The following is a 72,089-nucleotide window of genomic DNA, read 5'->3' on the forward strand; positions in this document are numbered from 1 at the left end:
AATATGATAAGCAAAATACCGCTACGCATACATAATAATGGCTGGGAAATTTATCATTGTAACGTAATAGAGTCAGTAAGTGCTAATACGAGATTTAGTAGCTTAGCTATGTACCAATGGGGCAATTTTCCACTCCGACCCGCCCAACGCAAATGTGAATTTACAGCTATACACCAGTACAGTAATTATTACAATTCCAACAATATATATGTCCGTGCTGTAATATATTGTGTTTGCCATAAAACATGACATGTAAAGCATTAGTATTTAGATAAATATAAAATACCACGTTATATAAAACAGATGTCGAGAGTCATATCACAGTTTTCCTAACAAATGTAACATTATTTTTTTTATTTTGTACATAACCGTTATGTTTCAGCTTTCAGATTTGCATAAAAGTGACTTTTATGAATGAAATAACTTTTATTTAATATGCGGCACCATAGTTATTTCAAAATTACTCGAACTAAGTGATATGAATTCATCATGTAAATTTTTTAGTCAAATGTTCTTTTGTTACTTATTACACTAAAAGTTTTATTAATTAATTTTTGAAACTTATAACAGAAAATATGGTCTTTTGTTTGGAATAATATATATACTAAATTAACATCACATTAAAACATTATCATAAAGTATAACACATTATCCTCTTCTTCGTCACTATCATCATGGTTGTATTCAACTCGTTTGTAATTAAACCGTAGATAAAACATTTAATCTATGAGGAGAATAATGTATTTTAGTCGCTCTATCATTAATACTATCGTTAACAGAGCAAAAGAAATAAAAGTAGTAATTGTTTATTTTTAATTCACATTTTTATTACATCTTTTAATTGGAAATGACTTATCGTAAGATTTTTTTTTATTTAAATGTCATAAAGGCACACATTCGTACTTTAAAGATTAAGTCACTGATACACAAATATGCGCCTATTAGTTTTTAATTTTCAAAGCACTTTTATCTCTTGCTTTTATAGCTATATATATATTTGTTTATATTGAGTTCGATAATTAAATTGAAAAACAATTCTTTTCTCACAAAGACATTTTGCATTCCGTATCAAATTTATGAAGAACGTGTCGGGCAAACATATTGTCTCATTGCTAAGCTGCGAAGCATCAGTCGATTTAACTTGTAAACTCAACTTGAATATCGGCGTCGAATAACGACATATTTGGATGTAACACTACATTCATGTGTATTGATCTCTGTACTGGTAAATGATAAGAATAAAATAAACAGAATATGTTCGCTATTTAAATCTATTCTGATAGCATTGAAGTTAAATAATTTACCTATTTTACTCTTATGATGTCGAGTTTAATTATTATTATCAACTCTTAATTTTGAAAACATGCAATTCTTAATTTTTATTGTCATCAATACTAACATCAATACAACAATAAAGATGAAAATGGCAACGAATCCTGAAATCCAAAGAAAAACCTTTAAGATACTTTTCTAATAAGCATACTTATAATAAATAATTAAGTCGTTGTTATTAAACCTGTATGAATATAAAAAAGTAGATTATCACACAAGCACATAACACCAAACTAATTTGACAATTTGCTACACTAAAGTCTCTAACACATAACTTATGGTTCTGTACGATCAATCACGTAACTAACTTGGGAATGACGTGTTCCTATCTCAGATACTTGTCAATAGTTAACCTCTTAGGTCCAGTGACAGATGACTCTTAAAGGGAACAGAGAGAATCTCCTTTTTCTTTCAACAAAAAAATCTTTTTTCCATCCACCCTAACCCAAATGATGATTGGAGATGAAGTTTAAAAGATTGTATTCAATATTTAAGACATAATTTATACAATAAGAAAATATAACAATATATTGATTAGTAGAATAATTTAATATTGATTCAGTTTGCACTTAATGTGAATTGAAAACTTACTCAATCGGGCCTACCGATATATTGATCTATAACTACGTATTACAGACGTGGAAATTAAAAATCGGCTGATTATGAACCGGCGTCGAAGTGGATATTGAAAAATGTGTTTCTTTAATTTTTTTTAATTTAACAGACGGTTATATTACTGATATTTAACAAACCATTAGTGAACTCGTGTCTTAAGTGATACTTAACTTAGCGGTAACGTAGACCACACAAAAGCAAGATTTAGTGTGATCGTAAAATATTTGTGGATGTTTGAAGGTGTGGTGTAGCTTTCGTAAATAACATTTTTACTTTTTGAATTTATATTCCTATTTCATATACATTAATTAAGTTTTAAATGGAACAAATCTTTGATATAATAAAATAATTTAGCAACTCACATTTAATCTGTAGGTGCTTTAACTTCAAACATTTACCTGAAACGACATTTAGGTTCACCAAGAAAATCTGTTGCAAATAGGCATTTTTTTTATTGTTACTTCATGAAAATTTAATTATACCTGTGTTGATTAGTATAACTTGTACAAATATTCTTAATGTCTTTTACTCTTGACGAAAAAAATGTCTTAAATGTCAAGTTTTTCAGTATGCGTATTTAATTTACTGGTATTATCCATAGTTTGTGTGTATGGATTCCTTATTGGAAAACAATGTTATTTCAAAATAATTTAAATGTTATATCAGTAACGAAGTTTTCTATTGAAAAAACTCAAATATGTATATTTTTGTGATAAGCAAATGTTATCAAACAATATTTATATATTTTTATATATATTTTTTTGTATATATTTTTGTCGAACAAAATACTACACAAAATTAAACTCTCTTGAACATTTGAAATGTTTCTTTCCGAAACTCTTACCTGCAAAACATGACTATATTATTATTCCCCAGGCAAGAGATCAGTCAAAAATCAAGTTAAAACGATATACATACAATTTGGTTTATTAGTCCCAATTTACCGTAATGTAAAATAGATTAGGCAATGCCATTTTCAATGCACTTATTTTGTTAATAAATTACTCGTTAAGTACTAATGAAACCATCGAACACTGGTCTAAAAATAAGATAAGTTTTACTGAGAAGAAAGTCAATTTTACCGTTAGTAAATCCTAATTTACTTATATGTAGGTCACTGTTATTTTATACAAACGCAAACAAGCTTAAATCGAAATTGTTTTCTTTTTTCGTGCAAATTAATTTATATTTGTGACTCATTCATATTTAATTATTGTAGAACAGAGGGAATTCATTGCAATTTGTTTTGGTTTCCCTTGGGAACGTCGAAATATGCCCATATGGAGTGCAACCAGCCTTACCATTGTAACCAATAATGATTGCGATGCCTCAAAAAAAATATTTATTCACTTTTCAAATGAGTGGAGGATTAAAAATTATATATCTAATAATTTTACATTGATAACTATGGATTCCAAAGAAAAGGATCTTAAAAGACAGACGGATAAACGAATCGGCATACCGGGAGATCTAAATACAGAAAAAGTAACAACACAATTGCGGTATCCTAAAAAATAAATATCAAACATTTCTCTCAAAAAATATTAATTTTTAATGAAAGTTGTACACCTTCATAAAAATGCTTCTTAAAACAATTTTGTTTAAAGTTCCTTCTGTTTCGCTATTGCCTTATTATAGTTGTAAGTTTTTATTGCCGGTTCCACTTTAGCGTCAACAAGCTCAACATTATTACATTACACTTGAAACATTTAGCAATATTGTAATAAACGCAAATGGTCTAGAAAACTCAATTTAAAATTATTTTATGACTTCAGATAGACATTTAAAATGCACTCTATTAATGCTATAGATTAAATGGAGTATCTTCGAGATCTACATTGCAAACTAATATTATAAATGGAAAATAGAGGCAGAGAAAAAGAAAAAGGATTACAGTCACAGGAATTTATAGTTACATATTTTTCATAAGACCTGTGATAGGAATAAAAACTGAGGCATTATCTATTTCCACAGCAGCAAAGTCATTATTAATAAATTTAATAATATTCTATAAAATAGCAATTCATTTATAGGTGATATATCACGCGACTGGTCATAATAATGTAAATTTCGGCTATCCTGTGATGATACATTAGTTTACTGTATAACATAGTCTCATTTCACTTCATAATACAAATGAAAACGGTCTGTAGATATTAAACTAACAATATATCACTACCCTGTATAGCCAATTTTGCAGCAAGTAATTAGCGGAATGGGTGTAGATTATGATCATTTTCAAATTTAGGAAATCGCATTCCTATATACAGCTGAGAATTTACTAAATAGTTAATAACCTGGTTGGTATTAACTAGTTTGTTGATAGAATATTTAGAATATTCTTCAGATAGGTGGAACAGAAGTATTAATAGCACATACGAACCATATCTCCATTTTCAGTCATCCTTAAGTATGAATTGGTTTTATATATAAGGCTGTCTACTTGTCTTCTTTTATCCCAGCATGTTGAAACACCTGCATGAGATCATTGAATGACTTAAACCTTATACCACTAAAGGCATTATAAAATATCTTAGAGCTAAGGGAGTTTGGATTTGAAACAGCGTTTATTTTTAAATTCATACCTTTTGTTAGATATATTAATATTTTAAGCCCAACAATATCTATGTATGTTTACTCATTTTATATTATGTACACGTATATTTATAACCAATTTATAATATATAATATATATTTATAACCAATTTCTCTTTTAGAGGTGTTTTTTTCCTGATATTATACTGAGATTGAAGCTAAGTAGCGTAGAAAGATAACGATACCTTAGACTTGTTAATGTAGTTAACGAAAAGTTTAATTATTGTGTCATGTTTATAAAAGCAAACGATAGATATAACTCTATAAACGTATGTCAATGTTACATATGAAAGACATCTTATAATGTCTTAAATCACTTAAATAACTTTAAGACTAAAGTAGACACACAAATGCCGTAAACATAGAATTTCCCTGGTTTCCCTTTTTAATAAATATGTACGTAGGGTATTATTCCTAAGCATATACCAGTACTCAAACGAACTCTGCAAACAAGGGCGTTGTTGATTGTAAATGACCACGGCTCTCTATTTACTATTATTTCCTCTCTAAACGGCTGTTCGCTTGCTACTAGCTCATTTGCCATTGAAATACCATGTTGGCTCAAACTCTGTTAATTGAGACTTAGTTGTTGTGTAACTTATACGTGAATCTATGCTTACTTTACTCGACCGTTAGATTTTACTGCATGTGTGAACCTATAAAATAAATCCTTTTAGACGTTGTCATAAATTAATAAGAAAATAGTTAAGAATCATTGTATCAAGGAGAGGGTGATGATGGTAGAAGTTTGTAAAACTAAAGTAATCAGGATGGTCACCACAACAAAATAGTAAACGTTTAGTTTCTCAATATTTTTATGATCAAAAAACTTACTAAGTTGCAGCTCTTACTTTGGATTATCACTCGATTACTCAAGTTTGACTGAGATATTTTTTAAGTGCTCAAACTGCCGCATTTTAAAAGATATAAAGTTCTTCGTTATTTAAACAAATTAGTGTATTCAAAAGGTTTTGAAATTTAAAAGTCACGTATTTCTAGGCCATCCATCAAGTCTCTAATAACCAATACTGACATACAATATATGATAAGTTTCTTGTAGGAGATATAAATTCATATATGTATATAGTTCCTTTTGGGAAGTAATCTATCCAGAATTGAAATTCTTTATCTAGAGATTTTCTCAAATTAATTTTCTCAAATATATAAGAATATGTAGGAGTAATATAATTATAGTCGTGGAGGAAAATAAACCAAATCATAATTAAGTTTGAAATAATAATAATCAACATTTGTATAATATAAGACTAACTATGTTGATTCAAGCGGTATTGAATCTACAACCGTTACTAATTATTGTAGAATTAAAGATATGATAAAAATAATGTTACAAAAGAAGCTTTAAAATACTATGTATATCACTGGTGCCTCAACATTAAACGATTATAAATAAAAACAGTTTGAGCGGGTCTTGTTTGTTTTTATTATTTGTTCTTCTTTACTCAGTAATAGAAAACCTAATCAGTCTATTTGGTGGAAACTTAGATTAAAAGTATCTGTAAATTAAGAGAGATACAGAATACCACGATATCTAGACCGAAGTCTTGACCAGAGAGTCATAAATATAAGTAAGTGACTTTTTAGCAGAAGTGGTTTTAATTTAATTATACAACATTAAATGTTAAACCTTACTTTGCATAAAAAAATACTTTATATTTTATAGAACATTAGTAACAGAACACAGGTAATGGCTATTTGAAATCAGCTAGCAAAAATAAATGGTCGAAGTGAACAATGTGCACCAGTCTAGCACTGGTTAAAAGTGAGATAATCAATACTTGTTTTATAACACAATATTCTTAATACACTTAACACATCACAACCAACATTACAATCTTGATACTCATAATGGTATGGCAGCAAGCGTAGTTTATTTCTTTACGAAGTCATAAAAATAAATTGTTTTTCAATTTTACAATACAATATCCGAAATTTACGGTTCACATCTGGAAATCGCTAAAATAACTACATTCGTAAATAATGAAATTTTTTTCAATGGTCTTATATAAAATTTTATCTCTTTTTTTCTTTACTATACTCAAATATTATAGCGATAGAATTATATATCTAGTAATAAGATAATTTCCAATAATATTTTTGTAACAATCTACTTCTAAATTTTACTCTAAGATAGAAGAATCGAATGACCCTTCTTTTTTAGAGTTTATATATTGATTTTGATTGATTGATTGATTGATTGATTGATTGATTGATATATGAAACGTATTGACGTTAGTTTAAGAAATAAAAGATTAGTTAGTTTATTAAAAAGACTCTTCTTCTCGATGACACCGGCAGAATATACTGTGCACGTCTTTGCACAGATGAAGGCCATATTATTAAAAAAAAAGTCTCTTCCTTTAACTGTTTTATTATATGAGACCTCTTAAACTATCTTCTTTTAAAGCATCCACAATTTCGCTTCGACCGTATTATAGTTGTAAGTTTTTAGTGCTGTTTTCACTTTAATATGAGTAAGACAAGGGTCGTTTTACCGTTACTGTCCAAACATTGTCAATTTGTGTGAGAGTTCTAATCAAATTATGTTTATTTAAATTTTTTTAAACTTTTTAGTAATATCAATAATAAATAAATATTTATGACATGTTTTCAATTAATTTTTGGGAACAATTATTGTTTTTCCATTTAAATAACTAAATTTCTTTTCTCCTTTAACTCCTCACCAAATTTTCATTTTTTTTATTGCTACAAGTTTGGGGTGTAATCATTAATATGTTTTATTGAAACGACTTCATATTCTCACTATTTTTCTATTCAGTCACCTTAACTTATTGTTGTGCGTTTTCTTTAGCCCATCGCTTCATATTTGCTACTTTTATAAATTTGTGTTGTTATTAGAGCAGTTTATATATTGTAGGATTATTAGAGGGTAGGAGAGAATCAATGTAGGAATATGAGAGGGTAGGAGAGACTCAAACGACATATAAGCAGTTGTCAGAGGACATCAGGGCCCTTTTTCGTTCGTAACACGCGTTGGTGTGATAGTTTAGTCGTTAGTAGATTTTCGAAGTGTTTAAATCTTTCGATTGTGTTATATTCGGATTTCATTTAACGATTAGTTTAAATCAAGATAGTTGAAAGTTATTCATTTAAAATTGTTTTTATTTTTGTGTAAATTTTATAAATTAGCGGTGGAATTGTATCGAATGTTATTTTTTAAAAAGTCAATTCTTACCTTGTTTCTAAAAATATGGTTAATTATTGTAATATCATTTGAGATTTCAGTACTTGTATAAATAAAGTGATTGCTGTTGGTAAACGATAATTAAATATAGAGAAAAGTTTTGACCTTAATTTAGATTCATCATAAGCCCTCAGGTTTCTCAAATTGCTTACCTTTCCAACTTTGTTGACAAATATTTCAACTTCTGGCTGATACCTTTTCAAACCATGACCTCAATTTCTTATCACACAAATATAGTCCTACTTAGTTAAACCCCGAATTATCTGACGACGATCTATTAAGAACGTTAAATATGATAAGTTCTTGAGGAATATTAATTTCATCAACTGGGATTACCTTTTTAGAAGTAATAATTAGTGAAATTATGTAAATATTAATTCACTACCAACAGGTCTTTTCATGATCTTCTACATCTGGCAACTGAAACAACTTCCTGTGCCGTGGTTGCGTCCAGATATTTATTTTAAACGGCTAACAATAATATAGCAGAACACTAGATACAAATTGCATCTTACCAATGAAAATATTTCAAAATAAAGCATGCAATAGCCATGAACGTTAGTATACTTATAATACTACTAGCTCTTGCCCGCGAATTCATTCGCGTGGAATAATGACTTCCGGCAGAATTTGAAGTTTTCACTTAGTTACCGCCTTTTTCATGGTTTATCGATTTCATGTGTAAACAAACTTTATAAAATTAAACTTTCTCTCTTTATAAAATTAGTGCATATACAGATTTAGAAAAGGTAAAACTGGTTTTGGCACCGTTTAGCACAGGACAGGCCTTCGTGAAGATGTTATTAGGGAAGCCTATGTCCAGCTGATAGATGGAATTACTTTTAAAGAATATTTTTACTTTTTTTACTATTTGTCAGTATAAAGAGCTTAGAGGGAAGCCGACACGTCAGCAAGCAACATACAGTGGTCCATGAGATATGCAATCTTCTGTTAAGTCAACACCCGCAACTTTAAAAGTTGTGATTTGTTTATTATCATCGCAAAACAAACTCGCTGAGGAAATAAAAGACGCTTAAATTCAAATGAAAAATCATATCAATCAATAATAAGAGGAATGCGTGGAACGAACACCGTTTCTCCTCGAGTATGTCCTGTCGAAGTAATGGCCTCAACTACACAAAATGTTGTGTAAGGCTTTCACTTGAAATCTAGTACTGTTACATAATTTCATCCGTTTCAGGTTATGTAGCAACATGACCGGTGTACCTTTTCATAGCACAATCCTATGGTATGGGAGACTAGCTGGTTTTAAGGATTTTAAGGATTCCTCCGGGTAATTAATACGTCATCTACATGGCATGTGTGTCAATTGATGTATAGATTTTTCCTTCTCCATCGAATTACTTTGAAAGTATATTATTAATACATGCAGCTTCTTCATTCTTTAGAGTTAAAATAGCTCGTTCACAAAAATATTTCATATGCTTATCTTTTATGATGGATATACTAGGATAAATGTGTTGTATTAGGTGTTCAACAATATTCAATAATGTACACATATCTTTAAGGATGTCAAATACACTAATTTTTGGTAAGATGTTCACCATTTCCTATTTTTAGTACACTGGTTTAAAATATGCGAGCCGTAGAATCACTTTCTAAATATGCTCTCATATTTTCAGTCAACTCAATATTTTTTACGGAGGATCACAAAATCGATCTCTTCAGGCATGCTTGTACTTCATCAGCTCGATTTCCCTTAGGTAGAGTTTCAAAAATCCCCATCAAAAAGTACGGTTACGCAGCCCAAAAATTTTTACTACCTCAAATATCTTGCTATGACCTATTCAAAGCCTCAGTACTATTTAATGTGTCCTTATGTGTTAAATGTGTTCGTTCGTTTAATGTGTTCTTCCAAGACAATAATTTTCGTATCATTTAATGCTTCAGGGAGGTGAGTTTTTTGATACTCGACAAATACTTTCCCGAGTCAAAAGTGATCCAAACAAATTTCATAGCTTCGGGATTTTAAAGGTTCGGTTCAAATTAAACGTGTGCTCCCTAAATCATCCTATCATAATAAAGCGTCGTCCTCGGAGTGGTCCTCATCTAGTTGATAGTGAATCCTGAACTGCAGCTAGAGGGTCCCCACTACATCCAGCTGTGTTGGTACTTGATCGGACGGACGATGATGATGACTCCATTCTTCAGTCATTTACGTCATCTGAAATCTGAATACTTTCAGAGATTGTTAGAATCTCACTGGTTAGACAAACGAAGAAAGTGCTGTAACGTGTGAAAATAAAAATGAAAATAAATTCTGTGAATGCCCTCAAAATTTGTGTTCCTGTTTCCACCACTTTTCGTAGCGAGGTTCCCCTTATACGAGGGTGTAGTTTGCCATTGAACTGTGAATATTTAATTAAGAAAATGTAATAATGAATATTATGAAAACGTTGTACTCGCCTCTAACGATTTACGTAAGCTTTGTTTGACTTGATTTTGTATCAGCAGCCGGTGAGCTCTCAACCTGCACAGCTCCACCTAGCTCTTATGGGTTTTCAGACGATAAGTGTCGTGGCGTCAATATCCACTACAATTTTCTGTGAACAAGCTTTTGTTTTTTTTTCTTACCTGCCAACTAGCATTATGTACTTCGTGTATTATTAAATGCATATTGAAACTAGAGTCGTTCACGGTCAGTTACGATAAACTTAGACAGGCCAAAGAGTAAAACTGTATTGGTAAATAAGAGCTAATAATAAACGTAATAGGATGGTCTGACCAAGAAATTGTCCTATTTCTCGATCGTGATCTAAACTCATACTACTAGATCGAGTTCTGTTCCAAGATTTACGGTCTCTATATTGTCAACGCGACTTGTTGCGTAACTAATGTCGTCTACCGGTCATATTCACACGCAAGTAATAATTATAAGCAGACATAAAAATAATTGATGTCTTATTTTATTTTATTCATTACTTTTTTATGCAATCAAAAATGTAATACATAAATATAACTGTGAACGTGAATGGTATCCCACTTTTGAATTTAGGATTCGAACACAAACTCTTAAAAAAATATAGTTATCTTATAGAATCACTACTTTTAAATAACAAATAAAACCTTAACTAAAACAAACTAATTATTATCTTAAACCAAAACACCTGTTAAATTCAATTTTTTTTAAGGTTCGGCTCAAATATAATGCATGTCCCTATATATATATTAAGAATGCTAACACTATCAGAAAATAGAAATGTTTAAAAACAGTCGGAAATGGGGATCAAAATGAAAATGCAGCTCTTTTTTCCTTTATAGACTTCAATTCTGTTTTCTTTGAAACTCTCTTTGCAGTTTTGTATTCCGTCAATGTCGTCTCTGACTTCGCACGCTGGTTTCGGAGATTTTTATTTTCTCTGTCATCCAGCGATCCACTAAGCTGTTTACTACCCCTATATTTCTCTAATTTTATAAAAACGTTATGCCATATTCTTTTTTCCTCTATTCGTTTTACGCGATGAATATCTGCAATTTTACGCCACTTATCAGGCCACTGATATTGGATTGCTATTGGCAGTTTGAATGATGATTTGAGCTCAATTGTTATGTGGAGTAAATCATATCAACGTTACAGGTAATTGTCATTATCGCACCTAAGCCGTTTTATAAAATTATCCTTGTCACTTTTCCACCTATCGTTTTCAACTATTTCTCAATAAAGATTTTCCCCACTCTTTAATTTGAGAAATAAAATTTTGCATAATTATAAAATCGTAGCACTGTAATTTGTGACAATATCTTTTATGTGAGACCATTTTTATTGTTATTACCTTCACATTGCATGCATACTATGCAACTATGTATTTTAGTATAAACCTCCTTTTAATAATATTCGCTTTATAATTGTACTTTAAAAATTTTACTGAGTTTTTTCGATTTTTAGTTTTTTAACTCTTTCTTTTATGTAATACTTCATCACCGCTATGTATAACGATTTAAATAGAAATTTCTCATTTTGCATAAGCTCTTATTTAACTTCATTATATCTTAAGAGTGAAAATTTGCAAAGTTTTAACTTTTACAATAAAACATAGTAAAGTACTTAAAGGTTTTTTTTTTATTTATTTCTTTGAACATTTCTTGCATAACTCGATTGTATTTAAACTTCTCTAGTCACTGACAACTACCAGCACCAAGTAAAAAATTATCAAGAGTTTTAAATGTAATTATTATACTTTGTCTAAGAAAATAAACTACCGCTTTTATTAATACAACTGAAGAGTTGGCCAATAAAGCCGCCTTCATTTGTACTGAATTATTGTTTAGTTATTTAAATTCAACTCTTTCAACTTTGAATTTTTTTCACAATGTGCATTAAAAACATGTAGTATTTTTTGTTTTGAAATACTTACATATATATCTTTCAATAAAATTGCACGTCTTACTTTCCTAATCATTAGTGTGTTTTTTTTTTGTTTTGATCCAAAGTTGACAGCTTCAATGTTAAGTTTGAAATGTGAAAATAACACTCGTTTTTGATGTTTAATCTGAGAAATATTTTCTTAGTACAATATTCAGTAAACGACAGTTAAATCAATTTCTGCAAATTATAAAGAAATATTGCAAATAAACAGTAAACATTAGTACGGTTGAGGGTTCTTAAAATTTTTATAACTTTTCGAGTCACTGGTTCCTTGTCACTTGTCCTTTGTATGTATTTTGATTTCGAAATAGGAAAATGTTGGACTTATATTGGGTGAAATTTTCTAAAACCTCGCATGTTTAAAAAATCATATTTTTGTATAAAATAAACAAACAAGCGCATTGCAGATTGTAAAACACCGTAGCGGCCTTTATTTGCTCTCTAAACGGTTGTATATACGTTTGATGCTAGCTATTTGCCATTGAAATTCAACTCATGAAATACCTAACGGCTGTTATCAAAATCTTAGTGGAGTATTTGGTACCACTATTTATGGCTCATACTATGTGGAACCGTCAATAACTTACTTGGAATATTACCTAAAGAATTAAAACACAGATGAATTTAAACACTTCCGTAAAACTATAATTTTACTAAGATAACATCAACATATATCCAAACAGTTTTCACTATAATGTTGTTAAAAGCTACGTTATTCATGTTGAGATAAAATTCTTTAAAATGTACTCTACTTAAAACCAAAATAAAACCATAAAGGAATCCTTATAAAATAAATGGAATAATAGAAGTTAAATATATTGGAATTTTTGCCAAACTAACTTTAAGTAACAAGTACTAAAAAATTATCACCTTTTAGAAACAATTTACGAGCTTAGTAACAAGTTTTCTTTTTTTTTTTTGTCGGCCCACTGTCTTAGTATTTTTAATTATAATTCCATGTCTGAAGTTTTAACAAATTGACGACGGCAAAAACATTGATTTCAGGAACACAAGAATGTTTATGTCAAATAAGCTAAAACAGAACAGAACAGAAGAATCAGAATCATATAAATGAAACTAGTATTATTCGGATATACTACGCAGACGAGGTGTCGGTGCCCGTGATCACGGTTGCTGCAAAGTAACCGAAACGTCGGGATTATGTAGTTTTTAAATAATAAAATCCGCGTTGTATATCCGAATAATACTAGTTTCATTTAAATGAATAAAACTCGCGAAAATCTTAGATCTCATTATCAGAATCATATGTTAATTTGAAAGGATTGAAGATTTTGGATTCTGATAAAACTTGTTATTCCCAAGCTTCATGCTCCCATCCCTTTTTGAGTCAGTTCAAGAAATTCGATGAAAATAAAATCACAGATTATAAGACATATCTTATTTTAATATGTAAATAGATAATTAATCGAACGAAGTCCTTTCACAAAGACGACAAAATTACGATAAACAATACGGACGAAGGTCCTCACGCTGACATTGACATCGCGGTCTCCAGCGACTGAGCTTTGAGGATCTACTCTGGCTAGATTACAAACTTTTTATAGTACTGTAATTGTTTATTAGTATAAAGACCTAGTTGATTTAGTAATGGAAATAAAAGTTTCTTAACGTAAAGGGACCAGCCAAGAACTGAAATCACTTAAGATCACTCTGTAATTAATATCATATCATAATACATACGCATGGGCTTCATAAACTATTATATATAATATAATATGATATAAATGTACAAAACTTAGTCTGTACAAATGATTTATCATGTTACCAAATTGGAAAAGACGTATTCGATCCCAGATACTTGTCAATACTTCTCATGTGGCTGTGACAGATGAATTAACGAGTCTCAGTATTATACCACTAAAAATGTTCGTATACCATATATTACTGTATTTTATATACAAAAATAATTGTAATTCGAAAATCTTCTTTGTTTTCTTACTGAATAATGTTAAACGATTATTTCATCCGATGGAATTAACACCTTAAATGGTGTACATACTAATTCAGTAACAATATATTTACTTCTGTTTTCGACATCTCCATATGGTAAGTGTTACTATTCCAATGCCCAATAACCTCATGCCCAAAGAGGAAATGCTTGGTCCGGATGTGAGAATGATCTACTATGAAAGGAATGAGAGCCGGCTTGCGTCTATTTGTTTGATAGTTGAAATGCGATGAAGGTATTAAATCACGCTATGCCAGTGTCCACTATTATCCAGAGAATGTACGCGTCCAAAACCTGTTATTAAATGTATATATATATATATATATATATATATATATATATATATATTCTACTCTTTATTGATAGACTTTGGAATCTGTATTTGGGATAACATTTTTATTTTCATATTGGGAATGTCTCTTTGATCAGTGAATCAATCGATGCCACTCTGACCTACAATAATAGAATTATGTATAGTTCGTTTCAATAGAATTTGGCAATCTTGTAAACAAAGCAATTGATCAGGATTACTCCGTTCTTACGTACAATTGAATGTCATTTCTGATAATTATTACATCTCAATAAACCAATCATTGATAAGAGTCCGCCATTTTAGTGCTATTGGGAAGCAAAAATCTACTATTTGCAGCCACTCGTTCTGCATTTCTAAACACGAAAAAAAAGGTTCACTTATAAATAAAATATGTATTTATCGTAAATTTATTTTTTATATAAACACTTTAATATAACAATTAAGATTAAAGTATCTTTCACATCACTATGGGCATAGACAAGTCTCTGTCAATATGAGTTGATCACGCTTGTTTACAAGATTACTAAATTCTATTGAAATTAACTCTAGGTATTACTTAATCCTCGTTTAACATGTTTAAAACAGTTATAAACTTATTTTATTGCTTAAGTAACTTTTCCATAACATGGAAATTAACTAGCATTCCTTGGTATATTACATATGTACATTGTAGTTGTAATTATTATCCATAAATCTTTAACGGCTAGATTTTGATACCATGGTTCTCATGATTTGACCTCGTTTGATATTATTTTTGATTAGTTTTTACATTACATAGAGAAATAAGGTAGTTGGAGTGATTTTTTTTTAAATATAACCGCTTATTTGATATTAACTAAAGAAGTAAATTCTTATATGATCAATGTTTTTTGTCTTTCCTAATAATTTACATGAAAAACAATTGTAACAGTAGTAAGCTTTAAACGAGTAAGCGTCATGGTTATATAATTTTGATATACTTCATTGTTCAATAAAGCAATGAGATAATTATCTTGTATCTAATTACGATAACACAAATACACATTGAATTATGCGTCAATGGTCTTTTTGAACCGATCACCTCTTGCTATTTAATCGACTTATGCATAATAACAGTCGAAATCATGATAATGCAAATTGCTGGAGTGCATAATGTAACACTGACTGGGTCGTGTAAGCTAGGTGCATTGTGTTGCATAATAGAGCTGAGAGAACTATAATGATGGAATCAACAACATATAACTATTTTATCGTGCAACCAAATTACTACTGTAATTTATAATATGAAAATTATGATTTCTTATATTAATGGATTTTGTTTGCGTAATCAATCTACGAAAATATAAATCTAGGTCGTATATTGGTTTCTTACGACTCAGTTTAATATTATAGGTTCGCATGGGATGTTTGGATATTAGATAAGAACCTGAAATACTGTTTTTATCTTTTCAATGAAATAATTTCTTTCGATTACATAATAAATAAAATATTAAAAAACACGTAGCATCCGAAAACCTTGGGTTCATTTGAATATGAACACACGAAAATCTTATTTATCTTAATATATAATATGTTTACTGAAGAAGTCCCAGATCAAGGAGATAAGTATTTATTTCGTATTTCTTCTAAACAAAGATACTTTTAACATCAACACTGCTCTTGTAATTTACCACTACAATTGTGCTATTCTACAATCATCTTATGATTTTCCTTCTTAGATATACTTCTACAACTTACTGTCTACTACAACCAATATCTTTCGATAAACCCTCTCAATGACTTTTTCCCATTCTAAAATATTAATTTGCAATACCTAATTCAGTCGTAACAAAAAAAGATTGCTTTGGTACGAAAGTTTATACATAGTCTTAAAACATTTTAGTTTTTAATTCGCACTATTGATTAAAATATTGGAAACAGGGCTATTATATCGATAACCACACAAAGTATTCAATTTAGTTTGCAAACCACATTTAATTGATGTAAATGTTTGTGGCGATATTACATCGTATTGAAATTATGTGGTATTCATTTTAGAAAACAAACTATTATCATACCACATTCCACTGATCTGGTAAATAGTTACGTATGCCCGTCGTAAATGTGCACACACGATGATCGAAAAATATAGACTCTGGTTTAAGTGTTTGAGGAGCTAAATAGTGTGAGATGCACATAATCAGCTGCAAAGAAAACTTCTCGATAGGCTTAATTATGTATGTGGAAATGAAGATACCGTGGTTTTTATTTTCCTTTTCAAATAACCTAGAAATTCTTCATGTTATTATGAATTGTATGATATATTCTATGCAAAAAAATCAAGGTTTTGAAAAATAAAATTCTAAGAAATCGTTAAAAAAAGGTATGTACAGATGATTGAACAATATAAAAAGCTAGTTTGAATTAATACAAAGAGAGAAAAAATAATTAACAAATTTCAACAATTTTCGTTTAATTTACAAAATATAATTTTTAGTAGTCATTTAAATACTAATCACAAATGGTCTGTAAACCTAAAGTATAAACTAAAACAATTATTTCCCAAAGTAAACACATCATTACCACTAAAACAACAAGTTAAATACATTTTATGAAACTAATTTAACAATAATTACTTAAATATAGTACAGTAAATAGATAATAATAAATAAATAGACTAGTAACAGAGTAGACGATTTTTAAAGTCTCACAAGTATACTCCAGTGATTATCATTTGACAGCATCAGAAATGACGTACGCTTTTTTTTGAATAATGAAAACTATTGTCTTAAACTTTTTCATGTAACTATAAGTTATAAGTTGGAACACATCGAAGCAACTATAGATTTCTAATAAAAATGTTTATTGGAAAACCAAATAGAAAAATATTATGTCATTGAAAGAAATTAATTAACTGTTACTCAACTAACAATAATAATATCACTTCCTTTGACACGCTCCTTGTTGATTTAATACGGAAATATTTTTATTTTGATTCTAATAATTCTCCCGATGATAAGTTTTAGTACAGTGTATATTGTATATATTCAACCTAAGAATAGTATTTTATATAATTTAAATGTGCAAACGCAGCGAATATTAAAAAATTATTGACCATTATTTTTTGTGTGGCGTCTGGAAATAATATAAAGCCATGCTATTAAAGATCACTTTTTTAATAGCTCTAATGACTAAGTACATATAAATACAGCGAGGACGAGAAATTTGGATTATATACTTATAGAATAGTTCTACTAGTTAAAATGTAAGAAGAGAAAATTTGTATCGATGAGGAATGGATGGAAATATGAATATTTGAGAGGAGGAAACTTAATATACACGTAACTTACTTATCAGAATAGCAAATACTATGGTACAATTGGTTTACGAGCGAAACTGTAAGAATAAAATAGAACTTAAATTTTTAGACCAAAGACTGTATCGTAAAGTAAATCAGAAAGAATCATCCATTGATAATAACTGTTACAACCTCGCAGAAGCAATGATATAATGACACAGGAGTCTTAAAACTTTAGTGAAACTTGAATGTCAACCTGATATCTGTTATTATATATGATATGATAATGTAAGCTTAAAATCTTTACTAAATTTACGCGTTAGAACGCTTTTAAGAAAAAAATAAACATTATTAGTTTTGATACTTAAAAAATAACTGTGGTTTCTTTAAAATGTGACAAATAAAAAGCGATCCTCAACAAAATTACTTACGATTATAAATATAGGTATTATAACTTGGGCACATTTAAAATTTGTATGGTAAATGAATAAAAGTGTGTTTTAAAGAAAATCAGAAATGAATTGTAATTATTGTCTACAGTCTGTCTGTCTTCCCCGAACTCAGAGTCACGTTAAAAGAAATGGCAAGGATTATGTACTGTAGAAATATCTTTTTCCTAACGAGAAATGAAATCCATTAATAACAATTTCTTCTGTGTCAGTATTTCTTTGTCTATTTCTATGATATGATTATTTATTTCTGTATTTATTTTGAAATGCAAAATATCTTACAATTCAGTATTGTTTTTGGCAGAAAAAATATAGAGACAAACATTCGTAAACAGACATAGAGTAAAAAGTTATAGGTCCGATAATTTAATAAAAGAAACAAGCAAAAAAAAGAGGGAAAGCGAGCGACGCCAATCATGAATTAAAATGCGCCAATTTAGTGCTAATGGGATGCAAAACTCTCCTAGTGTAGCCACTCATTCTGCCTTTCTAAGCTCATTGCATGAATCTTATATTTAGAATTCTCGTCCCGAATAAAGAAGAAGATCTTTAATATATCCATATCTTTGGCCTTCTTACTTTATCCTAACCCAACTCCGTTACTTTGTGCCCTATTGTAAACTGTTTATGGAATTGAAGTCTTGATTCCAGCTCTAGGGCATCTTTGCCTTTTGGGAGTGATGTAACGACGTCATCATGGCTTTTCCCCAATATATACATGAAAAAAGCTGACGAATCAGCCGATAACAAAAGCCCGTGCCACAAATTTAACACCTTTATGACGCTTGTATCTAAATTGGACAAAAGGGTTTTATTAAAATCATAGACGAAGAAAGGCCAATTCAAAAGTGATATTAGATAATCATCGTAGATCACAGTTTTTTTTTGAGGTTTTATGACTTTAATTCATCAGAAATTATATATATATGTATATGTATATATATATAATATATATATATATATATATATATATATATATATGTATATGTATATATACTCAATTATTTGAACTCTATCAATTATAATGTTTCTCTGAAATAATTTACGTTATTCATATTGAAGAACTATTGCAGTGGTATTAATAATTAGTATTGTTTAATTTATTATTGGGATTTTATCGGTTATAACAAAAAACTAGCTTGAAGATATTTTTAACCGACTTACTCCTATATCTATTCCTTATCACGCTGTTATGGAGCCTAACCTTACGTTTTTATAGGCTGTGAATGCCTGGATCTAGTGGCTCAGGTGATAAGGGGACAGTCAAACTCTTCAGTCGAGTCGAATTATATGCTATTGGACATGTGAAAACGGCAAGTTTTTGATTTCATCGATTCATAACACTAGTCATCCATATACTACACATTTTAAAGTTATCATTTGAAAAACATTAGACCACAAGATTCCCTTATATATGTTCTAAAGAAATAAGAAGATACAGTTGTCAAGATCAAATTTATAAGGTTCATATTAGATCGTCAAATAGTCATACCGCCAAACTGCAAAGTACTTCTAAATTTAAGTTATAAACTGAACATTAATTTGTACTGTTGGATTTTTTTTCCAAAAAAGCGCCTGAAAGCAAAATTTTTAGTTATATTATTTTAGCAAAATTCACCATAGAGACTTTCAAACCTCTAAAGATTCTTTAACAATAATATGGGGTTTTCCAATAGGGACGCTTGAACTTTGACAGCTGATTGCGGCCATGTTGTTTGAGTGACAGCTGTCAAATGCAGTGTGTTATATTCATTCCGTCCTCCCAAACCACCATGGCAGGTTACAGTGTCGAGCAGCACGTGCAAATCATAAAATTGTTTTATGAAAATGGGTCTTCAGTTCGAGCAACGTTCCGCGCACTTCGCCCGTTTTACGGTCGCGATGATCGTCCTGCCGAGTCGACTATCCGTCGATTGGTGGACAAATTCGAGTCAACCGGGTCAGTTAACAATCAGCCGGTTTCCGTGCGTCAACGTAACGCGAGATCTGCCGAGAATATCGCCGCTGTGCGCGACAGTGTCCTCGAAAACCCGCGGCAGTCAATTCCGCGTCGCGCACAGGACTTCGGCCTTTCGCAGACGACAACTTGGCGAATTTTGCGTTGTGACTTGAGCCTGCACCCGTACAAGATCCAGCTGACCCAAGAGCTCAAGGTTAATGACCATAGACAGCGCCGTGTGTTCGCTGACTGGGCATTAGAGCAGTTGGAAGTTGACGCCGATTTTGGCAAAAAAATCATCTTCAGCGACGAGGCGCATTTTTGGATGAATGGCTATGTCAACAAGCAAAATTGCCGTATTTGGGACGAGACCAATCCACACGAGGTTCACCAAGTGGCAATGCACCCGCAGAAAGTGACTGTTTGGTGCGGATTTTGGGCCGGAGGCGTGATTGGTCCGTATTTTTTCGAAAACGATAATGGTGTGGCCGTCACCGTCAATGGTGAGCGATACCGGTCGATGATAACCAACTTCTTTTGGCCTGAAATCGAGAATATGGATCTGGACAACATGTGGTTTCAACAGGACGGCGCTACGTGCCACACAGCACACGCTACGATGGAAGTTCTGCACGAGCAATTTCTGGACATGGTCATCTCGCGCGGAGGCGACGTGAACTGGCCACCGAGATCGTGCGATTTGACCCCGCTGGACTTTTTTCTTGTGGGGTTTTCTTAAGTCGCAGGTCTATGCCAACAAGCCGCAAACCACCGATGCCCTCAAAGTCAACATACGCCACGCCATCGATCAAATACAGCCCGATTTGTGCGCCAGAGTCATCGAAAATTGGACCTTTCGTGTGCGCGCCACCAACCGAAGCCGTGGCGGTCATTTGAATGATGTCATATTCCATACATAATGGGGTCGATAGACCTTCCAAATAAAAAAAAAATTTCGCAAATATCTTTCCTACATGTATTTTTTTTTGCATTTCAAAGATCAAGCGCCCTTAATGGAAAACCCTATATAATTATTAAACATTTCATACGAATATTGTACAGTCAGTTAAAATATCATTATTATATATGTATAACACTACATTAAAAAACCTTAGAATATATAAGACGTATTAAACACTTCCATAACATAATAGAATAAAGCCGGTATTAAAATATAAGAATAGCGAAGTTAACTGAGAGTTAAAGCTTTGTCCTTCAGACAAAATAAAAGAGCACTAAAATAAATATAAAATCCCATTGTCCATGGCTACACTACTAGACACCTACAAAAATACTCGAGAAAAATATAAAACCGTTGGTGGTAGATCACAAGAAACAAGACTTACTGACAGGAATTTTCATCTCACCAGTTCCTAAACACGGTAAAAAACTATATCGTTTTCTGTGAAATATTTCAACCCTGCTTTTTCCATATGCAACCAATATTTTAATACAGATATTAAAATTTACAATTTTAATGGAACCACAGGAAAGACACCTGTGATTTTAGAGTACAGTACATTAGAACACTACCGATAAGAGGCTATAACTTAGCCAGTAAAATTACTTCTAAACAGTAAACGCCGTGATGCTGTATATTACTCATAAAGTTTATACTATCGACTTTTCATTTTATAGCGATATGCTATGGTATTCATTTAATGTGACACGTTTTAGCACCATACAGGCATCATCTTGTAGAAATAAACTAGAAGTAAAAAGGCTTTTAATATAGATAGATTTCAAACGTGTTATATAAATATGTATTTACCTTACAATTTATTGCTATTTGCTTTACAAATAGCAAATCATTCAAAAATATATTTGCACTATAATAACTAATATCGCTATTTAGTGCATCCATAATATTTACTTTATTATAATTGGTATAGAATTTCAAAACTATAATTAATACTAACCACGAACAAACATTCATCAATTTTATTATTTATTTACATCACAAACTAAACGTATGAAATTAAACCTTTTAATTTAAAATATCCGTGAAACATTTATACAAGTAAGACGACAAAACTGCATAGAATATTTTTGAAATGTTATTAAATAGAATTTTAAATATTTAAAAGTATTACATGCCAATTACACATTTTATGTTTTTAAATAAATTCAGTATAAAATTCGTATAATAAATAATAACTAGGAAATTGAAATGTTAATACGTAACCTTTAGCGCCAATCTATCATGACGTTTTATAAAGGTGTGGACGTCCAGTATACTTAAATTAATTTCAACTATGTGGGTCAGCAGTGCTTTGGCGCCTTAAAATGCTATTAGTCTTTAAGAAGGCATCTTGTTTATAATTTTAAAAGTACTTACTATACTTTTTATTCAAACAAATATTATTATAATATATCAACAAAAAAATGCTAAAATTTTATGAACAACGTCAGATATCATGCTATGCGTATCTAAGTTAAATAAGTTGCTACAAAATTCCGGAATGTGATAAATAAAGTTGACGGCCCAATGGTTATTTTTTATATGTTTAATTATTGTTGCTTTTTTCTTACTGTTTTATGTGATCTGTAACGTTTTTTCATTCCGTTATTTTGAAACCTAAATTTGCAGTTGAGTTGAATTAAACAGTGTCTTTGCAATTAGATTTTCGCATTCATGAACAATAAATTTTGAGTTTCTACTTTCAGTTTATGAGTTCAGTTGATAAATTAAGAACTGTTAACTGTAGACAAACCAAGTTTTTTAGTTTTTATTTTTATTCGTGATACTAAAATCTTTACTAGTATTTTATTTATTCTCTTGAATTTTACCGTAGAATAATAATTACTTAACACTCTTTTAACTTTGAGGTGGTAGAGCCTAGCTGTGGTCAAATTGTTGCAGCTCGAACATGGGCTGTCTCAACCGAGGAAGTACAATCCTCTCACAGAAGATCAGCGTGAAACAGTCTTTAATTGCTGCGTTTCATCCGAAGAGTGAGAGAGCCGGTTGCCCTTACCTTACCTTTTTCCCAGCCTTTCCAATTTCCATTTTCCCAACCTTTCCTCTCTCTCTCTTCCCCAAACAAGGGTGGCAACGCATTCGCAAAATTATTTTGGGGATGTCCATGGGCGACAGTACTACCTCCATCAGTTAGGCCGTCTGCTCGTTTTCCCCCCTTTATCATAAAAGAAAACTTTCGCACGTTATATGTCAATTTTTCTATTTGATACTCATTAACTATTGTGAAAGACTATTATCACATATTATTTTAATCTTCTAAAAATACACACATATTTAGTTTATTTTGCAGCACCTTTACTGTAAAATAGTGTAAGTAATATAATTCACTTGTATTGAGAGTGAGTGAGAAAAAGGCTACAGATTCACCAGAACCAATAGATTCTAGTGATAGAACGAGTTCAATTGTGTAATTAAAAGCATCTACTGAAAAGTACAATTCTTTTGAAAAATGTGACCATTGCAGAAAAGTCAGTCTCTTTTGGATACATGTGCATAATTTTAATGAAGAATAATTTAGAAGCCTTTTTGGAACTATAGTAATACTACACAAAATCGTGTATAGTTTTTCGACAACAACCGATTAATTGTAAAAATCTTTTAATATCCCTTGGACTTATGAATAAGAATGGCTTGTTATTTCTATAATTTTATCCAACCTAAGCTTGGTACCATACTTAATTATATGTATGTCTTAAATAACATCATCATCATCAGCCTATTGAAGCCCACTGCTGAGCAAAGGGCTCTTCTCATATGGAGAAGGTTAGAGCATTAATCACCACGCTTGCTCAAGACGGGTTGGCGATTTCAATCTTATAATTTGTAATTATAAGATTTAAGGTTTCTCACGATGTTTTCCTTCACCGTCTGTTAGTGGTGTCTAAATACTCTTAGAAAGTACATATGAAAAAATCACATTGGCACTTGCCAGGTTTCGAACCCGCGCCCTCACGTGTGAGAGGCGGCCCTTACCCTCCGGGCCACCACGACTTGTCTTAAATATACAGTTTCTATATTTTTTAGTTTTTAAAATTTTAAGGTTATCGTGAAAATTTGGCAATTGAAAAACTCATCTTCTCTCTGGCATTTGTTTTAGTAAGGATTAAAAAAAATCTATACTACTACTCAAATTTTCTATACTGCTACTAATACATATTCTTTCCTAACTCATAATATTTTGTTTGAAACAAAATCAACGAGAGTTCCATATAGTATTAGAAGCCCAATTATAAATTTCTCTAACATTTTAGCCAATTTAATCTTATACATCTCGCTTGCATACATATATAAAGGGATAACTTTAGTTTTAATAATAATAAAAAATATCTTGTATTGCGACATTGGCACAGATGGAAAATTTAAGAAAATTAGAATATTGAATATAACAAATTAAATGTGTTGTTTTGAAGTTATAAAGTACTTAAATAATATATATAGTCTTAATATATTCATATATATATTGATGCATGCTGCGAGAGCAAAACTATTTAGATTTCAGATAAGCGGAGTCCCTCATCGATTCATAACTTAATTTTTGACTAAATTACTCACCGAGCCTGTCAATTTATTACAATTTCTTTGTTTAACTTCACAATTGCAATTTACATTTCTAAATAATACATTAATGATATAAAATTTTATTTAACGAATAATGTTTGCGATATAAAATTAATTAAAAAAATAGGTATATTTTAAGAACAATTCATAATCTTTGACTTATTCCGCAGCACTATAAGCAGGGTGTGTGATATACATTCTAGATTCTTAATACCTAGACTGTTGCAGGGACAGAATTAAAAAAAATTGTGTCCGTGCTCCCTCCCCTTCATTGTCCCTTCGCCTTGAAAAGTTATATATATATTATTTACAGTAAAACAATAAAAACAGTAAAAGATATCGCTATCCGAGCAACCAAGTACTTTTATATATAGATTTTGTGTTAAAAAAAAAATTACGATAATTTATTGTAATTTTTCTATTTCGTTATTATTTTCATAAATATAAACAAAAAATATTTTTACTTTCAACAAACATATAATAGGAGTTAAAAAAATACTGCTGCGTTAGCTTTACTTTTTAGTCAAGTTAATGCACGTACTCTAAAGTTAGTGGAAGCTTATTTTTAGACAGTTTTTACTTCGTATTTTACTAAAAATATTAAACTTTTGGTTCAAAACTAAACAAACTGTCATAGTAACTTAAAAATAAAAGAAATGAGTGTAAAGACAACACTATTAGGGATAATTTAAAATTTATGCTTTAGTGCAACTAAGTATTATTCAAGCCTTTACTTAATTTAATTAATTGATATACTTTATACTTTTTTCTCATCCTGTTAATAACATATTTAATATATACGTATATGTGTATTTGGCAAAAAATACGAATAACATTAATCAGTTAAATGGTTTGTTTCGTGTTTGTTGTTACATTGGAAGTTTGAAAACTGAATCATAAATTTAAAAATTTATTTTCATTTATACATTCTGCTTTTTACACCTACGAAAGAAATAAATTTCACGAAGACTCCATTATCCCAACATACCTCGAGATAGCCTGCTCATCTGTAATGTAATATGCACTTTGTTTCATGAACACTGAACATTGAATAATTCAGATTGTTCAAGAAAATTACATATCATAATTTGCCATAAATTAATTTTATTACAACATCATTAAAAGCAGATTTTTAAAATGAACGAAAAAATTTAATATTTCTCTTCAACACGTGCCCTTCCTTTCTGATCCATGAATCGAATATTCCTATGTATTTCAACTCGTAGAAAAATATCTGATAAAAACAAAAATATTCAGAATGTCAAGTCATCTGTTTTGACACGAACCAATTTAATGGTATACAACATGAGTCATAAAGAAATATTTTAGTTATAACATATGTAGAATACACATAACCCTAAGTTATTATATCCAAAATGGCTTCGATAGAAAAACCATAAAGATATCTTTGTCTAATTATGTTCCAATTCCCTTAACTATTACTATGCAGAATAATTTCGATGAATAGCCAAGTTTAATTCAATATGACGACGTCACATGGAACTAGTTAACACTAAGCCCATACTTATTTAAATTCAAATATACTAAATTACACATTAAATATACTGATAACTATTTTAATTAATAAAAATTATATACAAGTAATAAAGACACTTGTTTTCTTTAAGTGCTTTTATTCAAAACCATGCTATGTATGTTTGTTAAATAAGAAATATTTTGTTTATTATAGCATTAAGCAATATTTTTATAAGCTCTTCACGATAATATAAAAGTAAAGATATATTGATATCTACAAGTACTAGTTATAAGAACTACAAGTAAGTCTTAAAATATTTAACATTTTACCAAGACAATTAAAACGGCATGAACATAATGACCAAATTCTGCCCACACGATTATCCTACGGTCATCCGTAAACTGCTGTCTTATTCAGCGTTTTAACTGAAATTGTTATTAGGTCCATAAAGCTGAATTGGCAGCTATGAGAGACTGCCATCATCATAAAATATGTTAGCGACTACATTACTTCCTTTGCTTAAAAATAATACATAAATATAACTTCATTAAAAATATAATTAAAACCTATGCGTTATACTTATGCTAAGTGCTCTTGAATGTTAAAACAATTTAGAATGCTTCATTGCAGTTAGTTCGCGTAGACGTTGGCATCTTAACTTTAAATACCTTTTTGTTGAGAAGACTCTAAAATATATCAACAACAGCTTCCTAAGAGATAAGAATAATAAAATTTTAATCAAATAAGTGAATAGATATGTTAGTTGCAAAGTCACTTCATCTATCCGACTATTATATTTGCAAGGCTGAAACATTGAGCTTAGCTCAAAACTTAATAAGATATTAAAATAGGACTACCGTATACGATATAACTGACTTTTTGATGCTATAAATTTAATCGTGATAATTGAAACCCATCATAAACTACATACATTAAAATTTAATGATGTTTAAAATTCAATATGCTAGATATAAAAATGTATTTTTATCATCCATGAAGTCAGAATATTATTAAATCTAAAAGCCTGATGATATTAATGACGTAAAATAAAAAATAAATCATTATAAAATTATGACGTATTTCCAAAAACCATATACTAGTTTCTTAATCACAGAATTGGGTATTTAATATTATTAATATGCTCTGCAATACGTCAAGCCAAATGCATGTCAATGCAAAAGCCAATAATTGTCGAATGCATAACTTTGTGCAGGACGTTCGGTTACCGTTAGTAACGTTACATCGAATCGTCAAGCTCGACAATATTTTTTTCAGCCAAATTTCATTTTCTAATTTGTGGTGTAGATACTAGCTGTCAATTAGTCTACAATCATAAAATACTTTATAAAACTGTTTTGTTGGACAAATATTTTAATAATAAAGCAATGTTAAGCTATGATTTCAGTTTAAAAAGATAGAAAATATAGAATATACAATAAGTTGACACGAGCAGTTAGCTGACACGAGCAGGTTTCGAACCTAGAACCGTAGGAACATCGCATTTCAGTCCCTTTACCAGTTAAGCTATCGTGACACAAATTTTTCAATCTATATCTTCGTTTAACAACAAAATAATACTATTACACTCGGAGGAAGTCGTAGGCACAGGTGGTTAAGAAGTATAATAATTATTTTCAAATGAAGGAACATAAGGGTAACATTAATAGTAGAGAATAAATAATAATATATTAGTAAGAAGCATTGATTTTTTTATATAACCAGCATACCTGGACGTTATCCTGTAATGTCAAAGAAGTCAATCCGAGCAACGAACTGGAAAGGGGTTATAATTGGTTCCTAACGCCGACTATAAGTGTCTATGATTTCGACTAATACAACTTATTGCTACAAAGATAATATATAGCTTTGTTAGAATTGTACAATCTTGTTAAACAATATTGGCTTTCTATCTGAAGAATAGACAAACACCTGTCAAAGTGATTTATAACAGTTATAAGTCGTAAAAAAGACTCGTACTATAGATACTTTGAATATGGATCAATCCAATAGTTTGAACTACACTCTAACTTAACTTTATTATGTTTTCTTTACATAAAAATATTTACAATAAAATTTTACTAGATATAATCATAGATATTTAATTTCATAGAAATTAAGAGAAAAGTGTCTGAAAATATATTTAGATAAATAAATTTTAATACTCATAAATTTTTAAAAAATAACTACTTATAAAACACATCAAAAACTTCTTTTTTTTTACGTATGAATAAAAAATTCCGACTGAATTCGTTTCATGAGTTGTATTTTACGTTGTCATCTACTGTTTCAATTATAAGTATACTTGAGATTCCAGAAAGAAAAGCTTACTTTACCACCAACTTTGGATTGCTGCAATTCGCTTAAAAAAACAAACATTTCCTACTGTTTGGAAACCAAATTGCTATTTAACTTTATTAATAAAGGAAACTGGTGTTGCAATTTCCTTTGTACAAAAGGATCTCTTGTTTTCTTGAATTTGTTTTTTATCATGAGTTTCTTTTGCAATTGACAACTCCTTCACTTCAATTATTTGGCTTAATAAAAATTAACATAAACAAAAAATATATATATATTATATAAATATATATATATATTATTTATATGTTATATTATTTTATAAGGAAATAAGAATAGATTTCTTTAAATACAAACGTTATATTAATTTAATTTTAATCTCAAAATAGAATTTAATTGGTTGTGTGTAGATCATCAAAGCCATTTGAACGAATGTGAATCATAATAAATAATGATTGTCGCAATAAAATTATTTTGATATAATAAATAGTAATGGCACAATGAATCGGCAGGATTTGTGATATTCAAAATTTATAAATAGTGCTTTGATTCTATAGCGATGGTAATTGAAAAGCGTTCGTAAATATTTTAATTGAAACATTGAAACATACTAAATGATTATCAATTGCCCTCAACAACATGAGACAACGAAATATTCCTAATTTGCAGTTCATTAGAAGTGTCCCATAAAACTAACATTATTTTTATTACTATTATGTTTCGCTCTCGAAAAACAAGACCTGTTTTTTTTTATTTTGATCAGGGTAATGTATGATTGCTTCCTTATTCAAAACCATTGTAGTTAACCGTTAGTTCGCACATTTTTAAATTAAAACATTAGAAGGTATCGAGCAGCAGCTTCACCCTTCTACCTCATGACCATAAAATATAAATTCTTGTAATTTTGTCTATAGGAAACGGTGATGTCATATGTATAAACTAAGTTATTGTAAAATCTCAATAAATCAAATAAATTTTTGCATGAAATATAACTGTCTTTTCTTGTTTATTGTTTTGGTAAAACAGATGTACATTTCTCATACTTTTCTTATAATTAAAACACTCATAAATAAGAGAGACATCTAACAGCGTTTGCATATCTTATACTACACTTCTCGCCCTACTCTTGAAATCATATTTATAAAAAATAATAAAATAATAGATCATATTATATGTAAAAATAAGAAATGTAGCGGTGAAGTTCTGAAGACGCAACATTCAAAATTCTTTGAAATTTCAAATATTTGTTCCATATAAGGATCTTGACTAAGCTTCTCGAATCTTAAAACTTACAAAGACAGTTATTGATATTTAAGGCAGGACATTTCAAGCTACCTCTCTATCTATTTATAAGCAACCCTTTTCTTAAGAACCTTTAATTCAAAATAATATCAAAATAATCCTTGCCAACTTTTTTCTTAGTAGGAATATGTTGCCTTCAATTAAAACTTGTTTTTTGATCCGTGTAACAAAATCCGTTTAAGCGTACTTACATAGAATAAGAAATGTCTAAGTAATTTTGTCCTATATATTTTGACAGTAATGTTATTTGTCTGTTGATTCCAAATAGATTTTATCTTGAAACGTACCTATATCACTTTATATATTTTTATTTAGAGACGACTTTAAATTTTTTATGTGTCCTAATTTTAATGCTAATTTAATGTAACTTTATCTTACATGCATTAAATAAGTAAAAAAACTTAGTGTCCTATATATAACTGAGTCAATCAATGAGTTATAATTAAACTATGTTTTTATGATTTATCTACGTTTCGGTTACTTTACAGCAAACCTAGTCACAGGCATATACACACATGAGGGTGTAGTTATATCTTAAACATAAAATCTTGGATATCATTACATCAATGAGTTAATACGCTTCGAAAAATTATACATACTTTTTATATTTATCTATTACTTTCGTTTCAGTTTAAACAAATATTATTTTTTGAAGAAAATTCTTTACCAACCTCGTTACCATCCTTTGAATCGAAATTTGAGTAGATAAGTTGAAAGGAAACAGAATACCACAAATTCTTAAGTTTTGTCCCTGGTTAGCGAAATTGTTCTTTAATATTTCAAAAACATTTTGACTGTTTTATTTATATTATTTACAATATAACCAAACGTAAAACTAAAGTAAATTTATAGACATTTTTTATTTTGTTGTGGAACACAATTAAAGATATTCATTAAAAAAAAAATCAATTATCAAATTTACTGAACAGTAACGATTACAATGTTTTATAGTGATCGTCCTAATCTTAATGGTATTCATTAACAAGAAATCCCCGTAACGCGGAAATCACTAACAATAAAGACAATGATCCTAAACAGATTCGAAATAAATCCCTCGGTCCGACCTCATCGGAACCGAAAAGGGTGTTTAACAAGCGTGATAAAAGGCTAGTTTAATTAATGATTGAGGCAAGTAATTCTGAGGGACGAGCCTGTTCATTGGTACTACATAATGATTACAAGTTTCCATTTAAGTACCTTGTTACCAGTGTAATAGATATCAATTCTGTGCAACTTTTAAGCTACGTTTAAATAGTTATAATTATTAGTATTTATCAGGATTAGCTGTATAAATACTGTTTTTCATTATGAGTACACCTCAACTATAACATTTCCAGTGAATAAAATGTAGTAATTTGAAATTGTGGTCAGCGCTAAATTTCAACCAGCAAAGTATCATTATCAATACGTTTTGGTTAAATAAAAAATATACATTATTTATCAAATACAACCAGAGCGTTATTTGTACATAATCACGAATCAAATATGTGGTGAATTAAGTTTTATTTTGATGTAGGTTTTAGGGGTCTTTAACATCAGCGATTTACTTCGTCTATCAGTAATCACACAAAGCTTTAAGCAGATATGTTTACCATATACTAGAGTGAGTATCGACTCAATATCGATGAAGGATTATACAATGGCATTACTCGATCATCTCTAAACAATAATATGCCCGCAAAATATTAGTGAAATTTTATAATAAATATATTTTTGAAAGGAAATGTTCACAAAGAAAAAGGATTTTTAGATCATAGACCGTGATTTAAATATAAATTTACAAAAAGTACTTCATGGAACTTTAAAAGCTAACTTAAGCTAAAAATAGTTCAAAATTAATTTATTACAGCAGTTGAAATGCAGTAATTCTTACGTCAGTATAACAAGATAGGAGAGAACACTTCATACAATAGAATATCTTTAAATGAAATTTAATTCGCATATATTACGGGATTTATAATGCTATTCGTAACCGACGTTTAGACTGCCTTACTACAATCGTTATCATGAACAGATGAGATGAAAGTGACTTTAGAAACGTCGGGTAAAAATTAAAATAATAAACGAACGAGTGGTACAGTGGTATCAATCAATCATAGTTTAATTTAAAATATCTTCATTATCTTCATAGTGAACATTTTAAGAAAAGTTAGCTACGCACTTCAACATTTACCTGGAAACTGTGATCAAAATTGTGTCTCAAGGTCAGTCGCATCTATGAAGACTTCTAAATCCACTATTAACTTGATTTTTTTCTTTATATCTAAATTAAGATGAATTTGAATATAAAGAACAAATATAAATATTCTAATAATTGAGTTAGTAATAATCATTTGGATGATGTAGACCAAATTAAAAAAACCCCACCAAGTCATGTTACTATTTTTTTATTTGAATCCAAACGGAATAAAGAATTGTAAACTTCAAGTAATATTGGTGTCCCACGTTTGTACCCTCTTTCTGACCCGAAATAACACAATCGACTAGGAAACACAATGGTTGGTTCTATCAAATCTATTCTGCCTCCTAATCCAGAAAGGTCGGGAGCTATTCAATAACCACTTAAGAGCCTCGATTGTACTAACCTTGATAAAACTGCAGACATGATGTCCTTACGTTTAGATTACCGTACATGTAACATTGATTTGCTTACTTTATTTTTGTATAATATATATATATATGTATTTTTTAATAAAATTTTAACTATGTAATAGTTAAACCTTATTTTGCAAGGTACATCTTCATTTTTTTATTACAATAAAAATATGAATTGTTTATTCTTATTTGAATGCTACGTCGATATTAATAAGATAGAAAGATTTATTTTAATACGAGATCTTAAAAAAATATGCAAATAATTTTACATACGTAAGTATCTTTAAATTATTTGTATTATATTTTCCTTTTCACATATGGCATTTACAATTACATAATTTTCGTCAAGAAATAGCATACAGTCTTATCCATTGTATCCTAATACATTATTTGGCACATGCGAATTTTTTACCGAGCCCGAAATAAACTTCTTCAGTCAATTTTTTAATCCATAAACTTGAGCGTTCTTGAATATTCAGTAACCGTTAAATTTACGCAATAGTGCTCTATTTAAACCTCTAAAGTGAAATAAATGTTCAATCGCCATACACTGACTGTCCAAAAAGTTTTTTACGGTTAACTTCACCTGTGATCATTAGTTGTCCAAAAGACTATAAATATTTCCATTAATACAGGTTCAAAACGGCTGTTTAGGGATCAGAAGTATGGGATAAACGAATTATCCTAACTACAGAACTTTTTTAATATTTGTACCAATTTTATTACATTGATATATATTTTTTATGACAAAATTATAAATTAAATGATAGTTCATATTCATTCATCATAATTTTCTTAATATTATGTTTGTAAACTTTTAAATAATTAGGAATGCAACAATCTGTATCCAAAAAATAATCTACACTAAATAGAATATAAATTTATTTATCACATAACCCAAAATTACAATAACATTTCTAACCAAAAGCAGCATCAAAATCTAGGAAACTAAATCGCATTACGCTACTTCTTTCACCAAACTTATATCATTAAGCGACATGTAATTTAATATCACGATCATAAATAAAGAGGCAGAGAAAAGGCGAGATAAAATTAATAACAAGGCTTAACTAGCGAGGTTGAACTTGGAAACGAGTTACAGCTGCCTTTATCTTTTATTAGCTGCCACACACACAACGATATTGGCTCAGAAACTTTCGATATTATGGACCAGTCGGACAAACGATTAAAACGCCCAACTGTTTCATTCACTGTTCATTATTACCTCAGCGGGATATAAAGTTGTTATTACTTTTAATGGAATATTAAAGTGAACTATATGTTTTATATATTAGTTAAATAAAATAGTTTCAAAAAATATGGAGACCATCAGTTCTGCGAGTTAAGACAACTACTGGACAGATTTACATCAAATTCGGGGACACTGGAAATTTATCAATAAAAAAATATTACAAATCATTTGATATAAAGCTATGAAGTAATTAGTTATAAATTTATACACATAAAATGATTTTAATAATATTAATATGAAAAAATATATGACACAGTCTGGGGTATCAGCTAGTAAGGATATATTAGGGAGCATACATAAGCATGTAAACTGTGTGACAGGCTTATATATGCTTATGTTATAGAGATGAAAATAGACGTTTCAATCGCGATACTGTGAGCTCTCTACGAATGCGGTCGAATAGATCGTGCACTTCATCAATAATTCTTCGACGTACGGGTTGAATCACGGAGTGAATGAGGCTAACATTTAATATAAACTGTTCCAAGCTCTATATACTGTCCATTCTCAATTCTGCGTATTATTAAACGAGTTTCAATGATTTATTTTTATTCACACAATTATAATACTCTCTTCAGAACGTTTGACGTAAAAAAAGTATATGACAATTTAACTAAACATTACGGTAGGTAACCACATTAAAACGTTCAAGATCGTCAAACTTAACGCGATTAATATAACGATAAGTTATCGAAAACGAACAAATTAGAAAAACTCAGACCGTTATAATAAAAATGAACGGCAGTTGACATCAAAAAACATTTTCATACTAAATATCGGCGAGCACGGTGGAGCCATAAACCGTAGCCGAAAGTTCCCTTCTTTTCGTCGACAGATGGTCCGATATTACAGCCACGATATTTCTTTATGACGTCATTTAAATAAAGAACCACTCAAAGCCCACAATGGTTATGGATGTCGTCTAAAAGTTTATAAATACAATCGACGATGGATTTTCAATAAACAAAAACTTATTGAATGCACGTCAATAAAATTTTAAACTCTTCCTCATATAATATCCGCCATATTAAATAATTATATTTCCTTGAAAAGTGATAATCACATTACATTGATATACATCTGTACGAAACTGATATATTCATAATAGAGGAGGAATTTTAAATTATATGAATAAAACTGTGATTTACTCATATGTACTATCCTGGCTCCTCGTAAATACCGAGAGACCAATAGCTCTTGTTGCCAATTCCTACAACAGCCGGCGAGGTATGTACACAATGTGGTGTAATTAGGACATGAAATGAGACAATATAATTTAGGCGCTACGTGCACGTCTGCTGCTAGTTCTAACTTGTTGGATGTATATCCGAGATGTTTTTATCTGAAGCTAAGTTAATATATTTAGCATTTAAAGAACATTATTATTTGAAAAATGTACATATTCTTCAATTTTAATGTATCATAAATAAATAAGGACAAAATTATAGAAGGGTATATTTTAATAAAACAACATAAGTGACTGGGTCGGAATGAAATAAAATATTAAAAAAAAAAAACTAATTTTAAAGAATTTTTTTAAAGCTTTGAAATTTTAAATATTCTTATATATAATTTGTGACCAGCGCTATAACTGCGCCCAGTCGAGGCATTTTAATATCGTTGATGCATTTAATATGCCATCCGAATCTTCACTGGTAAAAATATCAAATCATTAAAACTAAAACATTATTTTTAGTCGTCGATGCCAGACATATTATAAAGTATTATCTATTAAATACGAGAGCGAAAAACCACGATGAGCAAAACGTTTAAAATTATAATAAAAATGAAAATGAATTACCCATCTTTATAGATTAATCAACGCCATCGGCCATCGCACAGAAAGGGTAAACAGTTAATTAGAAAACGCCGACGAAAACGAAATTAATTTTTGTGAGAAAATGTTTTGATGCAATAAACGAAAAGTGACTGAAAGCCTTAATTAAATAACGTATAGCCTTTTAGAGCCGTCAAGCTTTTACGTTTCGTATCTATCAAATGAGAAAACGTTGGCGATTTATATAATTGTGGAAAATTATTCAGTTTGATTTGTATGTGAGGTGGAAGATACACATCTACGATTTTTTTTTATTCAAACCATTGTTCAAATATGTCCCCATTTTCTTCGAAACCATTTTGAAGTACACTTGGTTTACATAAGGGGTATTACGAGTTACAATATTTATTAAGATTTTTGATTGTTACAACCAATCTATTAGGTACAAACTCCTTGTATACTTAGTAAGCCCTTTTAAAATCGATTTAGTCATTTTAATTGTTAATGGGCAAAAATGTAAACATAGAGGCGAAAGAATTAATAATGTACTAGTAAAATGTAGATAAAAAAATGGTAGTAAATATATAATAAATGTTGAAATCAAAGAGCCAACAATTTTTACAAATATCGATATTTTTAAATTAACATTATAGTAATGACTTTATGTTTAGACTTATATAGTTATACAATAAGAAACGCTTAACAAATTCTTTTTAATTTAATTCTCAATTTAAAAACAGAAGTATAAAAGTTCCAAGCTATCTCATATAAAAAAAATTAAAGGAATGCAACTTTGAAGGAACTTATGTATTTATATTAATAAAACATCGTAACAAAATTCCAACATTGAAGAAAGAATTTTAAATCTTAAAATTTTGTACCTTTTATATTTTTACTGTAATTGAAATTTTTCCTTTGCCGAGAGTTATAAAATAAAGCATGGTTGATGAAAACAAAAGGCAGCCGCCCTTGCATTTTCTTTCGCTTCTCGATAAGAAAAAATGCAAAGTTTAAACGAATGTTATGTGCTTCTTTAAACGTCTGTTGTTTTATGTTTTTTTTTTGTAGTTTTAATTGAAATACACGTCGTATCTTAAACAATATCAAACATTTAAATACACCACCATCCTATATATTTAGCTACCGTTAGCAAATCTTTGTTACAGATAACCCAACACCTTTGTGATGCTGACCACCTAGAGGCCAAGCTGGAGCATGTAAAACATGCTCTCACCACCAACATCCTGCCCGTGCCTCGCCAGCATCGCAAGAACCACTTGAAGCCACCCACAGTTGAGCGACAACCTGCAATATTACCATATGTGAAGGGAGTTACTGACAGAATAGGCAACATCTTGAAGAAGGTTTCGATCAAGCGTAGTATATCCGAAAAATATTAGTTTCATTTAAATTTAAACAGATTTACATCACCACCCTTCTAATATTAGTTTACTATTAGTTTCATTTAAATTTAAATAGATTTACATCACCACCTTTCTCAAAGAAATCCTATTTTATTATACATGAGTTTTTCACTTTATACACTATACACAAGAAAGGAAAAAAGTGAAAGCATGTATCAAATCATATTTTTGATATCTATGTATATTCAGCAAACAATACAAAGGTTGCCCGCTGAATGTCATGTAATATAACTGAATATTATTTAAATATCCCAGCGATTTCTTGATTTCATATTATTGAAGTCAGGATAGTTACATCGTAATGCGCGAGGGATTTCTCCGTGAAAGGTCCGACCCGACAGCTAAACGTGTTAGTTCACTTTATTGAATATCGTGAATATGACGGTGTCCCACGAGATTTGGATGCCGAAGGCCGAAGTTTTCGGCGTAGCTTGCATTCTCAGCGGATTTTTTAAGAAAGTTTCTGGATCAGGTAATAGTGTTTTCGCTATAATACATGAAATATATAGTAAATTTATGAAAGTATTTTTAACAGCAACGTTCTTTTAAACCACTGAGAACTCGATTAAAATATCAACTTTATTTAAAACTGTTAAAGCATCTACTATTACAGATAATAATTGTGAAAGAAATTCATATAATGCAAGCCATATGAGCCATGTTAAATTCTAGAAACGTCGAAAGACAAAAAAACATACTAAAATGACGGAGCGACATTTTCCTGGTCATACTTTGAGAACATAAAGCACTAGTGAATGTTGAATACAAACAATAATATCCAACTTATATATGAAAATCTAATATATGGTCTGTTTATTAGCAATAAACAAAAGTTTGTTATTACAATAAAAGTTACGAACAAATGTTCACATTTCACAAATAAACTTATTAAATAAAATGAAATACGCGACCGATAACTCAGAGCGCGACGGGAAAGTTCGCGAAACAATAACAGCCTCCATATTTCACTGCTATCGAAGTTCTCTTACTTCGATCTGTGCCATATTTGGAAAGCATGTGGCATTTAACGATTGATATTTGTAAAAGTTAAACCTAGAACATACATCTTAGTGAGGAGAAATTAAAATTAATATCGTAATATCGTTAACCGTCGCCCGACGTGGCCATTTGATACACATATTTTCTTTAAAAAATATTTAATTTATAAATATAGGCAGCGAAATCTAAATAGTGTGACGTAATGCTTTGTAAAAAACAAAAATTTTATTCAGCTTTACTTTTGGACATATTTGTAAAAAGACATTGAACAGTATAATAAAATGTAACAAAATGGCTCTCTGGAATTGTAAGTATAATATATTTTCATTATGTTAATTATTTCCTTGGCAGCTTGGACGTCGATACATTTTTTTTATTTAGTGTGTTAGCTGTATTATATGAATAAATTACGTTGGCTCAATTAGCTTGCTCATAAATTATTTGTGATAAATTTTGTAATTAACTTCGAAGTTTTACGTTCATAATATTGTAATCTTTTTGAAAAATTCTACGAAAAACCATCGTGTTATATACTTATATCACAATACGTCGTATACACATCAATATATTTGATAAAAACCAAATTGTTGAGTTCTCTGGCAAATTGAAGTGTAATTTTAAAGGTCTTCGTTTTCTTGAAATGTTTTAAACTATCTTTACGGGTGACTACAAATAAAATACAATAAGAAAAAAAATATCCGCACTTTAGATCATTCATATGAAACAAGCCTCTCATTCTAATTCTTATTCTTATATATTTTTTGTTCATTTGCAATATATTGTTAACCCTTCCTCACGAATGTTCATTCCTCTTGACTTTTCATTGTTACTATATTCATAAATATCCATGTTAATGGTTTTTCATTCCTATTTTTGCTTCCATTTCATTAGCAAAAAATACGTTATGTTTTATTTTAAGTGTATTTTTTTTATCTGAATAGTTATAAATAATGAACTTGTATTTTTACCTTATATACTTGTATTTATACATTTTGAATATAGAATACCTAAGGATCACATAAAATTATCAGCAATATTGACATTTAGAAAGCAATTAAGATAAATCCCCAGTGGAGCTGGCAACATTATCCGAGGTCCCTGCGCTGCTTCGTTATTAATGGGATAATAGTGGAAGCAGAATTCTAGTGCTTGTTATCAAGAATATGCTACGAAGGAGAATATTCAAACATACTAAGCTATGCAAGTTTAATTGGAAACTATTGAGATTTTTATTGTAATCAAAGTCACAAACATCAGACTGAGGTGTTTAAATATTAAACTGTTAAAATATTGTTACTTGGATACGGTAACGATATAAAAAAACTCAAGTACGGGCTCAGGTTTCTAAAGGTTCGGAAAAGTTCCAACGTCATTACAATACTCGGCAAAAGATTAAGCCCAAGTTGAGGTATTCAAAGTGGGCGACCCTTCGAATAGCCCATAAAAATGTAGCTTCTCTTTATTGGATATCTGAATATAGAGCCGCGAGCCATCTGTCCTGAAATATTGTTAGGGCTGTGAAATTTAAATTTTTAGACCTTTTATCGAAATAAATTTAAGTATTGAAGCGATCGTAAATTTCTTATCCCGTTTCTCATTTATCTTAGTTCCATCAATTACTCCTTGCTGTTGATGTGAACAATATAGTTTTTGTCCCCTCCTAAGTTCGATACTTCCATCAAAGTTTGCATTGACAAAGAGTACCGATAAAACTTTGATGTCTCTGCAAAATTCACTGAAAGATATCTGGTATCGCTATGATAAATTGACGTAGTTGAGCGATTCAATGGACTCCATCTTATCTTTTATCTTCATTATATAGTCTTGAATTTTATTACTTTAAACGAGCATCTGTCAAGAAGTATATAAATATGTGTAGATTCAAAAACAAAGTGCGCTATATGTCATCCACGCAACAATTTTTCTTAATATTATAACTCAATTTCGTTATATATTTTCATACAATCTGGTACATCTACCAAACCTTTTTTGACTAGTCGCTGTAAAATTAAAGAATTGACACAAAGATATTCTACAATAATATCTAAGATGTTCTAGTATTTTCATTTAAATGAGTCTAAGATTTTTGCATTTCACTATGTGTTTTTAGTTGCATTTAAACGAATATATTTTGGTCAGGTTTGAAAATCTATTTTAATTTATAAAAAATTCTACAACTTTTTAACAGTATTAGTTTTTGTATTATTCTATAGCTACATTAAAAAAAATGACAAATTTTGTCTATTTTAAAGTAGTATGAAAAAAAAGATTTTAACTTAAAAAGATATGAATACCCTTCATGTCTTTTAAAGTATCTTTTATAATTTTAGCAAAGGAATCCTGCCCCTGTCGAGTGGTAGCGAAATGCATACAATTTTCTCACAGGCTCCAAAGACAATACCATATCACAAAGTCGCGGGGAGCAAAGTAAGAGTTTGTCTGACAAGTACCGGCAACGCAAACATGAACAAGCGAGTAAAGCGAGCTTGGCATAACGTGTGAACGTGAAAAGGTCTCCATAGCCTAAAACAAAACAAGCAAAATTCAACACTAAGTTTTACATACGAAGTCTTTTTTAGAACAGCATAATATAACGGAAGAAAGAAGGTAGGTTGCTCAATATTAGTCACATTTATTCTCTCAGTTGGAATGTGGCTGTTCCGTGATATGCTAAGCAAAAGCTAAGCAAACAAGTTGGCTAGGATGCAGGCTTGAGGTTGATGTTATTCAAGATATTATTCAAGCTAGTGCATCTTTAGAAACAACGAAAATATATGGAATTTCAAAGATACATTTACTCCTAATTTTATTTTTAAGGTTTTTATTAGAAATAATCATCACCATTTTATTTTGACTTATACATAAAGATAAACTTTCTTCGTGACCCAAATCAGAAGCATTTTATAAACATATCATTAACACTTAATATAAAATTACAAGAATAATATTGTTTGCATTATTTCAATATGCTAACGTTTTAAGATTACTCCATAGTCAACTAAATAAAGTTAGAAATTGTTTTTGAAATCAATCATAACAACTCTTATACCTAATCAGAACACAGAAAAGTTGATTATAGCAAATAACTAAGAAATAAGAACTTTAAAATACAACACAAAGATTCAAAAGCACGCAAGCTTGAACATCTCAAATTGTGAACTTTTTTCGTGACTTTGCCAAATATTTGATTGATTACTATGTCTGAAGCAATCGCGCCCTCGATAAACTCGCCAACCACTTCATTTACTGGAAGAGCTCGTTGTTTAAACTTCGCGGTACTGATGCTGTTATTTTTGTTTTCGTTTGAAATTCTGACTGTTTACCCTACGGCATCTTTAATTTTGATTTATATATAAATAACAATACGAACTACACAAATTGAAATTAATGGTTTCGTTTTATAATAAAAGTTTTCCAAAATTATAATTGGTATTTTCATTACCTAAAAGTCTTTTAAATAGTCTTATCTACTTTCCATACCTTCGTTTATTGTCGAAATCAATAATTCACGAAGCACTAACCCTCCGCATCGTTTCGCTATTTTGCTGCAAAATAAAACGGTATCTCTATTCAATTTCGTTAAAATTCCTTTCAAAAGACGTGGAGCAGTAAAAAGGAAATTTATTAATCGTACACCAACAACGTTAGCAAAATAAAAAGTATTGATTAATTAAGTGCTGGGTTAGCTGTTTCTTCATTTGTTTTATATTAACTTTGTTCGAATCTAAATAAAAAGAATATTCTCATAAAATCTTAATCCTTTTAACACTCACATCCGTACAGGCCAAAAAGAAATAATTAACATATATCTAAAGAGCTAAGCTTTGTTTGAGCTCGGTATTTTATTGTGTGACCTGGTTTCATTACGTCACGTAATAGCACGAGGTTTGCTTTTAATATTTTCCTCTTTTCGGACCAGAACTCCCTCACCATTGGAGCGTTTATATCACTAATACTGCCATTTTCCCGTTCCTCCGTCACCACGCGTCTCCAGCGATCTATCTTTGGCTTAACTTAATCCTACTAATACGTTATTTTTATAATACTCCCATTGCGACACGTCCATTAGCTGATCCTTTATGAACTACGAGGACCGTTCCGCTTGTCTCTCTGTAAGAATTCACTTTATATTTCCTATGTTCATAATGCATGAAACTAATATAAAGAAGTATATAAGTTAAAAATTATCGTATACCTTAAATATTTTTAGCTGAATTGATCAATATAATTCTAAACCAGCAACTATTAAGTATATGTCAATAAATAATTTGCAATTTTTGACAATTGTTAAATTATTTTAAGATTCTTTTCCTCACAATCTCAGGTAAATGAAAACACTTTAAGGAATAACTTCATCCATTGTTATCTTTATGTATTTTCATTTTGAATTGATAGCATCTGTTTTAGATTATAAACTTATTATCTCATAATTATCTGATACATTAACGGGTATCCGTATAAAATCATTCGTACCACATAAACTTGTAATTGGATAGTGATATAGGTATTACAGTAAAGTAGCGAGACGCTTCAAACTCCATAATCTACAAATCAGGTTCAATTTACGAGTGAAGCATAAACTTGAATGTTTGGAGATAAATTCCGAAGTGTCTGCTTAACCGTGCATCACTTGCATTGATACAAACACCTTGACTAAGCAAGCTTTTACGTTCACAAACACGTCCTTATTATTAAATCTTTAATAAACATTAACATTAAAATACGTTTACTTTGCTACTCTTACACGATTTATCGTGCTTTAAAAATATGTTCAAGAGAACTATATTTTTTTTATGTAATCTCAAGGACATTTTTTATGTCACGTCGATGCAAAAGTCCTGCTTGATGGTGAACGGTCACCGTAGTGTACGAACGCTTGAAATACCAGGGGTTTAATTTTGCAGGTGGCCGAAACTTCAAATACCTGTTTCACTAGGTAAATCATCATAATTAAACAAAATAACTTTTCTATCATAAACGATATGAGATTACACAAAATAAATTATAACTCAAAAAAATCTAAAAAAAATTTAGAATGGACTTTTATAACATATAAATTAAAATAATAAAATTTCGTTAAGGTACTCACCTTAATATTGGGTTAGTTCTTAATCAGACTTTCGAGAAATTTATATAAGATTCGCAATTTTCTACATCTGCACACAAGCAAAGAAGCTTGTACAAAATCAAAGTAGCATAAGCATCAAAATATAAAACTCTTAAAATTCCGATCTAAGTTTATAATCAATCAAAATTATAAAACCATTCTCATTATACCGCTACCTTCCGTAACATAAAGCTCTCAGGTGAACACAGAACACATAACTAGAATTCAATTAAGATATAGGTATGGTATAAAGAGGAGCTAGATTGCCACTTGGCCAGATTACATCAGAACATTTCAATTTTCACCCTCCATACAGCTTTCCTATAAAACACGAGCTGAACAGATTTACATCAAGTATTAGTAGAGCTTTAACAAGTAGATGAGCTATAATAAGCCGATAAAAGCGTAATTATTGCCTACGTTTCGTTTGTGCTTACCATTCCCGAAGGGTTATAAATAAATTGAATTGAATTCCCAATGAAACGTTCTTATTATATATTATTTAAATACCCATCATTCACAGTAAATATAAACCGAATAAATATAAATTCATTTCAATACGCAAAACTATTGCAAATATATAAATATTATTACATATGTACAAATATTACATTTCATATCGCAATATTCACAATTGCATTGTTTTCGAAGCAAACATATGTAAGGAGAGAAAATTGTTTGTTTTTTTACACAAAAACTTCTATTCTTATCATAATTTGCTTCTACGAAGATAAACCATTAGCATACGTCTAAAACTAAGTTCATATCCACATATATCATTGGGAAGCAGCTATTGCATACTTTAAATAATACGATTAAGTTATACACAGCTTATATAAGTATGGGTATCTTCAGTAGGTTAAAGTATTTATTTATAAAATATATATCGCTAATATTAAATTAATTTGGATCAGCCTTACTGCGCGAATAGTTTTAATTAAAATCGGCCGAACGTATTTGCGAGCTCGACGTTTTGACGCGCAATGAACGTCGAAACTATGTAAATACAGCCTCGACTTTATTGAACATACGTACATTACAGCCAGCTTAAAATGAACTGTTTATAAAACCATTGAGTAAACTGAAACAAGAGTATAACTAGATTATTAAAATCATAATCGTTTCAACTCTCAGATATTCCTCGTGTTTTTGCAATAACATATGAGAGTATGAGTGAAATGCCTAGTTTATTCCGTAGATCTCAATATAAAATGGGTGAAAAAACCAAAGTTTATTTACTAAGCAGTTCAAATGCTTATTTGAAGTAATATGTTTAAAAAGATGATTCAGGACCTTAGATACGAGGGTGAACAATTAATACTGAGATATATTAATTACTATTGTCTTTGGTAATCCTTAAACATTTTGCTAAATATCATATAATGATCGCCTACAAAGGTTTATAACCAACAAACGCTCTGTCGTAGGTCTTGCCGCCCCAGGGGAGGTAAAGAATATCTCTGGCTGAATTTGGTATAGGATGGGGTGAACAGTTAGATAATAAAGATATCAATTCTCACAATAAACTCACTTTACCCAGCTATAGCCATTAACAAGTCTACGGTTACTTTCATTTCTGCAATCCATTGTTTTTTTTTTTCACCTTTTAATCAAATAATATTTTTTCATGTAATAGAAAATTCTAAATAAATAACATATTTGAAATGAGTTAAAAATACAATTTATTTAAATCGCTTTCAAAATAGGTATATAATTCAAAAACTTTGATAAATATATATATATATATTTATATTTTTTATTATCAATAGTCTGTATGAAATTACGTTTTTATAAATAATATCACAATATTTTTTTTTAAATAAAATATAGGTCTGTTATTTAATGAAAATCATCTACATTTAATTTCCGAATTTTCACATAGATCAACAAGTAACATAAAAATTACATAATCATTTCAGCGAAATACAGAAAATTATTATTCCTTTTTTACGTTGCCATTTAATTACAGACGCATTGAAACCATTACAGCAAATTATCATACAATTTTACCTACGAACAGAAAAAGCTAAACTGCTTTAATGGTAGGTTATTACGGCTTTTTATTTTGGTTGTTTTGTTACTAGCGAGATTTTCCCTTGGGGTCGTTTTTTGTTCTTGTCTCGAAGTAATTTCTTTTCGAATCCGTACACAGAGTAATACGGTAGTGGCATCACAGTTGAGGATACTGGCAGAAGATCTGAAAATAAAACGTCTTTTTAAATCATTTATATTAATATAATCCAAACAAACCCTTCTGGAGCGGTTGAGAATTATAAACATGTTTCTCGTAATGTATATATATATCTCGAGAATGTGTGACAGAAAAAGGGTGTTTCAATACAAGGACTTTTGATATCCAGTATAAAAATACATAATTTAACGAAGGTTATAAAGTTCAAACAAAAATTTATGTGCACATGTAATAAGTGTTGAAGTTTTTAGCTATGATTTGAAAACCAAGATTTTAAAATATTAATTTCAATTGAGGGTCCAAATGCCTATTAAAATAAGCTAGAAAGTGTGTAATCAACGACTATAGTCAGAACCTATCGGACTATCTCTATGACCAATTTGAGATCTCCACACCTGACCAATCTTGACTTGGCCACCGCAGGAGAGAGGAGTTGTTTTCGTTGAGCATTAAGTAAGCTGAGAAAATGGCCATTAAGGTGGATATTGTCCAGGGCTAGGATTTTCCAAATCTGCTAAAGAGAAAAACGTGAAGGCCTTTTATGCACTTAATCCTTTTATGTGTCTGCCATGCTGCCATGTTGAGAGTGGTGGAGTCAATACCCCGGCTCGCCTGGGTATTCTGGATGCCCTAATTAACAACCTCTCACTTACACTCTTGATAAGCATGATAGTTGGCTGCGAGAAATGTTGGGTAGCATCCTTCTACGAGCTGGTGATTCCCACAAAGGATGCCGCGAAGCGGGAAAAGGAATGAGTTTCGTCAGCTGACCCGCTCCATAGAGGGAAGCTGCAAGAAGGACGCCCGCCCCTCAAGCTGTAGTGTTAGAGTGGTCATGAGCCCCTCCTCAACTAACACCATTGTTTTGGTATTTTGTTACTATGTTTCTATTTGTTTTGTTTTTTGTTACTCTGTTTCTATCTATTCAAAATTCCCGTTTATGCCACCTGGCCCAGTGGTTTGTTCGAGTGATTTTTTTTCAAAGTTTAAAAAGAGATTCAGTATACTTTCACTACATAATCCCAAAAAAAGGAATATACATCTGCATTGCTATTTATTTTTGTAAGGTCTGAACATATTTGAATAAAATTTTTTGCTGTGTTATTTTAAGGCAACTTTTACTGTGGTCAGTAAAAAAACAGACATAATATTGAGCATATGTAAAAGAATGCATATGTTGAACTATGTACACTCACATATCCAGATACGGATTAATATTTAACTATTTTCATGAATATATACATTGAAGTACAATTATGACAAAATAGAAATTTTAAACAAGCCATAAAACAGAAGCGATCGGTCTGTTACCGGGACAGAATTAAAAAACTGTTTGTTTGTATGAAACCTTCACATATTCGAACTGTTTATTTCCCTCGGAAGCAAACATGCTGCCCCATGGAATAATGAAATGGAAAGATATAAGCGGGCATGAGAAAAATATTTGTGTCGAATGTTTTTTGATTTTCTCAACGTAAACCTTTTTATTTCAAATGCTAAATTATATAGTTGTCCACATTTACGGAGAGAAAAATATTTCATATTGTCATCAACCATTACAGTGTAGAAATTCAAAATAAGCGGGAATATTAAAATTGTGAAAGAGAGTGAGGAATAAAAAATACTTCTTTATTTTTCAAGCGAACATCAAATTTCCATCTCAAATATTCAATAAATTATATTTAAGTGTAAGTATTAAAAACATCTAAAACCAACGAATTTTAAGTAATAAACAGTTTATTTTTGTTAAAAGTTTTAGGAAATAAATAAAATATTTTAACAACAATAGTATTAACAAATATATCTTTATAAAAATATATCCTGATTGTTGGAAGCTGGTACAACAGGAACTTAAACGTTTTAATGTTTTAACAGCTACTGGTAATTCTGCTATACCCAAACTTCAGCGATGCGAACGTTTCAGCTTTGTAAATTGAATATTGTTGTTTTTAAAGTTTTACTCGCTCGTGAAAGTTTTTATTGCTTAACTTCCTGAAACTTAATACTATATGCACTATTAAATGTTTACTTATTAACATGTATGTTTGATATTAACTGGTACAACTTCCCACCGGTTGTAGCCAACTTTTCGTATATAACTACTTGAATGCACTGTAGTGTTTTATTGTTAATAACTTAATTCTAAGTATGAAGTATACAGAAATAATTTTCTATTAGAAGTGTTGAATTGGGAATTTTTGTGACAAGAAATAAATTCAAAATAAATAACGAAGGAAAGAAAAATCCACAATACGAACAAAATGATGTTTTTTTTTTCATTGTTTTTCAAATCACTTTAACATTTTTGAAATGTCAATAGCGTAATTATTTATATATACATACGTATGTTAATGTACGAGTATGTTTAACAAGGCACGCATGCATTAAAAATGCTTGTTTTAATTAAGGACTTTCGCGAATACTCATTTAATTAATGTTAAGTTATTCGGATTATGATGCAATATAAAAAAAATATTCATTTGTAAATATAAACGGGTAGAATATTAATGTACTGACTATTTCTTCGTTAATACTTCTTGTGTCGTAATAGGGCGATATAAATCCTGCAGGTAATTTCTTAGTCTAGATTATTTACATTAAGTCAATCGTAAGTAAAGAACAAGTAGTTGCTGTAGTTACAAAATGACAAAACCCAATATAAATTGGTTATAGCTTTTAGAATATCTATTTATATCTATTTTAGAATATCTATTTATGGATATATATCTTTGACAGTGCTTGCGATTTGCAACCCAGGTGTAGGTTTAAGAGACTCCTATCTAACGCGCGTTTATCAGTCACCTCCAACGTCCAAGCTCCTCTCTCTATCTATCCAAATTTGAAACGAACCTACTAGGGTGACCTTCGAAGCATGTTCTAAGAATAAGTGGATGTTAGTTCTAGATAGGCTCATGTTTTTTAGGAGTTTGTAGAGAGATTTAGCTGTTATACTTCTCGCTCCCACTTCTACCGCATACAAATTTACTACAAAACTATTCCTAGTGCGTTCGTCAGCGAGTTCTTAATAGTTATAGACCTTGATTAGATGGTCTTTGTGGATGTTGGTTTCCCGAGGAACCATAGCCTCTATTATCACAACGTGCTTTAAAATTCGCGAATAAATAAATATGTCTGGTCTGGAGGACGACGCATAAATATCCTTTGGGATTTTGTATTGTTTCTCATACGTATCCATCATTATAGTCTAATCCGAAGCCACTTTAAGGATAGACTATAAGGATAGAGTAGATCATTAATGATAATTACTAACAAAGGCATGATTTGTATAATAAGATCAAAGTATTAATTTTTTGTCAAATGCACAAGGGATATCTTTTAGTTTTTTCATGATTAAAAATAAGTAAGAACTAAGACTATAAAAGAAAATAATCAAATTTATTAATACAAAAACCAGGATTTATAAAGTAAAAATGATGATTTTAAGGTTCTATATTATGAAATTTCGATTGTATAAGAAATATAATACATTTTCTTTCATATATTAATTGATTATGATATCAAACAGTGAAAATTTAGAAGGTATAAGAAAATTTTTGACTTTGAAAAAAAGTCTCTTTATAGGAATAAGTTAACTATGTCCTGATATAGCAAAATAACTTTACATCAATTTGAAATCATTTTTTGTATAATAATCGACATCCCTATTTTTAATCCACATTTTATTATATTTTATAGGCATTTTTAATGTTGGAGTTTTTCAATAACAGAATAACCATCTTTACTTACGATTCGATGAAATTAAATTTCAATCATTCTTTCTAAAAAGGTCCCTATCTGTAATAAAATTTAACTTCTATATTAGGCCTTGAATTTTGTCAGATTGACAGATCGAATTATAATACTAAATCGAGACAACAAAAAAAAAAGGTTGTATATGGCTAAATCTGAACCAGGCTAAGTAACATGTGTAAAGAATAATGTTGTATTTTGTTCAATAAAAAATAATGTTGTAGAATGATGTAAGAGTCAACAATTTTACATTTATTTATTAATATTCAATAAAACAAGCGTTGAAATACCTTTGGATATCTGAGATATTCCTAGAATATTCCACCGACTACTATTCTTTTGAAATAACAACATATGAATTGAAGTTCTATTAGAAATAGAAGATTAAAATTTAACAACAATCCTAACAACACCCAGGGATTACAATGTACATATGTGTATTGCTAGGATTAAGTGCTAATGGATAAAGAGGTATTATAATATTGGGCAAAGAGCGTCGTAGATATTTTAATCCCAATGTGAATAATTTTAGAACCTCTATTTGATAAATAATTAAATGGCGACTGCAAAAAGAAATGGCTTCAATCATCATCTTTTGAAGGCATAATTAATTTTGCACGTACAAAATGTTTAAAGTAAGTAGCATCGCATTTATAATTTAAATAAAAGAAACTCATTTGTCAAAAACAGTTGTATCTTTAAAAAAATTATACAAATGAAAGATAAAAAAGATATCAATATTCCAATTTAACGGTTCAATATGATAATAATAATAATAGGTCTATTTTTGAATTTCTCAAACATATTTCATTCTATACAAATAATTTTGCGTTTTGCTGTAGAATGGGGACAGGTTGTGAATGTTTGTGACATAAGAACTCCTTGGGCATTCTTGACCGTGGCCCACAGGCACAAGGCCGGCTGCATTTACCGTAGCTCTAACTGCACTCGCGCCTCGACAGAGCTATGATAACCTTCAGAAATTATTGTTTGTCTTTCAAAAGAAGACAACATCACGTGATTAAATTAAATCACTTTATTGTTTGATATAATATATTGTTTTATTTATAATTTTTAATTATTAATCATAAACAAAATTTTTGTTCAATCGTCAAGTATTTCTATCCTTGTTATCTTAATGGTATAGTAATAGCATTATTACATTTTACTTTATATATTAAAATGAACTATTAATTTAATAAACACAGTGTCTATAAGATAATTTTTAGGTACTTTATCTTTACTAGTTAATTCAATGACGTCATTATTACTCATACAAACAGACAATAAAGTATAAATGACGTGGGTGTTGTTTTTTAAATGAAGATGAGCCATTATAATAATTAAATTAAAATAAAACATGATATCGAATAAATATATGTTGTTTCTTTATTTTATGTTCGCTTCTTTAGCCGGCGGGCTTCTCATTACTTGTTCCTGTTTATAAACGTCACTCAAACAACATATTAAAAGATAATTGAAATCAATTGTGTTTAAAAGTAATTTACTTTTATATTATAAACGACGGATAGGAAAAAAATAAATAGGTCATATTAAATTGCTAAGAAAAATCTCCATTATCTAGATTATATCAAAAGTAAAAAAACGTAACCCCTTGGATACACGGCAAAAAAGAGTATATCTTGCCTTCCACAGTTTGACATATTTAAATTCACACCTACATAAACTTAATTTTAATAGTATGTATAAATGTATATTGTATACTCTTATACTGAAAAATTTTTCAAAACCTTTACCCAAAACAGGTTGCTGCTAAACAACGCTCAACGTGGTTTTACACAGCCATTTGTTCCGCGTGATGTGACATTTTTAACTATCACGTGAGCTAGCCATCGGTGAATCGGATAGAATACGTCACGTAGAATTGAAATAACCGCCGGCTGTTGCCTGCATTTTAGAATTGTTTCCCTGTCACGCTACTGATTGATACAATATGTATGAGGGTACGATATAGAGCCCGATTAGCGAATTGTAACGTGAGATAAATATACCAATTTTAGTGATTGTTGTAATTAGTTGATTGCTGATTTGGTACTACTTCTACATATTTGCATTTTCAAAATAAACATTTTCCGAAAATTTCAATATTTATCCGTATGTTATATTTATTACAATTTTATGACTTGGGCTGAACTTTGAATTTGGTGGAATCGTATGAACGAAAACAAATCTGTTAAGGTTAAAAAGAAAACAATGTATTTTATAAGGGTTTCTTAGAAACTGATATAACTCATACATTTATTATAATATATGCTTGTATTTCTTTTCTCTACTTCTAGGTAATTTAGAAATACGTGAACTATTGCAACAAAGAAATCAAACTCACTGAGTTGGAGATTCAATTTTCACTTGCATCGCGTCTGCAGTTTATTAGTAAAAGAAAAGAAAAAATTGCTTACGAACCAAATTTTAGAGCGAATATTATATGAATAGTCACATTAGGTACTCTTAGTTAAATTAATTTCTTGAATGTATAAATAATGCCAAGCGACTAAAATTACCCTAAAAAAGAAACGTAATCTAGATGAGCGTAAAAAAAAATGTGTTACAATACCGAAATCGAATACAATATATGCTTTTGTTTTGGATTTAGATGAAGATTATTATGAAACTTGATTTGTTAGTAAAGGTTCATAAAAATGGTTCGTCTATTTCAGCGGGGCGCTATGTAACCTGAGCCGTTTTTGCAATACACGCTTTCATGTTTCCTTTGAATAATGTTGCCATATAAAATTGTTTTTAATAATTTGTTGTAATCTAAGCTTTACCTTTTCACATAAATAAATAAACATCGGGTTATCAATGCGTTAGGTAATATTAGAGTTAGTTTGTAATTATATTTTGGATATTATTTAACTAAAATATGCCTCTAGTGAAATAAATAATAATTTATTTTAAACTAATTGATTTAAAACCCGTATATTTTTATCTATCGGAATTTTGACTCCTATACCAGTATTATATTTTAATCACCAATAAGCGAATAGATTATCAAATAATAATGCTTTTCTTTAACTATGTAACTCTAATCGATTAACCTAAAATCACCGATGAATGGCTATTGCACTCTTTGAAGCACTTTTAATTTTTATTGAATTATTTGAAAGTGCAGTTACAACCTGCGACGCATGCGCAACTTCAAGGCAACGTACTATATATATTTCGAATATAGCAGTATTATTACTTACTTGTTCACCTTCCACTACTCAAGAAGTGATGTAAAAATAATCGATATATTTTTTTGCATTATTCTATATAAGTCTAATAAGATTAATTAAAATTTATAAGTCACCATCCGAACTAATTGCTATTTAAATATTTATTTTATGAACGATAATTGCCGTCATTTATTTTTATATCGTTATCTTTTGCAATATAAATGACCCATCACACGAACAAACTGCCAATATATTTGTGATCAATACTTATTAGTTTATCCATCGCAATATAAACATTCAATCGAATTGCGAAAAATTTATATCTTTCATTTTTATCTGCTATTCGTGTACCATTTATTTTAAATATACAAACACAAAAAAATATATACAATCACTCAGAAAATATTTAAATGTGGAACAACTGAACAACTGAATTAATTAATCGTTCGTTACATATGAGAACAATAGCGGAAGTATTAAAAAATGATGTTTTTCATGTGACATAATAAAATTTGTAAACTATAATAATTATATATTTATCTCACCGGGTTTCAAAACATTATCAGAGTCGCGCCTGTACAACATGCCGCTGCTCCAGGTGAAAAAATAACCGAACAACATGAGAAACATGTAAAAATTCATTCTTCAAATGGCACGTATATACCAGGATCACAGAACTCGACAGCGGATATATTTCAAACTGTATTTATTTGACAGTGTTCCGTGTCGCGGCGAGCGGTGTACTCGAATAGACTCGAATAAAGTATCGAATGTATCGGTGACATTCTGATACGGCCGGCTGGCATTGCGATATCGAAAATCTAATATGAATACTCTTTTGGTGTAGACATTCTAGGTATACTGTACTCGACATCGTCGACTTCAAGATAATGCCAGATATGCATCTCATAAAATTGAGGAATCTTTGGATTTAAGTCATAAATTTACTTCACAACGCTCTCCCTACCAATGTAAATTCTCTTCATCTCAAATCTTATTTACATAATCTATGGGTGTGATCAATTTAAACTTTTTAACCAGATGCATCGGAAGTTTCATTTCTATTTTGTCATTTTATTTGACATAACACGATGGTTCTAAATATGTATAATGCATATGAATTAATTAAAAAACCTTGGTAAGATCCAAAAAGAGAGAAGCAGTTGTTATTAACTAGCAAATATTTATTATTGCCTTTAACCTCTCCATGTAAAAGGTTTTATTATGTTTGCCCTCCTTCGAATTTGTTGCTGTGTAAATATGATGAACATATTTAAAAACCGAATATATGATCGTATAAAAAACTTTATGATTTCGTTTTTAATAATAAAATAGAATATGTTCATTTCTGTATTTTTTTTATAATTTATTAAAACTCAACATCGAACATACACTCGAAAGCCAAGATATAAAAACATAGTATTCAAAATATAAATATTTTGTATTTAATAATGTCTTTAATACCATTGCAGCATTCTCGAAAATATGTATAATATTTTTATAAAAACAGTTATAATGGAGTAATACCATTTTCGGTTTGAAGCAGATGAGATCATTACGAGCTTACCTACCGTGACTCAACGCGTGGGTGACGATGATACAACGCTTTACAAAAACATCATATTTGAAAAATTATAATAATATTATATAACATTATTATAAAAGTAATTAAATTAATGTCGCTAATAACATTGAGGCTATTATATTGATTATTAATAGGCTCAGCTCCTTTACATTTAAAATATGAATGATAAAAATTGTATTTATGTGAATTTTATAATATCTACCCTCATCCACTTTCATACATGACAGCATAAAGTATGTTTCAAATGCGTTGCTATATTTATTGGTGGGAAAGGTAAAGGTAAAACTTTGTCAACCACAAAAGTACATCAAACAAAAAAGTATTTACAAACAGAACGAAGTTAAATTATGGTCGAAGAATATTCTTTGATAAAAAAATTTCAAGAGAATATTCTTGTATTACTTCTTTATTATTTTTCAATTAAATCCAGTTTCCAGGCACGTAGTCGATAGCGTCAGCGCTTCCTTCTAACATGCCTTCTTAGCGACGCAACTTCTTTGTGAAATACCAACAGAGAGTCTAAGGTATAAGTAGGAATATTTATTTATAATACAAGAGATTCCTTAATAATGAACCTATTCTAAAACTGTGTATAAATATGCAACAATTATATTTTGTAATCTTTTAATGTGCAACCTAAAAATATTCATATTTCAAATTTTGAGTTTTCCTTTGACAAACACTAAGCATAATGAGAAAAATTTTTTTTTGTACACTCGTCATTAATCTTAGTCGTAATTAATTCATAGATAAAATTGTCACGCAATTTTTTTTATGTTTTTAATCAGATTACTGCTTTTTGATTAACCAGAACTTAATTTGAAACTTTGGACAACGGCTGTTTTTTTTTTATTTTATTTTTTTTGTATTACATTTTAATTATTAACTGTTTCCTTTATACTTATATGAGCTTCAAAAACATCGATAATGAATTTCATTGACTTCTTAAGTTGTATCCAATAAAAACCTAGTTTAAATTTATAAAAAAATATTGTCATGTTTTAATTTTTTAAGCTTTATCGATACCGGTTTTTTGATATTTACCAAAAAAGGTTTTAGCTGCTGACGCCTGACCTTAGTAGCTTATAAAGTTCTTTAATTAAAAATGTGGCCGCTATACAAAAGGCTCAGCAACAATGGACAAGCATTTTGTACAATATTAAAAGGAATTTAGGTTTCGTTTTCCCTATATCATTTCTTACAACGCTAAAAATAAATAAATAAATATACATATATATATACACATTTTTAATTTTTCGATATAGAAACTTTTCATTATTTATTTTATCGTTATTTATTTGCTGGTGCTTATTGATTGTGTCATGTATATTACAGAAACGTGCTTTTTATCAAATATCAAAGTAAACATTTTCCACAGCGTTGAATTTAGGAAGATATGAAATGTTATTTTATTATTTCTCTTATAGCTTTCATTTATTATTGATATTATTATCTTAATAATGAGCTAGTAGAAGATTTCAGTAACCCTTTTGCAAACTTGTATTATCAAAATAAATTAAAATAATTATTTAATCACACAATTTTATTTTGATTTTCAAAACCCCTTTTTGCGTCTATTTCTGTTGCCTGATAATTCTTTACATTACATTTTCTTTTTAATAAGCTTAGTATTCAATGATATCTGTTTAGAAAGACTTATTTTTATTATATATAAGAAGTTGATATTTTTGAATATAATTCAATAAATGGACACAATCTCAAACATAACCCACTGACCAAAAACAAAAAAAATAATTATGCTCTAATATTTTTATTTTATAAAAATTTGTCTATCATATGTTGCACATCGGCTACATTGTTATTGTTATGAGTGAAAGCTAATATTATGCTTAAACTAAAATTATTAATGTTTTGAGTAAAAGCTCTATTAAAATCCCCCTACAATGAAAAAAGGTTTTTGATCACAAAGCACGACGCTACGTTTAACGTATTTAAGACATAGTATAGGTATAGAAAAACACACACATGTATTTGTCACATATCACAGATGTATTTGTCCAAACGGTTATCCTGGAACGCTTTGTATTTACTTGATTATACATAATAATGACAATAATAATAATAAAATACGAAAATATTATGTTTGTCTTTAATATTTCCTACGTTATTTACCTTGGTATTAGATAAATCTCTTCCCGTCTAAAATCAAAACATAAAATTCAAAATGGCTGTAAATCCTAAACAACATTATATTTTCTGCAAAGGGAATTTTAGAAAAGTCAGCCTACAACGTGCACATCCATTTCGATTTCAAATCTGACATCCGTTTTTTTTTTTTTGCAAAAATTGTAAAGAAATTTACACTAGACCAAAAAACAGCAGAATATTCATTTTTTTACGTTATAAATATATTTTGTTATTTGTTTTTAATTAAATCGAAACCAAATCTTATGTTTGCACCTTTGCTGGTATATTTTTAACCATTTTTCCCATATTATCTGTGACTACAGGTGCAAATAACAACACTGTGGGGAAGAAGGTCTCCGTTTCACGTATATTATAACCAAGCAAGCAAGATCTCTCAAAATTACAGAAACGTCTCAGCAAGGTGGAGTTTCGATAGTCACCAGCGGGCCTGGAATTCCTTATTAAGTTGGTACTATCCACAGGAAAATGGCTGTCAAGGGAAATAAACCGTGTAGCACTGAACTTATAGTACTATATAATCCAGTTCATAAACACATGAGCGTATATATATAAGTAGATATTATGACGCCACAAACACATTCTACAATTTAATACCTTATAAGTAATATAAATAATTCAATCCAAAACGACTTCCTTAAAATATTTAAATTTATTAGCTTCATAGTTCTTAGATAAAATTATAACAAAACTCTGTTAACCACCAGGAATAAGCTATTCAGAACATATATCGAACATTTTGTAAAATAAATATCTATTCTGTCATTGGAAACAGTGAGCTGGCCCTGTTGAATTTAAAGTTTAAATTAGTTCGTATACGGGGCATTCTCTCTCTCCAAAATGTAATGAAAGCGAACTAACATTTTTATAGGGGTTTCAACGACTCTCGTAGCGGTAGCGAACGTTTTAAGGAATCCTCATCCTATTAGATGCGGCGTAACACATCTCATTTTATCTGCAACAACTATCTTTTTCAGAGAGTGCAACCTTTATTCATTTAAATTGAAGCGTGAAAATAAAGAGACGTATAAAAATGAGACTGGATTCACTCAGTTTTACGAACTTTGTTTTATAGGATAGCTTTATGTAGATAAGACAAAGTTAGTGCATTTGCATTAACAATTTTTAAGTAATTTCCCTAACTACTTTTGACTTTATATTGTGCTTTTGTTATATAGTTAATGATCCAACGTTGGCATTTAGTTTTTCTAATCTAAAAAAAACTTAAAGAAACTGCTGTAAATATATTAAAATATATTACTGTTTTGATACAATCCTAATTTGAAATATATTTTTAGTTTATATATATATATAAGAATGATAAAAAATGTTGGCTTTACAGCCGATATAATATTCTTCATAAATCTCCAAGGCCCTAAACAAACACTTCACACGTAAGACGAATTATCCAAACGTCAATCGATAAAGCGTTAGTTTTTTCTCCAAATATATTTCCAATTTTTCTGGCACACACCGCAAATGTAATAGCGACTATTTTGCGGTTCTTTTTCTATTTTTTACGAGCGTACGCTCGGTATTATGTCGACATGTGGCCAAGAGGTCGGTTATTATTTTTCACACGGCGTTGATTTCACTGCGGTCTGCTGTTTGACTTATCTTTTCTGATTTACGATTTTTTGATCATCGGATATCGAATCTGTCATACTTCAATATATAAATTACATCATTTCCAAATTATTATTATTTTTTTGTTTATTTTAGTCATTTTTCATTTGTGTTTTGTTACTTTATGAATGTTTCTTATACTTTGGAACATTTTCAAACCGTAATAGATTATACATTAATGAAAATAAATGAGAATGACACATTTTACGTAATTAAAAACATACAGGATAGAAAAAAAAAACAGGAGTGATGTTAAAAGAACTGCAGTTGCAATTTGCATACAAAGCGACGTATTTGAGTGGTGCTATATGAATATAATTAGTTATATTAAAGAAGCTTTTAGCTAGTGCGCTATTCGTAAATTCAAACTAGAAATATGAATAAGGCACTTGTTTAGAAGCGAGCATACATTTCATTCGTTATATGTGAATTAAAAGTACTGAGGAGAGGGTCGAATATAGTTGACCCTAGCTTTATAGAAGCTTTCATACTAGGCTTTGGTTCAGATTTGAATATGTATAGGCCAGATGCGAACTATTGGTGCTGTATGGAAATTTTACGACGATAAATAATCATAAAAACATATCTTAATATTATTACTAATAATGTAAGTAATGTTTATAGGAATATATGTACGTAGGCAGAGTAAATTTTATTGACAAGGAACTGTTGTTAAATATATAGGAATTCTAAAGAATTTTCTTTATTTTTTTTTAATAACTCTTAATGATTACATAACGAAAATTAAAGAAGAAGTCTATTAAAGTAATCTGTTCAGCGGTTTGCTTTTGTATTCCTCGTTATTATTTACAGTTCACTAGCATTTTTATATGATAAAAGATATAAGGGTAGGGTTAACTTTTCTTGGCATTTGTCACGATCCAAGTAACTCATGTAAATTTATTCTAAAACTTTATCAGTCTATGTTTTGATAACCAGGACTTAACTATGTAATATGTAAATTTCATCAAATGTTCCGCCAATGAAAAATCTTACGAACATTAATGTCAAAAAGACCAAATTAAAACCTTAACTTTTATACCTTTGTATTATATCATGTCTTTTAACTTAGAATATTTATATAGTACTTTGTATATATAAATTACCTTAGAATGATATTGATGATTCAATTCTAGACTTCAATGCTGCAATCACTTTATTCCGTCAGAATCTTTGTGGTAATTAACCACTATGTTCTGACAAATACTGCCCATTTAAATAAAAATGATGCTAGTGACATTAAAAGTATAAAACAATTTGTGCCAAATTGTTAACAACCGTCCAATACCTCCGTAATAACATTTGTAAAATTAGTAAATTAAATGCTCGTATAATATAATATGTATATATCTGTCTTACATTAATTTGTGTTTGATAATTTACGAGGAAGGTAAAGTTACAGATTTATTAGCTTCTGATTATATTAAACATTACACAAAAAAATTACATTGACTTACTTTTTAATGGAAGTTTTTCTGACATCTGCTCTTAATTACCATGACGTATTCGAAATCAACAGATCTATTTCGTAGATTTGATACCTCAATTTTAATTTACAACCTTTTGTGTCATCTTGAAGTGGTTCATCAGAGGCTCCACACTCGTATTTATTGAAAGCGGATCAAATATTTTCAAAATTCTATGTTTCTTTATCTTTTATTTGTTTTATTTTCTTTCTATACAGAAGCATTGATGTTTTTAATGAATTCACTTAAAATATTAACAAATTAAACTGAAAAAAAAAACTAATAAAACAATTTCCGTAACACGTCATTGTAGTTATAATGAATAATAATTTAATTATTCTCATATTTTGATATAAACTTAGGGATAGAAAATAAAATATTACTATCTTCGCCCATTAGTATCGTTTAAACATAAAGGCATTTCAGGAAACCACGATAAACCGAAACTAAAATGATAATATAGAAAGTAAAGTTCATTTAACCTTTATCACAGAGGGATATTAAGGTCTAACGAAACTGTTTCATCGAGTTGGGATAAAATTTTATTAACTATATAAACAATTTCTGCAAATAAAATGGCAATTCCACGTTCCAGGCAGCGTAAAGAACATTAACAAAGCCTTACATGTAGATTATACAAGAACTAAGAATAGAAATATTGTGTCTGCTCGTGTACTGTAGAAAAAACAGTTGTCTCATGTACATATATTTAAGCTTATCTGCACGTTTTATTTGTTCAGCGAATTCCGAGAAAATTTATAGTCAAGTTGTAATTTATTTTTCAAGTTAAATTTTATTTGAAGTTCACTCATTTCAGAGTAACGTTACATTTTAAATGTATCACTGTAACCAAATAAGATTCTAACATTATTTTAAAACTAGTTTAGAAATATCATTTTATATTTCAAATTAATTATTTGTGTATTAATTTATACATTTCGGTGGTCAAGTCGTTGATCTAGTTTGTAACCGTTTACGTTTAAGATAAAATTATTTTTTATTTAGGCATAATATGAAAGAATTGTGAAATTAAATAAAATAATCGGTGCCTTCCAAGAATCTCTAAAATTAATTAATAAAAAAATGTTTGAATGAATGGTACAAATGTTTTTGTAATAAAAAAATAATAGTTTATTTTAACGATTCGTGAATAAACCAATACGTGTTCTTTTTTTACACAAAAGTAAATTTTTCTTTACCAAAGATAAAAAACTTTACTATGTAAAAGAGGACACTAATCTTAAAATAATATATTTATATTTATGTATAGAAAAAAATATATGTACATTTATAATATATTTATTTAATAATTTCGCTAACATTTTTGTATAGATGTAGAGGAAATCTTAAATTTGATATCTTTTTTTCAACTATGCCTGATCTTTGCTAAATTGTGATTTATCTCTGTTTAAATTATGTTGTATGCTGTACTTCAATGTAGAAAATTTTTAAGTAATTTTCCTATTTTGAGGAGTCCTACATCTGGTGACGATGGAATATATAATATATGGAACATTTATTTTTTTACGACCAGTTTATTTTAGTGCCATTCGTAGAAATCTTTCCATCGCTAACACACAGATTTTCCGGAGCTCTTCCAAAGATTTTCAATCCGTATGCTAAGACGGACTCCCATAAAGCAAAGTCGACATTTCGTTATATATTAATGTCAAATGCATTTCTAAGGGTCTCCTATATATAGACTAGTTTTCTGAAGCACTTACCGATAAGAAATGTCAATTCTTCCCATAAAAATTTATGGCTAGCTGTATTGATTATTAAAAAGGATATCTACATATCTAAATCGTGAGTTGGTTACAGTTACATGTGGTTCATAATTACAAGTGCTTTAAGTTTTTCAATTACTTTCACAAATGACCATTAGAAAAGCAAAGTATGTATGAATAATTTATGAATAGTGTAATAAATTTTGTTCGTTTAACATAACCACTTCATAGCCATGAAGTTACTGTAACTTATCTCGATTACCTACATATATAGTAAATAATGTTTACAGAGAGAGAAATTTTGGTATCGTATTTAGTTTAACGAATTGAATTTGTACTAAGGTTACAGAATAATTATTATAAGTCATTACAAACCTGTTACACAAATGAAACATCTGAATAAATTAAACACATTCAGGCTAAGTCAAGCAAAGATGCCGACAGTTGCACATGACAGATGTCAAGTAGCTCCATTATGATCATTAAACGTTAACTAGCTACAGCACTTCAATTAGTTACACACAATGTTATATTCTTCTAATTTTATGAAACATAATGATTTCGTTTTATCAAATAGACATCAGTAAAATACATTTTTTTTTTTAAATTTTCGTCGCACACAATCTAGTACAGTATTTATTTAAAAAGCTCTTGTGTAAAACCTCAGCGAATATTAATCTAAAATGTGTGCATGCACATTATTTATTACAACACAAAAGGATCTCAGAGCTGCTTAAAGATTTTCGTTGTTGATATTTTTAAGAAGTAATTTTTAGGATTCATTTTATTTTAGTATTGAATTTTTGTTTACTTCTAGCTAAAATAACCGTATTCCTGCTTCAACTTATTAAAATCTCAAGGCTCAGAAGATAATGGCTTCTTTAAACACAAAGGGAAAGATATAATGGTCTTAGGATTAAGATCTCATTATTTTCCTTTTGACGCGAACAAAGAAAAACTACTAAAATCACTTTTCTATTACAAGTTCTTAAAAACTGCTTATTAAATCAAAGTTGGTGTTCCGTAGTGTCGAGGTTTTGATGTATGGCGTGAAACCACAGGGCGAGGGGTGTTATGGCGTTGCGTGGCGTAACAAGTAATAGCTTGATAAAAAATTATTACATGTATACCGGGAACGGATCCTCAAGGTGATTTCAAGATTCATTTTTATTATTTTCTACGTTGTTTTCTTAAATACTGTAATAGGTCTGAGATTTATTTACAGAATACTTGGCTTAAGCGGTGATTAGATTTTTTTATTTAATACGTAAAAATCTGAAAATTGATATTAGACAGACTGTTTTGTTTTAGAGTTCGGTTTATCAATGGTGATATTTTTAAAAAGATAGTATATATCGGCTGGAATACCTTTCGTTTACGTAATAAAAGGTATATAATATAATCAGGTGTCTCCGTCATTACCACCTGCGTAGCAACCTGTGCAAGTGCTGTAAGAACAATGAGTGTTGGTTGGTATAAATCTAGGCGAAGGTAAAGGTTAAAAATGTTGTCGCCCGAGCCGTTGCAAGGATCTGACCTCTTCGAAATAAGAGATTTGTCAAAGCGTCTACGAAATCTCTTTCAATAGCTTAAGACCCTGACGATAATCAAGAACAAAGTCATTTAGGACATCAGTAGTTCTGAGGTCACTCTTTTAAAAACAATAAGGTGGTAATAACTCCGAGATACATAATATGAAAAATAGAACATTTATGTTAGTTAAATTATAATACTGTTTTTAATGTTTTAGCATATAAAACTTTTTTGAAAATAAATCGTGTTTCGTATGTAAATGACATTTATAAAACTATATTACGAGTAAGATCGGATAAACTCAGTTACGGGGACAAAATAAATAAAAAAACCAACCTTATTTTGAAGGAAATCAAATGAATATGCCACTCAACAATTATCGTAACAAAAATATACAAATATAGATGCCAATTATCGCCATATATTCGTTTCCTCTTTCAAATAATTAAGGTTATTTTCTCTCGCATATTCATAATTTGTTTTTCTTCTTATATTTTGTTCCGTAAATTAGTATACAACGAAGATTAAACGGAAATACTAATGTTATTTAGTTATGTTATTTATATATATTCTACTCGCAATAAATATGTTGAGAAATAATTATTTTCAACAAAACGTCAAGCATATGTAATATAAAAAAAAACAATATATCCTATAAATCTTAGTAATTTAAAGGAGTCAACACGTACAATAAGGGTACTTTCAGTGAAAATTTAAACTTTTGAGACGCATTATACTGTATAACTGTGCCGCAGTGGCAAGGAATAATAAAATCCTCTTTAAAGTTTAAACTGGACTTTGGGAAAGCCTTAGGAAGTGTCAATGAAATAAAATCAAACATAACATATAACCTTCTTCAAAAAAAAATTCGTTTAAAAAGGTTATAACAATGCCATTCATATTAACTTGAGTGGTATTAAAGATACAAATTGCAAAGGAGTACAACATGTTATAATAAACATTTGTTAAATGACTAAGTCGATCATCGGACGCTCGAAAAAAATATGTTAGGATCAGAAGAAATTTGGTAGACAAACAAAGCACGACCTTAATATTGTGGCTCTTTTTAACACTTATTCTGCATAGATTGTAACTAATATCTAATTTAATTGTAAGCACACATTTAAATAAAACTAAAGTTTTTGGAAATACACTATTTAGTACAACACAATTTATCTATCGTTACGATTTCTTTGAACGAGGTGAAAATGTCTGTCAGTTAGTCTATTTTTTGTTATCTACGGGCAACGATTTCTTGATATTCTCGAGTACTAATCTGTGCGCTAAAGAAAGCGTTTACTTTGTCCCAAGTTTGGTAGTTTGATCATAGACATGGAATTTATAGTTTAAATGAATTGATCCCTGGTGTTGCATAATGGTCAGCCATATTCTCTATTCATGAATTAGAAAATTTTAATAGCCTATACGTCCCAGGGAGTAATCTTGGTACATATTGGTACTCATGAGCGAGTATATGTTTTTCTTCAAACAGTATATAATGGCTTTGTTTGACTTGTCCTTGCTTCTGCCTTCTACTGCCCCTGATCTCTGTCCATTTTATAACAAGTCACACTCACAATCAAATTTGGATACACCTACGTATTTTAAAGTTTTAACTGATGTCGAAAATTAGTCAGAGCTATTAAAGCAATAACATAAAACAATAATAAAAAGTTATTTCCACCGCAAATTTTGAATAAAAAAAAAATTTGATACCGTCGTTATTCCTAATGACAACTATTCAACCTAGAAGTCTATATATTATTACAATTTATTTACGTCTGGCACTATAAGCAGAATTGATCAAAATAGAAAAATACTTTCTAAAACGTTTTATCATCACTTAATTGAAAGAAAAAAATTTAACATACCTCACAGAAAAGTTCAAGAAGAATCATAAAAAAAAAATCTATTAAGAGTATTCCAAAAAACCCAACTTTTAGTAATCTTTACGCAAAACATGTATCAATTCATGCTTGTAATAATTAACAGGAAAAGTTTATTGATATTCAAAGTATCCCCATAGATCACACTCCAAGATATGAATAGCAGGATTTTAGATTCTCAGCCACTCAATAACAAAATGTTTCCCATTAATATTTTAATGCATTTAATTTGATTTATTTCGCTATTAAATTAATAAGCACCGTCTAAAAATAAGCCTCCACCTCAAGCGTCGCTATATAGAGACAAATATATATAGTCCCGATAGGGTGACGTATCGAATATAGTCCCAGGCCAATGCTCACGGGGGTTGGAGATCGGCCATTGCCCTCCGGCGTTCAAAGCGCCGAATGCGGTTTAGAAGGGATGTAGATCAATTTAACCTTAAACCTTTGTTATATTAGCAATATATTTAAGAAGATTATCGACAGTTTAATGTAATGATTGTGATTGTCTTTCTGTTATTTTATTAAATTGTTTTATCTGAAAACAAACTTTTTTTAGAATTGAGGGATAAGGCTGCGACAATTTGTAAAAATTGTAATCGTATTCTGTCATCTAAACACAAAGACACCCGCTTTGAGTGGCGCCTGTCAATAAAATATATTTATTTATTTACTTGATGTTTTTGAAAATTTGTCTGCTTTATTTGATATAAAAGCAAAATCTTCGTGTATACAAAAAAAACACATCACTAGAACGTCTTGATTAGTAGATAGTTATTTTGAAATGATTTATAACTTTTTGTATACACCTGAATATATACGTCAATATATATATAAATATAGCAAAATACCCTAACATTATCATGGTATGTAATGAACATATTTTCCTCGGAAATGTAACACGTAATATCATTTTATTTTTTTGGCAAGCGTTTAATACAATGAACCTCAAAATCTCTTTATTTACGACGCTTAACGTAATAAAACTTAAAGGATATAACCCTTATGTAGGATGTGGGGACTGATGCGGGCATCCGCGGTGGCCTTTGATCTTTCTATTGCCCTTAATTTTACTCGTAACAAATGTTTTTAATTTTTAAAGAATCTGTTACTTAATTACAATTTCAAATTAAATCTAAACATTTCTCTTAACTAAAAGAAATAATTATTAAGCCTTGATATTAAACATAACAATCAAACATCTCGATGCAATTTGTTAGATTGAGGATTACTCTGCTACAAAATATACTTACTTTAACAGCCGTTAGAATAAAGTGCTGTCAACGTGATCCCGTCTTTAACAAATAGAGCAAGGTTCTATGAGTACGAATAATAATTAATTACATCTGGATACTATTTAGTCGCATTTTACTATAATAAAAAAAAACATCTACTTTATTCCTCCTTTAAGAGAATTTTGGTCATATACATACTAAGGTTATAAATATGACACTATAAGTCTAAATAAATGGACCTAAGTTATATTTAACACAAAAATGTTTAGTTAGTATGTTAGACAGTATTTAATTTTTAAAGAGAAATAGTCGTTACATAACGCCGTTGTTAAATAATATGAACAGGTTACCTTCAGCCTTGGAAACGTTACAGGATAATCCGATTTCTTATAAATTATTATGTACTCACTTATTAAGCTCTCTCGCTCTTTGTGTCGTTAAATAATGGCAGCGTAAATTCTGTAAAATATTCTGAAATAGCTAACCAACTAATAGTTGATCTATAACTCTACATAATACTTAATATCATTGTTAAAATAGAACTAAGCTGTTAGTTATATGTAAAAGCTCATCGACAACATTACTTATATATTAAAATTTAACATCCGCAAGGAAACAAAGAACGTATTAAATGTCAGATAAACTGCAATCAATTCGTCAATCGGGCAGCGATCGCTTCTGTTCAAAGCGAGATTTATTTCACTGGGATGCACCTGAAATACCCGGCTTTAATTTTTAAGCTTCATTTATCAGAGGAAAATGATGCAATGAATTAATTTACATCGCGGTATGAATATTTTTATTACTACGAGTATAATCGAATCGATTATACATTTGAATTATAATTTAATAATTATATAATCAAAATATAAGCTGTTGACCGAAAATAAGCTGAGGTTTTTATATTATTTATATTTAATTTATTATTACAATCTTTAATATCAAATGAATCTATTAAACGACGAGGCACTAAAGGGCACTTACTTTAAATTAATAATTGGAAGAAAATATGAAAAAAAATATAGAAACAAACCGCAAGTAATTGACAAAAATAATAATACTGAGAGCATTTAAGATAACGCTTAAACGAGATTACATTTCGTCGTAGAAAATGAGGTTTAGTAAAATACTTTTTGCAAAAAAAAAACAGCCTTAATATTTTCAATTTCATTTCTTCAAACAAGTTTAAAAAACATGGCTTCTGTATTTTAGAAATAAAAAAGAGTATGTTAAAAGCAAGTGCCGATACATGTTCGCGCAGCAACCGTACAGAAGGCTTAAGCGAGGGCATCAGACTGCAATCAAAACATGTCACTCAATTTCTGAACTGTTACTAAGATAGTTTACGTTGTTCGATGTTTTTACAAAGGTTTTGTCTGTATTATTTTTAGACAGGGTACCTTTCCCTAAAAGGGTTTTTCAGTAATCACTAAAACATACTCTGAAAAACGCTTTTGTGTCCTTTCTACGAAGAATATGTAGGCTAGACCTAGGTAATAATTGCTATTAAATTTACATTTCAAATAAATTCCTTATTTAATGGTTCCCTAAAACATCAAATAGATGAAAAAATGCAATAAAAAGAAACCAAAATAAATTATACGGAGTAATAAACAAATAGGTGTGAACGAGAATTTCAATGTTAGAGCGAAGTTCTGTAATAATTACTTGTAAGAGCAAGAAATGCAGTGTATATTTGTCCCCGGGTCAGGGAAGGAGTGAGTGGATATTCCTCATAAATTGGCCGGGACGGCACGATACGGAGCCTACCTAAATTTCCTTAAGTACGGGCTAACGAGTTCCCAACTAATATCGCCGGTTTTATGTTGTGCAGACATGCGAAACGGAACGCGATTTGCATTTATTTGTTTGAGACTTGTTTAGGATTTTAACTGTTATTTGTTCAAAGTTCTGTTCCCAATTGAGGTGTTAATTATTTAAATTGAAACCAATTATGATTGCACGTTCATATACAAATTTGAACTTGTTTTCAGAGTTGAGTATAAAAGTCGTTTCAGGGCAAGTTGATACTTAATTTAAGTTTTTGGTTTTAAATAGTTGAAGATTATTAATAATTGTGTTTGCATTATGAAAGCCAAAGGAAAGAGTTTTTTTTGGAATTAATAGATATGTTTCGTTAAAGTTGATCTTTTTATTATAAGAATAATTGTATTTTTACAAAAAAAGTTATGTTTTTAAAAAAAATTCTATTTACCTGTGTTCATTGTTTTCAATAAATAATATTTTTCTCTTATCTCATAACTGTATTTTAGCAATAATTTTAATACTACAATTAATGCCATATTTGTCGGCACAATTGTTATTATTTGAATAACTAATAATTGAGGGTAGTTGAAATTATCAGGTGTCAACCGTATAACCACCTGCGTAGCAACCTGTGCAAGTGTAGTCACAACAATGTTGGTATAAATAGAGGCGAGAGTACAGATAACATGGAGTCTCGCTCGAGCCGTTGCAGGGATCAGACCTCTTCGATGTAAGGGGTCTTACGAACCGTCTACGAAGTAACCTTCAAGAATGAGATCCTAACTACTTTCAAGAATATAGGTATCGGTGACGTCAGTTATGCAGAAAAACCATAGCTTGGATCCTACTCCAACATATATATTATTATAATTTAGAATACTTCTTGGTGTATTCTTTAAGAACGAAACTATCCAAGCTGGTTGTGCCACCGCGTAAGTCGGTTTCTAAACCTACTAAAGACTAAAAATATTGAAAAAAAGTTAGACTTAAAATACCACTCCTACACCCCTGCTAGTCTCCCTCCACCTCGCGTCGGAGCGATGCGATATTATTCCCAAAGATATTCGGTTTCCAATGAACTCGTTGCATCCTGGCAACTTCTATATGTAAGTCTCTTATTAGAGACTCTGACTTTGTGTGTGTGTGTATAAAATTTAATATATGTGTTGATGTTATATTTATTATTTTGGCACTGGAGCGCCTATACAGATCGAACTTATTTTCTAAGGTTTTTCAAAAAGCTAAGAGCTCTAAATCTGGGCAAGCATACATACCAACAGAACATATTCAGCAAAAGGAACTGCAAATGTCCTTACTGAAGCAAAAGGCGCTATAGTTTCTATGTCCGCCATACATATCTCATCATGTCATTCCAGGTAACTTTTTGTGTCGTTTCTTTGAAGCGTACCGGCCAATTGTGACAAACACTTGGGTCCTTTTGTACAGACATATTCATGATTTTGGGACTTCGATTTGCCTCTGTCTGATAAGGGAGAAACTTTCAATTGAGTTGCAACGCTATTTAGATCCTTTACATTAGTGTAATAGTACATTACACACACCCTTGGTGCTTCATGTGTGATTTACCTCATACATTTATCACACAAATAAATGCACTCGGCCCATTTCAAAACTAACGAGCCTCACTACGATTGAGACCAATTTAAAGCATATTTAAACCAAGTTCTATGAATATCGAAGGATCTGCTTATAATTTATGGAAACTAGAAGACACAATTGCTCCCCTCATCCCGATAATGTAACGGTATATCGAGGTGTCAGTCAGAAAGAGTAAAAAACTGTGAGTTAATCGAAATATGTGCCTGTATTTGCTTTTTCGTGTGTTGTTATTACATGGGTATGCATGTTACAGCGTTATATTAAATCAATTGTTTTCCTTATTTCGTTTTCTATTTTTCTGTGTTATTCTTAATTGGATCAAAATTAATTCAAGGCAGCCTTTGGCTGTCACTGATGAACATGTATCATACGAGCAAAAAAATAAATAACGTAATATCAGAATAAAATTGTTAAACAATTTGCAGTCCGGCTGAAGCATAAAAAAGATTATTTACAATGATAGTCCTGCTTAATGATTCAAGTAGCCATGTTCACATAAAAGTGATTGTAAAAACAATCTGCTATCCCACTGCTCATATTTTTATCAGAATAAACTGCACCAATATAATCTGCCGTCGTTATTGATATGAAAATCGTTATTCGGAGTAACATTTCCATGAATAAAATCTGCAGGAACAATTTTCATTTTGCAACCATTGAATAATATATAAAGTCCGCTCCGTGGATCCGTTCAGCTGTTAATGGCCTCTTAACACGTAACTATTACGGCTTCTGTATTCGTTTATGCTTTAAGAGTATAATTAGTGTAAAAATATTTAAGTTATTGAGTTGAGGGGTGAAAATATATTTCACAAAAATTAGCATTGCAGCTTTATATTCATTATCATAAAGTGTTATTTATGGGGCTATTATTAATTACGCTTAGTATTTTGAGGCGAGATTCCGGAATCCTGCCACGGTGAGTGAACAACGTTTCTTCAAATATAATTGTAATTACTTAACTGTTACCTCATGAAAAACTTCTAAATAAAATCAAATACATTAATCTCGAAAACTAATTCAATAAAATTAAAATTAAATTAATAGTAAATTATAATAAAATACAAGTTACGTTTAAGGGATAACCCTTGTTTAACGCTCAAATCGGAATAGTTCTCAATAAAGATTCGCTCCGAACGGCAGAGATGGATACTCAGCTAACTGATAAATAGCCTTAACCGACCATACATTGATAATCCAAACACGCGCGGCGCACCACGATTTATACAAATGCGTTCACTGAAGTCTCCTATATATATTTTTCTGTCCTAATACGCCATATAAAATATTTACATAGTGGCCAAGCTAACGCTAAACTGTTGCCTTTTATATTATCTAATACCACGATTATTACCCATTTACTGCAAATTTAATTTAAACAAATTTTTTGAATGGCACAAAATTTTCATATTATAATTGAGTTATCTTTCTAATCACTTGTGATGCTAATACCACACGGAAAGAATGAATATACTTAAACATTTGTTCGTAAAAACGTACATGGATCGCTAAAGGTGTATAATTTTTCAGTGAATGTTATGAATCGCCAACCATTCATTACAAAAATGTACAACGGTCCCCACAAAACATATTTCAAATGATAAAATTTTTAGGAGAAATAACAAATATACTTAGTATGCGATAATTTTAATTTTTTTTTTAATTAAAAATTTTTGTGACACTAGTAAACATTATCTCCGTACCAGCTGTTACTCGTTTCGTCTTCAGCATTTTTGTGTTTTGAATTGCTAAAGTATTCTTTCTTTATACAATTGTTGACTATTTCAGTGAACTCCAGCTTCATTAGAATAAACAAACCTATAAAAGATTTAAGCTTTTCTTAAAATAGTAGTATTAAAATGACATTATTGTCTTTCATATGTATGTGAATATATGCGAGTACATTATAATTATCAACATAGGAATTTACATACTTTTGTAAATATTTCGTCTTTTTCCATCAACTGTATTGAATTTTGTACATTCCTAGAATTTTTATCAAAAGAACTACATAATACGCTCTGAACGCACATAAAGCGTTGCAGAAATAATTTGATAATACCCAACAATTTTCATTAAATGTGGACAAAATCAATATTCAAACATTTTCAGTAAGAATAACTGTTTTAATGAATCCTATATATTGCGACCACTTGCGAAATAACTACGCTATTCGCCCATTAGCGAATTGATATGCTAATCAAAATTTGGTGATTATTTTGTCCAACATTGCAATATACATGCAATCATCTGGGTAACGACAATATCGCGACGCTATTTCCGTTCCAATAGAATTGATGACATATTAGTATTTCATTACGAGACTAACTGCATGCACATCACCTATTAGAACTCATATAACATTGGATGCAGTATTTTTTAATAATTAATGAAATCAAATATTGCTCATTACTATTCCGTTCTCGCAACAAACAGAATTAGAAAATCAAAACCTCCTAAAAGCTAACGAATGTTTTGCGAATACTAATTTTTTTCTACTGTCGTGGCCTTCATTAAAAAAAATGTATACCAAACGACGTAGAACAAAAACGAGTAGTAAAATAAATGCCGTTGAATGTCAGAGCACATAAAATAGAAACCACGTTTTACACGCAAGTTAAAAAAAAGGGGAAGGGGGTACCTCATGAATATAAATCTTAGTGAGGGCCGTAAATTGAACTTATATGAGATATAAAAATTGAAGTATAATGTCTATATTATCTGTAACTGTCTTTACAAAAAATACAATTTTGTTATTTGTATAGACTCAATACGATTATGATAAAAATTTATTTGTACCTTTAGCATCCCTTAAGATTCCTACGTCTGTAAGAAATCCTTGTGACATTCGTTCTTTCACTCAATTCTTACGATACCTACTTTTATTCTCTTAATAGGAACAAAACATTTGAATTTTCTTGCATTTTAAAAAAGAACGCTTTTTTCAAAAACTAAAACTTACAGATTTAATCGTTTTACAATTCCTCAAAGTTAAATAAATCAATGAACAAAACAGAATATACTTACAAGACCTTTATACGGAACACATTTTGGATAGATGTAAGTTCTTAAACATATAAACTTTACTTCACAAAATGACACTATTCATCCTCGCCAAAAACTTATTCTCGGAGAGAAGACTCAAGTTTGCACTTCCCGATTTCTCTACACATATAAAATTTGAGGATGGGAAACGCTTGATATTTATATCGTTTTTAATTTGCTTTTCTATCTTAATGGTTCTCCTAAATCAGATTTTTAAACTGCACTATTCCTAACATAAATAAACTAACAGGACCGCAGCAAAATGAAAAACGTTCTGCAAAGAGGAATTTGTATACCTTAGTAAACTTACATTTATTAACCAATCTAAATTGAAATTAAAATTTATATTCATCTTACCGCAAATTAAATTACATCTAGGGCTACTAAGAAGCTTATACAAATTCTATAATTATTATGAAATAATTTTTATTTGAAAAGTAAAAATATTATGAAATACGCTGCTA

General features: G+C 29.9%; 1 protein-coding gene and 1 long non-coding RNA gene across 3 annotated transcripts; both read right to left on the reverse strand.

Moving 5' to 3' along the window:
* Positions 1-867: 867 nt before the first annotated feature.
* On the reverse strand, positions 868-2,615 carry LOC133319244 (uncharacterized). Of its 2 annotated transcripts, XR_009752923.1 has the most exons (4): positions 2,430-2,615; positions 2,310-2,345; positions 1,305-1,436; positions 868-1,222 (listed from the first exon to the last, which is right to left on the reverse strand). It is a non-coding gene; the product is annotated as an uncharacterized LOC133319244 (long non-coding RNA). The 2 variants fall into 2 exon arrangements; XR_009752924.1 differs by having other exon boundaries at positions 868-1,436.
* Positions 2,616-44,511: 41,896 nt separating this feature from the next.
* Positions 44,512-52,787, reverse strand: LOC116766309 (uncharacterized). Its single transcript, XM_032656129.2, has 2 exons — positions 52,512-52,787; positions 44,512-45,043 (listed from the first exon to the last, which is right to left on the reverse strand). The coding sequence occupies exons 1-2, from the start codon at positions 52,606-52,608 to the stop codon at positions 44,907-44,909; spliced, it is 234 nt and encodes a 77-aa protein (XP_032512020.1). The 5' UTR covers positions 52,609-52,787; the 3' UTR covers positions 44,512-44,906.
* Between the last annotated feature and the right edge of the window lie 19,302 nt (positions 52,788-72,089).

This window comes from Danaus plexippus, chromosome 15, assembly GCF_018135715.1.
Source record: "Danaus plexippus chromosome 15, MEX_DaPlex, whole genome shotgun sequence".
Classification (NCBI taxonomy): domain Eukaryota; kingdom Metazoa; phylum Arthropoda; class Insecta; order Lepidoptera; family Nymphalidae; genus Danaus; species Danaus plexippus.

What these genes read in the sequence shown, in the direction of transcription:
- LOC116766309 (XM_032656129.2), bottom strand. Translation starts at nt 52,608, where the DNA reads ATGAATTTTTACATGTTTCTCATGTTGTTCGGTTATTTTTTCACCTGG. An exon ending in TGATAATGTTTTGAAACCCG is followed by an intron (nt 45,044 to 52,511) that starts GTGAGATAAATA and finishes TTTTATTTTCAG; the next exon opens with ATCTTCTGCCAGTATCCTCA.